General features: G+C 43.3%; 2 protein-coding genes and 1 pseudogene across 4 annotated transcripts; 1 reads left to right on the forward strand and 2 right to left on the reverse strand.

Annotated features, from left to right (window-relative positions):
- Window positions 1–4,569: 4,569 nt before the first annotated feature.
- Window positions 4,570–17,364, reverse strand: LOC138767382 (acetylserotonin O-methyltransferase-like; annotated as a pseudogene).
- An 11,667-nt stretch (window positions 17,365–29,031) lies between these two features.
- On the reverse strand, window positions 29,032–41,915 carry LOC138767658 (acetylserotonin O-methyltransferase-like). Of its 3 annotated transcripts, XM_069945307.1 has the most exons (9): window positions 41,664–41,842; window positions 39,415–39,627; window positions 36,990–37,164; window positions 36,370–36,499; window positions 34,785–34,853; window positions 32,377–32,495; window positions 31,540–31,680; window positions 30,841–30,963; window positions 29,032–29,389 (listed from the first exon to the last, which is right to left on the reverse strand). In XM_069945307.1, exons 2-9 carry the CDS (start codon window positions 39,484–39,486, stop codon window positions 29,178–29,180), a joined length of 1,041 nt encoding a protein of 346 aa, XP_069801408.1. In that variant the 5' UTR covers window positions 39,487–39,627; window positions 41,664–41,842; the 3' UTR covers window positions 29,032–29,177. The 3 variants fall into 3 exon arrangements, with proteins under 3 accessions (XP_069801408.1, XP_069801411.1, XP_069801410.1); XM_069945310.1 differs by lacking the exons at window positions 39,415–39,627; window positions 41,664–41,842 and adding an exon at window positions 41,854–41,915; XM_069945309.1 differs by lacking the exon at window positions 39,415–39,627.
- Window positions 41,916–41,920: 5 nt separating this feature from the next.
- AKAP17A (A-kinase anchoring protein 17A) lies at window positions 41,921–55,812 on the forward strand. Its single transcript, XM_069945306.1, has 5 exons — window positions 41,921–42,041; window positions 45,439–46,213; window positions 47,541–47,689; window positions 48,065–48,305; window positions 54,060–55,812. Exons 2-5 carry the CDS (start codon window positions 45,452–45,454, stop codon window positions 54,900–54,902), a joined length of 1,995 nt encoding a protein of 664 aa, XP_069801407.1. The 5' UTR covers window positions 41,921–42,041; window positions 45,439–45,451; the 3' UTR covers window positions 54,903–55,812.
- The last annotated feature ends 16,277 nt before the right edge of the window (window positions 55,813–72,089 follow it).

Here is a 72,089-nt window from a genome sequence, read left to right on the forward strand (position 1 = left end):
TGTGTTATTTAGTGAATAATTGTTTAGCACCGCACTACCCCTTTAAGGTGGCAATAACACTATTGGTCACTACCTTGTTACATTTAATCTGATCTGATTGTTCTATTAGCATGCAATACATTGGGGCCAATTGCCCGGCTTTAAACGGTGGAGGTGTGATTTACACATTATGATTTGTGTTTGTATTTTATACTATTTATTAAAAGTTAAGTTTTAATGGTTAGGATCCTTCTGTGATTACAGGTCTAAAGAAGGATTAACCCCAGCACTGCCAGAGTGTAAAAGGCAATGCAGGTGAAGCTGGGAAGCTAAGACAGCATTCAGACAGATACTGCAAATAAAAAAGCAACCATAGGCTCAGCGCTTTCTCGATCGCCCAGCATGGACAGAGGAGCGCAAAGTCACATTCCTGGCACATTTCTAGGGCTAAGACATTGCCCCTGATGGGGCTGATGGGGCTTCCATTTTACAATGTCTAATGCTGTCCTGTGAGAGAGACTCATTTTATGCCACTGTTCCACTGGCGTCCAATGATGCCCATGAAGACCATTTAATTTTATGCCCCTGAAACTGATCAACCAATGTTCTTCAGACGTCATTTGACGCCGCTAATTTAGCAATGTCCACTGCTGTCCTAAGACAAAAATGAGTTTACGCCGCCGATCCACTGATGTCCACTGCTGCCTATGGCGGTGTGTCTACACTGTATAAGCTGTTGTGAGACAGGCAGTGTATATACACACTGTATAAGCTGTTGTGAGACAGGCAGTGTGTATACAAGAACAGGCAATGTTCCACACTGCATAAAGTACGGCCTCTAACTGTGATTGGCTGGCTAAACCATGTGACCTCCTGAATAAAAGAATAGTGATTTGAGATTCGTGTCACTTGCTGGTTGGAACTAGAGAGGGACAAGTCTGTAAAGCAGGGAGAGGAAGGTTTTAAGTGAAGTTAGGTAGGAAGGGACCCTTGTTAGGGCTGAAACTATATACAAAAATACATTTACAAGCTGTTGTGAGACAGGCAGTGGCGGTCTTTGGCACCAAGCACCCCAAGCGATCGCTTGGGGCCCCCAACATCCAGGGGGGCCCCCACGCCCCGCTCTTTTGCTCAAGACCGCTGGACAGGGCTGCTGCCGTGCTCGCTGCTGCCATCTGAACTGTAACTATGAGCACTCGTAATGAGCGCTCATAGTTACATGCAGCAGCACTGACAGGGCGGGAGACATTGGCTCCCTTCCTGTCAGTCACTCTTGTGGCCGCAGGAAGGGTTTTCCCTGCGGTCACAAGTGGCAGCTTTGTCCTTGTGGTGCCGGCGCTCCACTGACATCACTGGAGCATCGGCGCCAGGACAAGGGGAGTGCGGCCTCTTGTGATCGCAGGGAAAACCCTTCCTGTGGCCACAAGAGTGAAGAGAAGAGGAGACGCCCGGACCCAGGTGAGTATAAGTGTTTGTTTTATTGTGTTATATACTATATGGGAGGGGGAGCACACAGGGGTCTGTTTAACTGGGGAGCCCACATCGGTGGTCTATATAACTGGGGGAAGCACACAGGGGGGCTATATAACAGGGGGAGCACACAGGGGGGCTATAGACTACTGGGGCTTCACATAGGGGTCTATATACTACTGGGGGCAGCACACAGGGGTCTATATACTACTTGGGGCAGCAGAATGGGGTCTATATACAACTTGGAGAGCACAGAGGAGGTCTATATCCAAGTGGGAGAGCACACAGGGGGGCTATATACTACTGGGGGAGCACACAGGGGTCTATATACTACTGGTGGGGCACACAGGGGGTCTATATACTACTGGGGGAACATACGGGGGATCTATATACTACTTGTGAGGCACACAGGTGGTCTACATATAACTGGGAGAGCATACAGGGGTCTGTATACAACTGGGGCAGCACACAAGGGGTCTATATAATACTGGTGGGGCACACAGGGGGTCTATATACTACTGGGGAAACCACACAGGGGGTGTATATACTACTGGAGGAGCACACAGGGGTCTATATCCAAGTGGGGGAGCACAGAGGAGGCCTATATCCAAGTGGGGGAGCACACATGGGGGGCTAAATACGCCTGAGGGAGCACAAAGGGGGCCTATATACTAGTGGGGGAGCACACAGGGGTATATACAGCTGGGGGCAGCACACAGGGGGTCTATATACAACTGGGGCAGCACACAGGAGGTCTATATACTTCTGGGGGGAGCACACGGGGGGGCTATATATAACTGGGGGAACACACAGGGGTCTATATACTACTGGGGGAAGCAAACAAGGGGTATATACTATTGGGGGCAGCACACAAGGAGTATATATTACTGGTGGTAGCGCACAAGGGGTATATACTACTAGGGGCAACACACAGCGGTCTATTGTTTTGGAACGCGTGTCGAGGGGGGGGGGGGGGAGGCCCCAGACATAACTTTGCTTGGGGCCCCAGAAATGCCAAGACCGCCCCTGGAGACAGGCAGTGTATATACACACACTGTATAAGCTGTTGTGAGACAGGCAGTGTATATACACGAACAGGCAATGTTCCACACTGCATAAAGTACGGCCGTTGTTGCCGATGGCAACAAAGTCCGTACTTTTATGTAGTGTGAACATAGCCTACGGCTGTATACAGTGTGTGATAATATAGCTGTTATCTCGACTCAAGAGATTTGCGCAGTCTGTGTCCAGGGAAGGCGTTGACCAGCCCTTTATTTCTATTGTTGTAAAAACAATTTTATAGTATACGGCTGTATATGAAAAGTTGTCCGAGTATTTTTTCCAATATACAAAGTGGTTATATTGTGTTTGGAGTCTATTTATTAGAGCAGTAAAAGTGAAGTCCGGCAGTCCCCCCCCCCCAAAAAAAAGTTATACGAATCACTAACATACACTAATTACGGGAAATGCTTATAAAGTGCTTTTTTCCCTGCACTTACTACTGCATCAAGGCTTCACTTCCTGGATAAAATGGTGATGTCACGACCCGACTCCCAGAGCTGTGCGGGCTGTGGCTGCTGGAGAGAATGATGGCAGGGGGACACTGAGGGACACAGGGAACTGGAGGGACACGGAGCATCCCCCTGCCATCATTCTCTCCAGCAGCCACAGCTGTGGTCGTGACATCACCATTTTATCCAGGAAGTGAAGCCTTGATGCAGTAGTAAGTGCTGGGAAAAAAACTCTTTATAAGCATTTCCTGTAATAAGTGTATATTGGAGATTTGTATAACTTTTGGAGAACAATACAACAACAACATTTTTCGCCAGACTACTCCTTTAATGTTTGGTGGCTTTCATTTTTACATGGTGTACTTTCCAACAAATTACATGTTATCCTATGGTTAAAGGGATTTTGCCCCCCCCCCCCCCCGTGCCGAGGTGACAGGCTCCCGACCCCCATTAGAGCCCCCTATACTCACCTAATCCCGCCGGGTCCCGCTTCTGGAGGTGGTCGGGTGACGGAGATCTCAGCCGCTGCAGCCCGGCGCGCGCTGAGAGATGACTCCAACACCCATACAGAATGACAGGAGAGTCCAGCGCTCCGTTATTCTCTATGGGTGTTGGACTCATCTCCAAAGATCTGCAGCGGCTGAGATCTCCATCACCCGACCACCTCCAGAAGCGGGACACGGCGGGATTAGGTGAGTATAGGGGGCTCTAACGGGGGTCGCGAGCCTGTCACCCCGGCACGGGGGTGACAGGTTCCCATTAAGTAGGAGTATATCGATAAAACAAGCTAATATTTGTGTCATCATACTACTATCATAGAGCGTACCTTTAATTTAAACAAACTTCTGACATGTCAGAGGTTTGTATGGGTTAAGCGCCCAGGTGCTGAATTATAATGGAGCCCTTCACCATCCTGCCACCCTCCCTAAGGAAAATTGACATGGCTGCATTCTCTCCTTCACCAGCACATGCGCTGTTTGCTTTTCATAGTCCCCAGCGACTCCAGCATTCATCAGTTTTGGTGCATGCACTGAAGAACACTAAAGTCACGAGAGACCATAAAGAGAAAGCAGCACATGCACCACAGAAGAAGAGGAAGGCATGTGCGCATGTTTTCAACTTACCCAAAAATGTCAATCTTCCTCGGAAGAGGCAGCGGTGGCAGAATGGTAGCAGGCAAAGGTAGTGTCACAGACTCGCCTCTGTGACACTGAACCCCGCAATTAAACTTTTTTTTTGTTTTGCCAACATGCAGCATGGATATATGCATAAAGAATAAAAAAAAGTGAAGCGGGGGGGGGGGGGGGGGCACTTTCAATTGTGACCCTGGGACTGGAGCTGCAGGCACCATATACCATTTTTGTAGACTGCTGTTTTCTACTCTGTAAATCATATAAAACAGTTACTCAAAATTAGAATGAGACAATGGTCATCTTCTGGATGTTTTCTTTGAAGTATATAAAGTGCTATCAAATTTATTACCATAATACATTATAATGTATGAAGTATGTTTCAGTCTAAACAGTGCAAAAAAACCCAAAAAATGTTAGTACTTCTAATCAAGCATTAGCAAAAATTGGCTCGTCTGTAACAAATTCTGTAAGGACTATTACTTCCTTCCCAGTATTGCATCATACTCCTTTCCAGTTATTTTGACTTCAATATCCCTGAAGCCAGCGTCTGTAAGGAGCTTGGTGTATTCCGATGGCGTCCATTCTTTGCCTTCTGTATAGGCCAACATGATAAGTGATAGAAGCTGGGAATGCACCGGGCCACTTCTGTCTTCATTTAAGAAGGCATCAACTATCAGCACTCCACCTCCTTGTCAAGAGAAAAATAGTTAGAGTTATGTCAATCATAACCAATAAATGCCATTTCTGTTTCTGGCAATGACCCAATATTAAAAGAGAACTTAGGGACAGTATACAAAAAAAAAAAACACAGTTTTTGTTTTGTTGCCATGCCCCTCCATTTCTAAGATATTGGAGTTTTACTATTTGATTTGTAATGTCAATCTGCACAAGGTCTCAAGAAGAATCTTTTACATAAATGCGTGGAGAGAGGTAACAATGAAGCTATAACAAAAATTTTACCTGTGAACTAACTGTCATTCATTATACTGGTTTAGGCATGTTCCTGTGTGGCATTTACTGGTGTGTGCTATATTTTGTGTTTTTGGCCAATCACGCTTGGTCAAAACAGACACAGTGTGTGTAACAAAACTTGTTTTACACAGTCATTTTCTGATGACACGTCCCCTTTTATTAAATGGAATCTGTCAGCACCCAGGCCCTACCCGAGTTGCTGACAGTGTGCTGTTGCTGGCAGTCCCCTAGTGAGCATGGTGCCTTTTGGTAATTTGTCGATGCAGTGGATTATGCACAAACTCAGGTCTCCTACTGTAATAAAGTGTCAAAGTGTCGTTTGTGCCATACTATGACACACCTAACCATGCCTTCCTCCTTTTCATGAATAATCTCTGCTGCCCGGCCTCCTGCTCGTTCAGCTGTCAGCCAGTGTCTCAGATTGCAGATTAGTGCTCTGTAGGCAGTTTGTGTCTAAAAGAAATAACCCAGGTATAATTGAATATTTGAAGCCAAATGTGTTGCAGCTGTGGTCTAGGAGTAACTCACCTGTCTAGAGACCTGCCAGCAGTTCATCCATTGGTCCAAATCCCCTGATGGAAATGAAATATAGCACCTTCATTGTTTCATTTTAAGGCTATGTTCACACACAGTATTTTCACTCAGTATTTTGCAACCAAAACCAGGAGTGGATTAAAAAAAAAAAAAAAAAAAAAAAAAACACAGAAAGGCTACGTTCCCACATTGTTGAAATTGAGTGGATGGCCACCATTTAATGGCAACAGCTGCTGTTTAAAAAAAAAAAAAAAAAGGCAATTATTTGCCATGTAAATGGCAGCCATCCACTCAATTTCAACAGGGATTTGAACCAAATAATGACCTGCTAGTAGGTCTCTAGACAGGAGATTTACCCCTAGACCACAGCTTCAACACATTTGGGCTCAGAGATTCAACTATATCGGAGTGTTTCTTTCAGATATAAACTGCCTACAGAGGACTGATCTGCAATCAGAGACACTGGCTGACAACTGAGCAAGCAGGAAGCCCGGCAGCATTTATTATTTATACAGAGAAGGGACGAGAGGTGAGGTAACCAGAGTGCGGCACAAACAACACTTTGACACTTCATTACAGTAGGATTGTGCATAATCCACTACACGGACAAATTACCAAAAAAGGTACCATGTTCACAAATGGACTGCCAACTATAGTACACTGTCATCACCTTAGGTAGGGCCCGGGTGCCGACAGATTTCCTTTAAGAACAAAAAAATTTAATCTAATCAGGATTTAGATGTCTCTAGGCAACTCCTTCACAAGTGTTGATTATAAGCTCACCTGGTCTACAAGACTGGTAAATCTTCAGGAATAGGATCTTTAAAAAAGTCTCCTTTGACAGTAGTAAAGACATTGTCAGTTTCACAATACAGGCAAAAGAACCTTAAACTAAATCAATAAATGTAAAAGGTAAAAAAAAAAAAAAAAATTTAGACAAGTAAACAGTTCATAGTTTAGGTAAAAGACTACTCTACTAACTCTGGGGAAAATAAACGTGATGTTTGATTCACAATGGCTCTTCCATAGATAACCTATATAGACTAATGTCAAACATAATTGCTGTGAAGAAATTATAGTAGTAGAGATTATTATATTTAGGCTATGTTCACCCTACGTAAGAGACCGGCCGTTCCGTGACCCCGGCCGGGTCACAGAATGGCCGGTCTCTGGCCGGATCATCTCGGCCGATACTTAAGTACTGGCCGGATGATCCTTTCGGCCGCAGAGCTCTGATCCGGGCACATCAGAGCTTCCCATAGCCCAAAGTGAACTGTGTGAACTGACAGGTCTTTCTGCGGCCGGAATTTACTGAATTCCGGCCGCAGAAAACTGACATGTCAGTTGTTTGCGTTGGCGTATGGGATCCCGGCCGGAGCGTGTACGATGTGTGTACGCTCCGGCCAGGATCCCATAGAACAACAGGCATTGTTCCACCGCGGTAAAAGTACGGCCGTTGTTGCCATCGGCAAAAACGACCGTACTTTTACGTAGTGTGAACATAGCCTTAAGCTACATCTGTATGCTGGATGAGCTTTCAAAGTGCTGTCATTATAGAGGAGAGAATTTACAGTAATAACTAAGCAAATTGCTTCATTAGCTCAGCAGTCAGGTTATAATCCAGCTGCCTTTTAACAGGGTGCTGCTCCACTCCAGGTGCCAGGAAAAGCTGGATCCAATCCTGGTAAACTGGGAGAAATTGAGGACTGGATCCAGCTTTACCAGGCACCCGGAATGGAGCAGACTTCAAAAGGCAACCGGATGATAAACCAACTGCCAAGCTAACAAAGCACTTCGCTTTATTATTACTGTAAATTCTGTCATTTCCAGCTGTCATATTCTGCACCGCAGCACTGAAACAGTGCGGTGCAGTCCATATTCAAGGAGTTTACTATATCCCAGCCAAATTTTTATTTTATATATATATATACACATGAGAGAACTATATTAACAAGAATTCCATGATTATACACACACACACACACAAAGTAGGGGGAGCAGAAGAAATGTTATTAATTAGGAAGTTAATAAGAACATTCATTTGCAAATGGAAAAAAAAAATAAAAAAAATCAATAATTTCTAAATATTTTGATTCTAATAAATAACTTCCCATTTTATTCTCACCACTTACAGCACATTTTCGTTTCAGTTTTGCTATTGTAAAAGAAAATTAGCATGATTAGAACAAAAAATTGCTGTTTTAATTAAATATAAAACTGTTACAGGGAGCTGCATTTTAGTGGCATTAGCGATGTGTCAGGCTGAACCTCTACAGTAATTCATTTTAGCTGTTATACTGCCACCTACTGGCCAACTGTTGAATTACAGTTAGATCACTTTAAGACAATACCCTGAAGCGTTAAAAGAAAAGTTTAACGCATCAGGGATCAAATTGAAAGTGGCTACATCTGTGTGTGCGTATATTTTTTTTATCATTATATATTTTATATATATATATATATATATATGATAGAATCCAGTGATTTAAGCAAATCACGGGAAATGATGGAATGAACGGGCCGTTGCATCATTTCCCTAGGGATTTGATCAAATGACTGACCCCTTTTAGGGAAATGACGGAATGAGTGATCGAGGAGTCACCCGGCTCTATGTTTGGTGGCGGAGGCGGACGTGGGAGCAGAGCAGCACACCTTTCCGCAGCAGGCACATGGCGGCGGGGGCGGACAGGTGAGCAGAGTTGCACGCCTCCCCGGCAGGCATGTGGTGGCGGGGGCGGATGGGACAGCAGAGCGGCACACCTCCCGGTGGGCATACGGCGTTGTGTGGGGACGGGGAGCAGAGCAGACGGGCCGGGGGAGAGAGAGATTACAGCCATGGAGAGATTACCTCCACAGTCCTGTCCCCTGATGCAAGCCCCAGCCTGAAGTAGATCTGCCATGATTTGGAGGGTGAGGGAGACTTCCTGGGTCAAAGTACAGAGCTGTAGACCACGCTATGTAAACCAATAACCTATTAAATACTGCACCTTCAAGGAAATGTATCTGTTGGTCCTTGTCCGTTATAAAATGTTTCTTAGCCATTTACACAACCTTTGGCAGGTCGATAATGGTGACTGTAGACTCCTTATATGTAGATACAAACTGTTTTGCTAGACTCCCTGAACATCCTATAAGAGAAAAAATATTTGCTTTGCTATGTAAACAGCTGGCAGAAAAACAAAAAAAAAACTAGTAACATTTTAAAAAGTAAATCTTTTCCCTCCATCCTTCTAGTAGCACAATAGTGTTTTTTTTCAGCCTGTTATTGATAGAGAGACAGATGGAGCTTTAATATGTTAAGAAATACTATTTAAAAAAAAAAATTCTTCCCACTCCTTTTTATTTAAAAGGGTATCCCATTTCAGTGAACAGTTAAACCTGTAGGGATCAAAGTTTATGGGTACTGTCAAATGACTTTTGACATGGTAGAAGTGATTGACTATAGTGGATCTTACTACTGAGACCCACTCTGATCAAAAGATATAGCCGTAAAGAGATTGCGGCTGCACAATCCACTCACTGGCTGCCCACTCATTTCGTCCATATTTTCTCATAGACTTACATTGGAAAATATTTACTGACTGTGCGCCCAACTGGGGAATGAATCATGCTTCCCTCATCAGTCCGTGGGTATATCTTCTGATCAGAGTGGGTCTCAGCAGAAAGGTCTGCTGTGATTGTTAACCTTTGACATGTTGTTTCTTAGTTACCAACACTCTCTCTACTCTAAAGGCAGTGGCCTGGCTGATTTGTGTAGCTATAGTATAAATATTTCTTTACAGCTCTCATGTCCTGCAGGCCCTATTACAATGGACAATTATCGTGCGAAAAATCGTTAAATCGTTCGAAGTTTAATGATAATCGTTCTGTGTAATTGCAGGCAACGATTTAAAATAATCCTTCTTATGTCGCTGATCGTTGATTTAGGTCTGAACCTAAAATTATCGTTAATCGTTCGCTGTAATTCCACATTTGTTCGCTCAAGTTCCGCACTTTTTCACTAATCGTTCAGTGTAATAGCACATTGCCCATTATTCCTTCTGATCTCAGGAAAACAAACAATCGCAATAACGATCATAATAATGATCGTAATAACGACTATCGTTCTGTGTGATATGGTGAACAATTTCAGGTTAACAATAAACAATCTCGTTTGCAATCGTTTATTGTTAGTCGTTAATCGTTAAAAATCGCTCTGTGTAATAGGACCCTTAGGCCACCGCTGTATCTTCAGGCTGGATGCCAGATCACACAGCAGCACAGAAGGCATGTAATGCACGGCTTGTGTGATCTGGAAACTGAAAGCACAGACATATGCATATTAGTGCTGTCAGTTTCAGTGGCTGCACCAACCATACAGGGACCATTTGTGCAGATCGGCCCGGCTTCTTGATAAAATTGTGCAGTGTAAAGGCAAGGCAAATAAGGGCAGATATTGCTGACGGGTGATCCCTTGCACACCCTCACGGTGAGACATGTAAAAGGGCCACAAAAAACGCCAGCTTTACATTCTAAATTATGAGCTACAGTGACAGGAAGTAGGTAAGAGAGAAAAAATGGGTACCGAGTGTCTGCTCCAATAGCCAAATATATAGTAACAACATTACATATAAAACATAGCTAAATCTGGTTTGTAGTGCACAGGAGGAGTGCACTCTAGTGGCTGGAGTGGAATACACAGCTCACAGTACTTGGTGTGACACCCAAGAGAGTTACTTTACCTTGGTGGTATAAAACTTAGAGAACCACCTGTGGTGGGACACTACACAAATATGAAAGAAAATAATTGGAAAGTTCTATAGACCCCTATTATGAGACAAATTTATAGAAATTACCTCCAAGATCATAGACTGTGTGGAACACAGAGAGGTCAAAAGCTTGACTAATTTCCTTTCCATAGATATTCCAAATTGAATCCATATGAAGCATAAAACTCAACATCTCCTCTTCTGATCTAATGGCATACAATCAAACACATCGGTTCCATAAAAATTCTAAGAACAGGAATGCCTATAATGCCTAAGCATTCAGGAAAAAGGTGCAAAGTAAAGGGAAGTTCGATATCTCACTTGCACTAAACCTAAAATGTCGCTGTCATTACAACTTTTAAAATCTAAATCAACAGTAGATGTGATATGAGGCAACTTTGCAATTTACATTCATTTTTTTTTTTTTATTTAGTTGTCATTGAAAACACAGCACTTCCTGTTTTCTGACTTTTGTTCTCAAAAAACAGGAGTGTCAGAAAACAGGAAGTCCTGTGTATCCCAGGTGACCTGAGCACTCACAGGGAGAAGGCAGTCATGTGATTGATGGACACATTGAGCCGTGACTCTCTGTACTGGCCGGAATTCCTGGGTTTAGTCTCTTTTTTACAACCAGCACAAGTCAGAAAATCTGCCTTCAGGAGACTGGACCTGGATTTCTGGTAAGTACAGCTTTGTTTTACAGCAGGATAACAAAAATAATAATGAATGTATATTACAAACTTGCTTTATATCACATATACTGTTGATTTAGGTTTTGGGTTTTATCAGAAAATGACCTATTGTTTAAATCATTAACTACTATATAGGGCTTTATTTGGATATACATTACTGTGTGTTGCAGTAACGGAGGAATTACCTGCTATATGGGGCACTATTATGGGATAAATTACTGCACAGACAGAACTAGTGGACTAACTACTGTATAGGCGTATTATTTAGGGACCTAATACTACATGGGCTACAAAAGGGGGCATTATCCACATGTGGGGCACTATAAATGGGTAGAGGAGCCTACAGATGTTTGTCTGGCAAATTCTGCGGAGAGGAGACCATCATCATGACAGTCTGGGACAAATGGAGGAAGACGCATGTACAATAACTGTAAAATGTTCTGCACATATTGTTTTGTATACAGTATATTAGTCACCTGTATATTGTTATTGATAATATAACCCCTGATATTATAGGTTTTATTTAGTTAGAATATAATGGTAACATGTAGTTATTATGTGGTAGTAACAGGCTAAGAGTTGGTCTCTTCCACTGGGTCTGAATTAAGGGGTCATCAAGTCATAAAGGGGTCAGTTATGGTTTTGTATTAGTTTAGGGGGTAGTTATAGGTTCTGTATTTGTTTAAAGGGGTATTCTGCTGAAACATAACTTTTCATACATTGCTGCCTATGGTGAGAAAACAGCCTATTCTCACCTTTCTATCTCCCAAACTGCAAAAAAAAATTACAATTTTCAGTCTGATTTTGCACCTAGATATATTTAGCAATACTTTGGTATCCTGATGGATTTCCACCTTCCGTTGGTTTGTTAAATGTGGGAATGTGGGGGTTAACCTTATTCTGAACAGTCATTGCAAAGTACAGTTTACCTGTAATGTGCTTTATATAAATCGTCTGCAGACATCCCAAAAGCCTTTGCATACTGACTTTTTGCTTCTCTGAAATAAAAAAAAATATTTAGTTAAATTTATATTTGTCAAACATAGCTGGTATGTGTCATACAAAAGAGAAATCAAAGACCAACTTAAATATACAACAGTCCTAGTAGAATTACAAAATGTGTTTGTCTTTTTCTCCATGTCCCCCTCCTTCTAAGATGGCTGATGTAAACAAATCCCTGGCAGGCTTTATCTGCAACTTTGTGGCTTCTTTGTAATGCTGGAGGGTTACTCACAGTGAGTTCATTTGACACTAGACCTCAGAATAGCCCTCCAAGCATTACAAGGAAGCTACAATGTTGCAGATAAAGCCTGCCAGGGATTTGTTTACATCATCCGTCTCAGAAGGGAGGGAGAAGGAGGAGGAGACAGAGAAAAGCTCAGAATTGGGGGAAGAGACTAAATAGACGAGAGCAACAAGTACGGAATCAATTGTTCGTCTCACCATGGGCAGCAACATATCAAAAGTTATATGTTTGCAAAACCACCAACAACCACAAAAACCACCACCACCAAAAAAAAATAAAAAAAAAGTTATGTTTGCATGGAATACCCCTTTAAGCTGGGTTCACACTACGTATATTTCAGTCAGTATTGTGGTCCTCATATTGCAACCAAAACCAGGAGTGGATTAATAACACAGAAAAGCTCTGTTCACACAATGTTGAAATTGAGTGGATGGCCGCCATTTAATGGCAAATATTTGCTGTTATTTTAAAACAACGGCTGTTATATTGAAAAAATGGAAGTTATTTACCGTTATATGGCGGCCATCCACTCAATTTCAACATTAAGTGATCAGATCATTTCTGTGTTTTTAATCCACTCCTGGTTTTGGTTGCTATGAGGACCTGACATGAGGACCAAATACTGCCTGAATTATACTTAGTGTGAACCCAGCCTTAAGCTGTGAAAAGATACACAAAATCCTGCAGGTATGTAGCCAACTCCTAAGGTGAGTGGTCTACAGAATTGCCGTAAGTGGTATAGACTTGTATTGTAAGATACTTTTATTGTAAGGCTACAGCACTTCTGTGCTTCTGGAGCAGACTAATAGTTTTGAAAAAAAAAAGTTTCTTGGTACTACAAGGTTGCAACCCTACAAAATTATACTTCAATTTCCAAAACCTAAAGAATTTTCACCAGCAAAATATTTTTCTGATAAACCCAACTGGTACATAAAAAGCAAATCGCTTTGTGCATAAAAACTTTGTCATTAACACAGTTCACAGTTTTATGGCACACATTTTACGGAATCCATCGGCCTTATTTAACTACAGTATTACAGGGTCACTCGTGCTCAGTTCAACATGTCACATGATCACTCCCATTAGTACTGGCAGTTGGTTTTCACTTCACATGCAAGCAAGCGGGATTGTGGGAAAGTGTCTGCACTGTTGTATGGCAACAGCAGGATCATAGTTCAGGGAGTGACTACATCCATGGGGAAGAAAAACTTAACTAGAAACAGCATGTTTGTATTCCTTTACATATATGTATGCATGTATGTGGTACACATCTGATTTTACCTTTTTATTACGTGACACCGCCCCTTTACAATGCTTTTCTGTGGTCTAGCATTTGAAAGTCTAAATTCATTTAAAGTGTTCCTGTCACAAAAATACACTTCCTTACTGGGTTCACACTATGTATATTTCAGGCAGTATTTAGTCCTCATGTCAGGTCCTCATAGCAACCAAAACCAGGAGTGGATTGAAAACACAGAAAGGATCTGTTCACATAATGTTGTAATTGAGTGGATGGCCGCCATATAACACTAAATAACTTCCATTATTTCAATACAACAGCCATTGTTTTAAAATAACAGCATTAAATGACGGACATCCACTCAATTACAACATTATGTGAACAGAGCCTTTCTGTGTTTTCAATCCACTCCTTGTTTTGGTTGCTATACAGCCTCAAACATACAGCCTCAAATATACGTAGTGTGAACATAGCCTCAACATGTCAGACCCTGACCGATCAGTAAATATGCAAATGGCTGAAAAGTAACAGCCAATGGAAACTAACAGGTCCTTCATTCAATGCCTGACAACATCCATGCAGTAACATGTCCCCTATTGGCCAATGGAAGATGGCATGTCCTTAGGATTTTGCCTATAAATACTGATTTCCATAAAGTTGCTCTAAAAGGGGCAGCACCAAAGTCACTCTCAACAGGGCGGCATCACATTTACTTTTGAAGGGCTGGTCCTGAATTTTCTTTAAAAGGGCCAGTACCAAATTAGCTCTTAACAGGTCGGTATCAATTTTTCTCTTAAAGGGCTATCAAAGTAAGATCTTAAGGAGCTGGTACCAACTTTGCTCTTAGTGGGCCACCACCAAAGTTCCTCTTAAAAGGCCAGTAAGAAAGCGACCCTTAAAGGTCGAACACCAAAGATGCTGTTAAAGTGCTGGTACCAAAGAAACCACTACTTATACACCCTTAATGGACCCCTGAAGAGAGAAAAAAAAAAAAGTGTTTTTAAAGTTTCTTTTTTCAAGCACTCTGGGGGAGATTTATCAAACATAGTGTAAAGTGAAACAGGCTCAGTTGCCCCTAGCAACCAATCAGATTCCATCTTTCATTCCTCACAGACTCTTTGGAAAATAAAAAGGTGGAATCTGATTGGTTGCTAGGGGCAACTGAGCCAGTCTCACTTTACACCATGTTTGATAAAATGTATTTTCTTCTGGAAAGGCACATCTAATTTAAAAATGAGATTTCTCACAAAAGAACGTATCCAATTTGTTAGTATAAGTCTGTATCAGATTTATGTAAACCAGCAACATTATGACTTACAGTATATGCAGTGATATCTCTGTTATAATTAGGCACATTACCTTACAGCTTGGGGTAGAAAATTCCAGAATACACATGAATTAGTAGAGACGTGTATCATCATGTGATAGAGTGTCCGAGGACTGGACTTTACCAAGTATACAGAGGAAACATCAGTGTTGGAATAATAGCCTGAAAAGAGAGAACATTAATAGGATAGTGATCCCTCGCATCTAAACACTGTATCTAGCACATTATAAGAGAAATTTCATATGCAGAACTGTATGTTCAGTAGAGTCCTATGGGCCCCATTGGGATTGTAGAACCCATTCACCTTGCAACATTAGAGATTACACATACAGTATAAACATACATAGAAAATTGTCTTATATCCATATTTAATTCTAGTTCTGCATCCATCAAATACTACCATTAGACCAATTTGAATTGTGACACAATGACCATGTGTGTGTTTGTGTGTGTGTGTGTGGGGGGGGGGGGGGGGGGGTGTCCAGGATGACCATTGTATGATGAAAACATTATATCTCAAGCCCAAAAATCTATGGAAAACTGGTGGTATTTGGTTCTGAAGCCCCCAAAATATCTTCCCAAAAATGAGAAAAGAAAAAAAAGAAAAAAAAAAAAAAGTAAAAAAATATTATATAACATCAACAAAATATATAAATAAAGCAGATACTGTATTTTACAGTGTATAACACGAATGGGCGTATAAGACAAGCCCAAAATTTTTCAGTTAAAATATAGAGTTTGGGATATACCTTTGCCCTCTTCCAACGGACACCAAATAAAAATGAATAAAAAACATCTGATAGGCAGAGAAAGAGGTACAGTTATACCAATAAGACACAAGGACAGGCCAGAAGGGTGAAAGGTGTGTTTTTCTGGGCACAGCACCACTCTACGGTATCTTTCTTGCTCGCTCTGCCCTTCATACAGTAGCTGCATACGGCAGGGATGCAGCCTTTTTTGATCTCCCCCCACAGATTCTCCAGTCCGGTTCCAAAGCTTTTCAGCACTCGCCCTATAAGACGATACCCAGCGGATACCCTGACTTTTGAGAAGATTTTCCTAGTTTAGGGTACGTGCACACTGTGGAATGGCAATGGATAACCAGTTGCACATTCCGCAGCTCGCACCCGCCCATGTCATAGACTCCATCATACGCACGGGCGTCTTCCGCCCTCTGTTCAAAGAATGATCACACAAAGCAAGTCCTTCCAACAGTCAGAAGGAGCTACTGGAGACTGTAAATTACTTTCTATGTACAAGGCTGGAATATTTCAGGGTCCCTTACAGATCACACAGAGTCCCAGAAAAATGAAATGATGCCTCCCTCACCCGGTACCCAAAGAAGCAGCTCATCCTGGCCCAGGTAAGACTGCATTCACACGTTTTGGGAAGTTGTCCGTGCGCACGGACAATTTTACAGCCCATTGCTTTCTATGGGGCTATTCAGATGTTCCGAGATTTCACGGATCCGTGATCTGTTCCTTTAAAAAATAGGACATGTCATTACTCGGAACGGATGCACAGAAAGGATTCCCCATAGAAATCAATGAGATCCGTGTTTTTCACGGATGTGACATCTGTGTTCATCCATGAAAAACACGGATGTGATGTAATCAATGTCATTTAAAATGCTGTAACACAGATCCATGAAAAAAACGGACACGGATACAAAATGTATGCAAAATGGACTGTTTTGCATGGATCAAGGAGGTAGCTGCCGGACCACAATCACGGACCGGGAAAATCACTGAACGTGTGAATGCAGCCTAAAAAGCAGTACAGGACATGTAGTATCACACTATACTGTAGAGAGGAGGCACAAGACAGCCAATCACTGCATGCACTTCACTAATACTGGGGTTTAACAATAAAATGGCCAATGATCCAATCATCTAGTTGTTTACATGTGCCGCAGATCCTGACTGTCTATAGCATTGTATGCAAGTCTTGGCTGAAGTTACAATGGTCCAGAAAGGGAAAAAAACAAACAAAAAAAAAAACCATTCACCTTTTTATTGCAATCATTAAGCTGCGTTGTTATGTTTAGTAGCGCCCTTGTTCGGCCTACCATTTTTATTTGACAGGGCTTGAATAAAGCGGCATGGCTTTTCAATGACTTAGGCTGTATCCATGTTTTTCTTTTTCCCTAGGGCTGCATCCAACTTCAGCCACAGGTATTCAAATGCCAAATGATTTGACTCTAGCATGCCTGAGTTGTGCTCATCTCTAATGCCAACATACTTGTCTGACTATGTTCTGACTACCTGTTCATACTGTACAAGCCAGCTGCTTACAATGGAACAGTTTACATGTATGACTACTTGTAAATTTTTATGTTACCTTCATTGGTTTTCCAATTCACTTTCAAAAGCTCCAGTCCAACACAGAGGTCAAGCAGCCGCTCCATTCCAACTACACTGGTACCCAAGTGGGAAGCTATTGCAGCTGCCGGCATTGGTTCCTGTACTTCATGTAGTAGATCGAAAACTCCCAGCTCACATGCTGTAAACATGGCCTGCAAGGAAAAAAAGCAACAATATACTTTAATTCTATGACTGATAGGTAGTAAAGATTATAAAAGGGTTTACTGGGTAAAATACACTGATGCCCTATCCACAGGATAGGGCTTCAATAAGGGACTGGTGGAGTGCCAACATCCTGTAACACCTCCGATAAAATGTCCTGGTGAAATGTGTTGCTTGGATGTAATCAATATAAAGTATATAAAGTAATAGCATACATATATATAGGATTGGCCATAAGTGGATGTCCAACCTGTGAGACTTCCAACCAATAGTATAGGACTGCACTTGTTCTCAGTTTTTGCCTAAACAATAGCCCTCCCAGCCACCTATGCTGTACAGCAGTGCTTCTCAATTCCAGTCCTCAGGCCTCACCAACAGGTCATGTTTTGAGGATTTCCCATATAAAGGACACCTGTGATAATTTCTGATGCACTGAGTATAATTATATCACCTGTGACATACTAAGGAAATCCTCAAAACATGACCTGTTGGTGAGGCCTGAGAACTGGAATTGAGAAGCACTGCCGTACAGGGAACTACAGTCAACTCCTCATGTTTAAAAGTGCAATTTACCACACAGCCTAGTGGTCGGGGGTCTGTGCAGAGGAAAAACAGTGAAGGGGATTTTTTTTTTCCCAGAGGTCTAATCCCCACTATAAAAAGTCAAGGCATAGTGAAATGCTATTACTTTATGTGATAAGAATACCACTTTAAAGGGGCTGTCCCATGAAGACAACTTCTGCCCTGTTAGGGCACTAAGGCATTCTGTCCCTTGATTGTGACTCCCATCTCTGAGCTAAAACAGACTGTGGTTCCCATTTTAGTTAACATGAACAAGCTTTAAAGCGACTCTGTACCCACAATCTGTCCCCCCAAACCGCTTGTACCTTCGGATAGCTGCTTTTAATCCAAGATCTGTCCTGGGGTCCGTTCGGCAGGTGATGCAGTTATTGTCATAAAAACAACTTTTAATCCGGCAGCGCTGTGTCTTACAGCCGGGGCTTACATTTGTATATGCATTAGGCTGGCACACCCTCTCTGTCCTTCCTCCCCACCCTCCTCAGCATTAGGAATGATCCAGGAACATTTACTGCTGTTTGAGCTTTGCACAGGTGTATTAACGATCTAGCCCATGTTCATTATACACACAGGTGGGGAATAGGAAGCAATCTGCCTGGAGCATTCCTAATGATGAGGAGGGTGGGGAGGAAGGACAAAGAGAATGTGCCAGCCTAATGCATATACAAATGTAAGCCCCGGCCGTTAGACACAGCGCTGCAAGATTAAAAGTTGTTTTAATGACAATAACTGCAATCCCTGCCGAACGGACCCCAGGACAGATCTTGGATTAAAAGCAGCTATCTGAAGGTACAAGTGGTTTGGGGGGGTCAGATTGTGGTTACAGAGTCGCTTTAAGTTAGGGTATGTGCACACTGAGGAAAACACGTGGAGAACCTTACTCTCTGTCTGTGGTATAGACTCCATTCTATGGTCAGGCAGAATGCCTGACCATAGAATGGAGTCTATACCACAGACAGAGAGTGAAGCAGGAGTGCGGGGATGAGCAGCAGAATCTGCTGCAAGTCCTCCATGTGTTTTTGTCAGTGTGCACATGCCCTTATATTGACAACCATTTATCTTAATGGTCACTGTGTAATACAATAATACAAACACTGAAACATCCCCCCCCTTCATTAAAAAAAAAGTTAGTAAAACATAACAAAAGTGATTGAATATTCCTGTAATTGCACTGACCTGCAAAATAAAGATAACATATCAGTTGTAATGTAAGGTGAAGAACATAAACAAAAATTTGCTCAGTCCGTGTTCAGGTCAAGATGCCGATCCGAATGCACCCGTGGGCTATGAAACTTTAATGCACCCTTTCTTGCTGCGATGCATACATTGTGATCAATGTGGCCCCTCACATGCATGCATCCTCACTTGACCCCTTGTGTGCCATACTGTAAGCAGCATCTGCCTACTGTACGGTGTAGAACACCTGTCACAATGATGGATGTTCTGCTCCTGCCTTTTTTGTGTGGGTTTTTCCCTGTTTTTCAGATATCTGTATCCAGAGGATTACGTTGGAATCATTGGACTACGTCGATGACAAGCGTTTTGTTTTATTTATTTTTTTATAAAATGGTTAACGAGGAGTTTGGAGGGAGTTCTTTTTTTTAACCCTTTGAAGACCAGGCCAATTTTCATTTTTGTGCTTTCGTTTTTTCCCTCCTTGTGCTTAAAAGGCTATAGCGCTTGCATTTTTTCACCTAGAGACCCTAATGAACCCTTATTTTTTGCACCACTAATTGTACTTTGCAATGACAGACTTAATTTTTGTACAAAGCATGCTGGGAAACCAGATAAAAAAAATTATATGTGTGGTGAAATTGAAAATAAAATTCTTTTTTTTTATTTTTTTTTTGTGTGTGTTTACGCCGCTTGCCCTATAGAAAAACTGACATGTTATATATGTTTCTCAAGTCTGTACAATTACATTGATATGTAACTTGGGTAAGTTATTTTATTTGATGGCTTTTAAAAATTGAAAAAGTACTCTTTTATTTTCTGGTCTATGGGACTATGTGAGGTGTCATTTTATGCACCATGCAGAGTGGTGGGGTGTTGAGTCCCCGCAGTTGGCAGCGGTGGATGTAGATGAAACCTTGACAGGCACTGGCCGACAGTAGATATAGGATTAAGTCCAAAGCAGGTACTACTAAAAACACATTTATTTGTCTCAAGGGACAACGCGTTTCTGGGTACAGGGGACCCCTTTCTCATGTCAGGGAGACATGCCATCCCATGAGATGTGCCATGCGCCATGATCTGTAACCTGATTTGCGTATATGCAACTTTTTGATCACTTTTTTACAATTTTTCTGGATTTGATGCAACCAAAAATGCGCAATTTTGCACTTTGGAATTTTTTGCACTTATGCCCTTTACCGTGCGAGATCAGGGATGTAATAATTTAATAGATTGGGCAATTGTGCACGTGGCAATACCAAATATGTGTTTGTTTATTTTTATTTATAAAGTGGGAAAAGGGGGGTGATTCAAACTTTTTTTTTTTAGGGGAGGGGATTTTCTATTAATAAAAAAATTATTTTATTAACTCCAAATAACTAAAAATGCTGCGTGTGTAAGGCAAATCATAAACTGCCACTCACTACCAGTTAACATCTAGCTGCAGGTGTTTTTGCGTTTTTACCTAAAAAAGAGGCAGTGGGAGGGTATGTCCACACTGAGGAATAGGCAAAGGATTGAAGAGGGAAGTTTTCTGCTTGAAATTCCTTGCCTATTCAGCTCTTGCAGCCGTTGACTACTATAGGATTTCTCTAGTGGAATCCACCAAAAAACTGACGTATCCACGGTGAAAAATTCCACAAAAAAAAAAAATCACAACAGAGCAGAAATTCCATTGACTACCATAAAAGATTGCTCTGTTCAGATTTTATGCGTGGAATTTCAAGCGGAAGCTGCAGGACCATAAACACAGATTCTGCTTCAATTTCCTGGCCAATTCCTCAGTGTGTACATGCCCTGCAAGGGGATATCCAGCATTGGAAAAAAATGGCCACTTTCTTTCAGAAACAGCACCACTCTTGTCTCCAGTTCAGCTCCTGTCTCGGCCAGAGATGTCAGCAGAGAACACTGTGTCAGGGCCGGATTAAGGTTGGTGGAGGCCCCGGGCGACAATTTTGTTGGAGGCTGCCCCCCCCCCCCCCCCACCCAAAAAAAAATAACAATATCACGATCTATATAGATGTCAGCTTACTGTAGGCGACTTAACACAGATCCCTCCTGGCTCCTGGCTCAGCATCCTCCTCTGTTGTGCACGTGATGGTCACTAGAGGCTGCAGTGCAGAGGAAGATGCACAGCCCTAGAGACAGGTGCAGGAAGGGGTGAGTATCAGGGTGTGTTCTCACATTGTGTTTGTGTTAATAACGCAATGTGAGAACCCAGCACTTTCTGTGTGCTCTTAGCCACTGTGTTAGTGCCATTATACACAGCCTGATATCCTGGGTAAGCAGCGCCATTCTGCTAGATTGGCGCTCACTTACAGAGCATATGATAAGGCTGGATCAGCCATCAGTCGCACATCACTTTTTGACGTAGCAATGCATGGCCGGTGGCCAATGATTTTTGCTAGCGAGAAGCAGTGAAGGTATTATGGCTTAGAGCAATATAGCCTAACTTTTTTTTTTTTTATAAACTCTAGGCACCCCTACCAAATGTTCTAGAAAATACAAAAGAAATGTCATCCAGTGACTTACAGGTGATGTCTTCTTTGATCTGAGGCGTCACTTTCAGTTTCCGTTTGACCTGCCAGACAAACCTCTTAGGCTCCGCACTTTTACAACAACTTCCTTCCCTTTTTCCAACCCATAAGGTCCCAAACAGTATTAATTCCACTTTTTGGTGTGATTTCCAGTAAAGTCAGTAGGTATGTGGGTTGCCCCCTGTATGTCCCTTGCTGTTCCCCAAATAGTTTTAAAGTCCCTATGTCCCCATATAGTAATAATGTCCCCTGCTATGTCCACATATATAAATAATGGTTCTGCTGTACACCCCATATAGTAATAATGCCTCCTGCTGTGTCCCCATATAGTACTATTGCTCCCTGCTGTGCCTCCATATAGTAATAATGTCCCCTGCTGTGCCCTCCATATAGTAATGTCCCCTGCTGTGCCCCCATATAGTAATAATGCCCCTGGTGGCTGTAGTCAACCCCTAGTGGTGTCCTGGTAGCTGTAATTGCCCTCCCCCATCCCCAGTGGTGTCCTGGTAGCTGTAGTTCTCCGCGTATTCTCCGTATTTAGAATTTATGCTGCCCTAGGCACTTTGCATGCTGAGGTGAACCCCCCCCCCCCCCGGCACCCCATCGTGGTGTATGCATGGTGTGTACCCCGTCACGGCTGGCACACCAGCACCGAATACTCAGCACCCAGTACTACTGAGCGGCATCCCCCGGCTCTCAGTAGTGCTGGGTACTGGGGTGCCGCTCTGCTTGATGCCTGCTCTTCTCATCAAACAGACGTGAAGGAGGTCGGGGACGTCTTAGTTTGGGGGCCGCTTCTGTCCAGTATCGGACTGGGGTACCTGGGGCCCACCAGAGGAAATGATCCTTGGTGCCCACCAATATAGAACCAGTGAGACACGACAGGCCGCTGCTTTCCTGGATTCATCTGTATCTGTGACAAATCCTTCCTTATGGTGCGTTCACACCTACAGGATCTGCAGCTGATTTTCTGCAGCAGATTTCAGTTAAATAACTGAACACAGCATCAAATCTGCTGCAGATCTGCTGCAGATCCTGTAGGTGTGAACGCACCCTTAAAAACATTTTCAGTCAAAGTGAAACTCTCAGAACACCCTCCATTTATTCAGCTCTCAGGGTATGCTGGGAGTTGTAGTTTCTGAGAGGACAACCCTTTAATAAATCACTGTATGCAGAGTCTCCTGGTGGCTGCAATCTGTGGGTGACAACCATCAGCCCTGAAGGTCCAGCAATACATCTGTCCACACTGTCCTACAACTCCCAGCATATCCTGGGGGCTGCAGACTGTCAGTACATGCTGGGAGTTTTAGTGCCTGCAGCTGTTGTAGTTGGGTCCTATACACTGGATGCTTAGTGGGAGATCAGAATACATATATCTGTGGGGGCTCAGTGTAGGGAAGTGACCCCAGAACATCACTAAAAGGGGATAGGGGGAGATGTTATTAGTGATGTTCTTGGGTCACTTCCCTGCACTGAGCCCCCACAGATCTATGTATTCTTATATGCCACAAAGCATCCAGTGTATAATGCACCTAGGACCCAACTACAACAGCTGCAGGCACTACAACTCCCAGCATGTACTGACAGTCTGCAGCCCTCAGGATATGCTGGGAGTTGTAGTGCCTGCAGCTCTTGTAGTTGGGTCCTAGGTGCATTATACACTGGAGGCTTTGTAAGGGATCAGAATACAGAGATCTGTGGGGGATCAGTGCAGGAACGTGACCCCAGAACAGCACTAATAGGGGATAGAACAAAAACATCTCCCCCTATCCCCTATTAGTGATGTTCTGGGGTCACTTCCCTGCACTGAGCCCCCACAAATCTATGTATTCTTATATACCACAAAGCATCCAGTGTATAATGCACCTAGGACCTAACTACAACAGCTGCAGGCACTACAACTCCCAGCATGTACTGACAGTCTGCAGCCCTCAGGATATGTTGGGAGTTGTAGTGCCTGCAGCTGTTGTAGTTGGATTCTAGTTTAAAAGTTTGCGCTAGTGTACTGTAGTGACCGCGGGGCTGTGTCAGTACACTACCGCAAACCATACACTGACCTATTTAGACCCCAATGGTACACAGGCTCTGCACACTATAGAAGTGATTACAGTGCAGTTACTAATGACTCACGGGTGACGTCTTCTCCGATTGCTGTCGCTCACTCTTTGCTTTCCTCTCCATCTGGCGCAGCCATCATGAAGACTTCTCCGAACACAACTCAACGGCAGAGGGGCGGGCTGGCTGGCAGGGAGAGAAGCTGGGGGGCAGGGAGAGAAGCTGATGGGAGCAGGGGGATCGGCAGAGGGGCGGGCTGGCTGGCAGGGAGAGAAGCTGGGGGGCAGAGGGATCGGCAGAGGGGCGGGCTGGCAGGGAGAGAAGCTGGGGCAGGGAGAGAAACTGGGGGGCAGGGGGATCACCGAGGGGCGGGCTGGCAGGAAGAGAAGCTGATGGGGGCAGGGGGAACGGCAGAGGGGCGGGCTGGCAGGGAGAGAAGCTGGGGGTAGGGGGATCAGCAGAGGGGCGGGCTGGCTGGCAGGGAGAGAAGCTTGGGGGCTAGGAGAGAAGGTGGGGGGGGCTGGCAGGGAGAGAAGCTGGGGGACACGGGAGAGAAGCTGATGGGGGCAGGGGATCGGCAGAGGGGCGGGCTGGCTGGCAGGGAGAGAAGCTGGGGGGCAGGGGGATCGGCAGAGGGGTGGGCTGGCAGGGAGAGAAGCTGGGAGGCAGGGGGATCGGCCGAGGGGCGGGCTGGCAGGGAGAAAAGCTGGGGGGGCAGGGGGATCGGCAGAGGGGCGGACTGGCTGGCAGGGAGAGAAGCTGGGGGGCAGGGAGAGAAGCTGGGGGGTGGGCTGGCAGGGAGAGAAGCTGGGGAGCAGGGAGAGAAGGTGGGGGACAGGGGGATTGGCCGAGGGGTGGGCTGGCAGGGAGAGAAGCTGGGGGGCAGGGAGAGAAGCTGGGGGGGCAGGGGGATCAGCAGAGGGGCGGGCTGGCTGGCAGGGAGAGAAGCTGGGGAGCAGGGAGAGAAGGTGGGGGGGCAGGGGGATCAGCAGAGGGGCAGGCTGGCTGGCAGGGAGAGAAGCTGGGGAGCAGGGAGAGAAGGTGGGGGGGCAGGGGGATCAGCAGAGGGGCAGGCTGGCTGGCAGGGAGAGAAGCTGGGGAGCAGGGAGAGAAGGTGGGGGGCAGGGGGATCAGCAGAGGGGCAGGCTCGCTGGCAGGGAGAGAAGCTGGGGAGCAGGGAGAGAAGGTGGGGGGCAGGGGGATCAGCAGAGGGGCAGGCTGGCTGGCAGGGAGAGAAGCTGGGGAGCAGGGAGAGAAGGTGGGGGGGCAGGGGGGATCAGCAGAGGGGCAGGCTGGCTGGCAGGGAGAGAAGCTGGGGAGCAGGGAGAGAAGGTGGGGGGGCAGGGGGATCAGCAGAGGGGCAGGCTGGCTGGCAGGGAGAGAAGCTGGGGAGCAGGGAGAGAAGGTGGGGGGCAGGGGGATTGGCCGAGGGGTGGGCTGGCAGGGAGAGAAGCTGGGGGGCAGGGGGATCGGCTGAGGGGCTGGAGGGGCGGGCTGGCAGGGAGAGAAGCTGAGGGAGCAGGAAGAGAAGCTGGGGGACAGGGGGATCAGCCGAGGGGTTGGAGGGGCAGGCTGGTCAGGCTCCGGATCCCCCCACCCCCGTTTACTTGCCGGCCAGGTGAGCTTCCAGCAGACAGCCTGTTACACACAGGCACGGAAGCTCATCGCAGCAGCCCGCGGTGGCCGAACTTCCTGCTCGGCGCGATGACGTCACTGTGCGCCGCTGCCGAACAGGAAGTCCGGGCACTGCGGGCTGCTGCGGTGAGCTTCCGTGCCTGTGTGCAACAGGCTGTCTGCTGGAAGCTCACCTGGCCCCGAAGGTGACACCGCTAACCCCCCCCCCCCTCCCCCCCCCGGGCGCAGACATTACCGGTGGGGGGCGGCAGAGGGGGGTTGAAGAAAAAAAAAGGAACAACCTGAACCCGGAACCCTGCTTCCGGGTTCGGGTTGGTGGGGGCCCCTTTGTGGTGGGGGCCCCGGGGCCCACTCTTTAATCCGGCCCTGCACTGTGTCATGCAGGACATACAGCAGATAATAAGTATGGGAAGACTTGAGATTTTTTAATAGAAGTAAATTACAAATCTATATAACTTTCTGACACTAGTTGATTTGAAAGAAAAAGATTTTAGCCGGAAAACCCCTTTAAGGTCCATTCACTTCAATGGGACCAGGTTGAAAAACCCATCCAAACTGGAGACAAGAGTGATGCGGTTTCTGGAAGAAAATAGCCATGTTTTTCTAACACTGAAAAACCCCATCGGCAAAGCATAAAGGACTAGTTTCAGCAGTTTTTGGAAAACTGCCAATGCAAATTCCTTTTTAATCCACATCAGGCTTCGGCACATAAACTGCTGTGGTAGTTTAAAAAAAAAACTGTTGTGTGTGAAACCAGTCTCACGATTACTTTCTTGTGCATACTGTGATGCAAGCAGTATTCGGCTAAGACTGAAAAAGAAAAGAAAAAAAAAAAAAAAACTTTTTAGAAGTGTAAAGGTGCGTTTACACGTAACAATTATCGTGCGAATTTGCGTGATAACGATCGAATTCGAACGATAATCATACATGTAAACGCAGCGAATGATCAAACGACGAACGAGAAATCGTTCATTTTGATGTTTCAACATGTTATCAAATTGTCGTTTCGTCGTTCGCAAAAAATTCGCAGATCGTTCCGTATGAACAGTCGTTCACCGATTTAACCAATGTGTGAGATAGGCTTAAGCGTATTTTCCGTACGATATATTGTACCGTATAAACGCTGATCGTTATGAAATAAAATCGTTACTCCGACATAGTTAATCATACGATCGGGCCAATTATCGTTTCGTGTAAACGCACCATAAGGAGGAAATTTGTCAAGAGCCTTGCACCTATTTTTAGGTGAAAAATTGGATTTGTTTTTGCACAGTTTTTGTCTAAATTCTTTTTATGAACCAGTATTCAACAGGCAAATATTTTTTAGATGTGACTTTTTTTTAAATCTGCCTGCTTTGAGCATTCACCCAAAAATTTGGATAATCTGGGACTCGCACCCAATTTATCATTTGCAACTTTTTAAAAAGTTGCACAAACTGGTGCAGACCTACATTTGACCAGTACCAGGCAAGTTTGTTTGTGCATCTTTTTGCGAATATTCTGCGAACATTCTATTCATAAATATATGAAAAGTTTATTAAATTAGTCCTATTCGTCTGGGTAAAAACCAAATACTCTGTAGAATAGTAGATGCCGCCCTAAGTGTCCACAGAAAAAATGCTTAGAATTGTTAACGTTACATGAAGAGGATACATTTACATAAAAATACAATAAACTGTTACCTTTGAGATCACAAATCCATTTCTATAATCAATAAGTTTTTGTGGATATTCAAGTTCTTCTGCAGAACACATGTTGGTGTGATTTTCTATAATACTATTGGCCTTAAAAGCTGGTTTTCTGCTGGAGCTGTTACTCCAGAGAACATATAAGGGCTGAGACAATTGTTTTCTCTTCTCACCTACTTAGGAGGAACTTAGGGTGGGGCCACACGTTCAGAATTTTAATTGCATTTAGGCTGCTGGGTCCACACTTTGTTTTTGACCATGTCCCGCTGGACAGTCAGGTCAGGGTATGTGTCCGCTTGACTCTCATAGACTCTGTTCTATGCTCGGGCAGATTCCACCATCCACCTAAAGAATTAACATGTCAATTCTTTGGACGGATGAAAGAATCCGCTCGAGCGTAGAATGGAGCCTATGGGACGGGCAGAAATTCAAGTTAGAGCGCGTGGGGCGAGTGGCGGAATCCGCAGCACTTTATCCGTGAGAATTTCGTAGTGTGGACATACCCTCAGGGTATGTACGCACTACGGAATCCAGACGGAACACTGGCCGCGCACCTCTCCGCTGCTCCCATAGATTTCATTCTATGGTTTGATAGATTCCGTCGTCTGCCCGAAGAATGAACCTGCTCATTCTTTGGGCGGACGGGCAAATCTTTGACATGGTAGAATCAAGTCTATCGGAGCAGTGGAGACGCATGCGGTTGCCAGCATCAACGAGCTGGCGCTAACTACGGAATCCGCGGCAGGTGTTCCATCAGAATTTCGTAGTGTGCATGTACCCTAAAGGCTGGAAACACACACAGCAGTCTTTTTGGAAAACTGCCACTGCAGTTTTTGTGCCAAAACCTGAAATGGATTCTAAGGGGATGGAAAATATAAAAGTGTGCTTCTCTTTCCTGTTGGATCCACTTCTGGTTTTGCCACAAAAACGTCAATGGTAGTTTTCCAAAAAACTGCTGTGTATGAAACCAGCCTCACTATGGATGCAACCATGCCAGTTGAAGTGCATGCACAAAGGGTCCATTTACACAGAAAGATTATCTGACAGATTGTCTGCCAAAGATTTGAAGCCAAAGCCAGGAATGGATTTCAAAAGAGGAGAAATATCATGCTTTCCTTTATGACCTGATCTGTTTCTGGCTTTGGCTTCAAATCTTTGGCAGATAATCTGTCAGATAATCTTTCTGTGTAAATGGACCCAAACTTACCCCGATCCGGTAAAACAGCCTACTGGCAGGAATGTTTTAACTTACAAAAAAAGAGAAAATATAACAGCTTGCCACTAACAACAAGACATAAACCTAATACAAATATAAAAATTGCTAAACTTCTATAAAAAGAATAAAAATGATGAGGCTCTTAGCAAACAATTTGCGCATAATGGGGGAGATTTATCAAACAAGGTGCAAAGTGAAACTGGCTCAGTTGCCCCCAGCAACCAATCAGATTCCACTTTCTTTAGTCATAGACACTTTGGAAAATGAAAGGTGGAATCTGATTGGTTGCTACTGGCAACTGAGCTAGTTTCACCCCAACTGAGCCAGTTTCACCCCAGTTTCACCTTGTGTGTCTGTATTATAACCATGGCAGCATGCTCCTGCATAGTGTGAATGGTGTTGTAGGGGAGATGGCCAATGTTTTTCTGTCTTCTAAGTGGATTTACAGTAAAACGAAGCAAATGTCTTTCTTCCTAACTGCATTCTGCTCATCAGGCTGTGGGCTTTAAAGTCATTAGTGTAAAATAATAAAGTTTATACATATCTGACCATGCTTCCTGGTATCTTCCTGGCTTCTGCCCTGGCCCGCAGCTGCCACGAGAACTGCAGAGCCAGCCTCAGAAGTGACAAGCCACTTAGCCAATCCTCAAGGTGCAAAAAGTTGAAAAACACTGATCTAATCGTAAAAAACAAGTATGTAAAATCGAAACTTTAAAACTCCAGTGACATCTACTGTTTTTTTTTTTTTTTCAAACATCTTTATTACCGTAGACAGTTTACAATATTTGAAATATGTTTTAGTCTAAAAAATACAAGGAAAAATAAAACATACTACTAATATTCATGGGGCATGAACACAATAAACCTCTCATCTGTTAAAAATTGCAGTCAGTTCCAAAAGAAAATTACACATGGCCCTACTTCCTTCCCAGTATTGCATCGTATATCTTTCCAGTTGCTTTGACTTCAATGTCCCTATAGCCAGAGTCTGTAAGGAGTCTGGTGTATTCAGATGCCGTCCGTTCCTTGCCTTCTGTTTGGACCAACATATTCAGAGAGAACAGCTGGGAAGTCACAGGGCCACTTCTGTCTTCACTTAAAAGCACTTCAATGAGCAGCACTCCACCTCCTTAGGATTACCAAGAGAAATACATTTTGTCAGTTATAATATTTGATTTCTGGTTCTTTTTTCTCTGGTTCTGATAGTAGGCATTGGGGGTGGTCCTCAGGGCCAAGGCAGTCATGCATGGAGCCCCAAAAAAATGTCTGAAATCTCATCCCTGGAGACATATAAATCAGTTTTGGAGCCCACAGCATCAGAGAGGGGCCTTCTAATGTTCCCTGAGCACTGATATCATTAGGGGACGGCCCTTCTCTGACGCTGCAGTCTCCTAAAATAAGAATCACACCTCCAAGGGCGTGATTTAACCTGATTTATTTTGCGCCATCCATGACCACTCAGGACCACCTAATGCATACATAAATGTAATTTTCACTCTGGAGTTTTGCAAACTTTATTTTCTGAGCAGTAGGAGTAGCAGGAACGCTGAAAAACATAACTATATATATATATATATATAGTGAACTCCCACATCTATCAATGTGAGTTTACGTTCTTATTTTAAACCCCCACCACCACCACCTAAACACACACACAGCATAAGGTTGATCAGGGTAAATGGCTTGCCCCACTCTCTCTGCTTACCAGGCGCTCCATTTGCCTAATACCTAATTCCCTATTTACGGTCCCTGCTGCCACCCAGTGTGAATAGCTGATTTACACTGGGGTTTGTGTGTGCAATGTATAAGCGTCCCCGTACACACAGCAGTGGAACCTGCACTACAGCGAGAACCAAAGCAGGCACCATAACAAAGAAACAGAGCGCTCAGTGAACTTGGCGAGCAGAGCAGCCATTTACCCATACCAGGTTGTCACTGGATTGTCTCTTTAAACATTAGGTACCCTTTAAACAATAGGTAATTTTCTACAAACATATTTTCTTTAAAGGGAAATTTTGCAAAAGAAAATGCTGATATCTCCCTGTAGCCCCCTACTTCCTCTCTCCAGCACCACTTTTCCTGTCTACATACGTCCCACCATTTCCTAGTGGTTTAATCCAAAATAAATATGTAAATGACCTCCTTAGGTGCACTAGAGGAGTTCACTACCTATGCATATTCAGGTATGCATAAGCAGGCTGGTCTTAAACAGCAGCTGCACGAAGACGGGTCACAGTTTCTGCACATGCATAAAAAAGACTGGCCTTCATATGCATACCTGAATATGCCGTTATAGGTAGGTATAGGTAGGAGTGACCGTAGGAGGTGGCGGATGGGCTGAATCTTGCACTGGGGGGGCTGAGGAACACCCCCAGTGCACCTAAGGAGGTCATTTACTTGGATTAAACTACTCAAAAACAGCAGGACATGTGAAGATAAAAACAGTGGAGATGAGGAAAAGAGGAGATGGGGGCTGCAGGAACCTGCTGACAGTTAGAAAAGTACACATATTCTTTGAGATTTAGATATTTTTTGTGTAACTGTGTCACAAATGTGTGTATCTACAGATTTTAAACTCACCAGTTCTACAAGACTGGTAAATCTTCCTTAGTAGTTCAATGCATTTTTCTTCTGTCCAGTCATGAATAATCCTGGCCATAATATACAGGTCGGCCTCAGGAATAGGATCATTGAAGAAGTCCCCTTTAATACAGAGGCAAAGACAAAATACAAAATAGCCATAAATTAGCAATAAATGTCAAACTGAAACTGGCTATAAGGAATGCATTTATTACATGTACACAAATTACGGATGAATAAATCATAGACTATTCCACTTAACAAGGGAAAGCCTGTTTCAGAGGTCTAAGCCCCACCCCCTCTAAGTCGACCTATTCCAATGGCCGTCGAGGGAGCAGGCCTACACGCTGATGATGCCATGGGGGGTGGGGGGGTGTTGGGGCTACAGCGTGATGTGGGCAGGGCTAACTGGCGCTGTGACTGTGAAGCGTCACCTAGATGGCTCAATCCATCAACGATGAAAAGCATTTTTCACTGGACCAAGCACCAAGAAATCTATTATAAAGTTAGGTATGAAAACTGCAGAATTTCGGCTTTACAGCTGTGTAGAGAAGTACTCATACAGAAAGGGGGTGACAGTGTCACTTTAAATCTTCGTGCTTCTGTACTGACACATTGCGAATGACCCCTAAATCTATGCTGCTCTTCTTTGCTGACACCATTTCCTTTCTAAAGTAAGAAAATTTGTATATACTGCACCTTCTAGGAAATGTATCCGTTGGTCCTTATCTGTTATAAAATGTTTCTTTGCTGTTTGCACAACCTTTGGCAGGTCCATAATGGTGACTGTAGACTCCTTATATGAAGATACAAACTGTTTCGCAAGACCTCCTGAACATCCTATAAGAGAAAAAGATTTGTTTTTCTCTGAAAACTAATGGCAAATATATATATATTTGTGTGTATATATATATATATATATATATATATATATATATATATATATATATATACATAAAAGTAAAGGGTTGAGGACAGCATCGTCTTCCAAACACGTGCTAAATCTTTATTGTGCCAGTTCGCATAGTACAGTGCAATGTTTCAGCTCATTATCCTGAGCCTTTTTCAAGCTTGTGCAAGCTTGTGCATCCAGTGGTGTGGTTGCCGCGGACCCAGCCCAATCTTGTTATATATATATATATATATATATATATATATATATATATATATATATATATATATATATTTTTTTTTTTTTTTTTTTTTTTCCCTAAAAATATTACATGAAAAAATATGAAATTTCTATCTTTTTTGTCTATAAGACCTCAATTGCTGCGCAGCCTCATTTAGAAGAGTAAGAAGATTTATGTCTATTGATTAATATCAAAGCTATCCTTTTCCAAAAGAAGTCGGCAGCAACTGGGGTATGTATCGCAAAGGTTTACAGTCTCTACAGGAAGAAATGAGTAGTGTCTACTGTATGTAGCACACCTTACTTTTGAATAATGGTTAATGGAATAATAAGTTCTGAAATCAAAATGTGAAATTTATTAAAATATTTTTAAAGAAATGTCAATACTAACACAAAGAAATTACCTCCAAGATCACACACTGTGTGGAACATAGAGAGGTCAAAAGCTTGGATGACATCTTTTCCAGAAATATTCCATATTGAGTCCATATGATGCATAAAAGTCAACATCTCATCTTCTGATCTGATGACATACAAATACAATCATAAATTAGACTAAAAATAGGAAGTATTTGTTAGGTGTCACACACAGTGTACCTCCCAGCGTTTTTATTGTATTCAGCCGCCTAGTAAGCAGAGTAACGGAGTAGACATTATTTTTAAAAAGGCCTCTTAATGACAACTATCCTATATGTATGACAAATTTTCAAAGAAAAAGGAAGAAGAAACCACTTAGCGTTACTGTACATCTCTATGCAGCACTGCCGGCACAATGGGAGATTGGTAGCCAACCTCTCATTTTACAGGGTGATCCACTGTTACTACATGTAGCAAAGGGCCACCGCTTCATGCTGGCACGGCCAGATCCGCGGCCATGAATTAACCCATTAGATCCGCTACGGTAATTAGCGGCTGTCGCATATCAGCAGGTTCACTGGCCCGAATCTGCTGATAGTGCCGCTTTATTATCGGCACCTGGTGTCCGGTCTCCTTTCCGATGCTGATCTTGCTGGGATCTGTATGTGGACCTTGTGGCGTGATGACTAAGAGGGTTCCTCCTGCAGCCTTTATCAGTCAATCGTCAGAGATGTCTATGATACCCTTGCTGCATATATAGAAAATAATAAATCAATACTTTACTTTTCCACACTCCTGGCTTCCTTCTATCTTTTTCTTGCTTTCTCTGCAGCCACCACTGGAACTTCTGAGACGTCTCTAGAGTGACAAGCCACTCAGCCAATCACTGGCTGAAATGGGACAGAGCCGTGGTTAGTGATTGGCTAAGCTGAATCACTGAAGAGATATTTTCAGAAATGCCAGCAGTGGCTGCAGGAAGCCAGGAGGAGCCAGGAGATCACCGGGGAGCGGTGTTGCAGTCAATGTTCTAAGACTCCTAGATAGAGTGAAACACTTGACTTGACTTGAAGGGGGACCTCTGTGCCGAAGAGGTGTAAGAGTTATTTTGCATATCCTGGCTTCCTTAAAGGAAAAATGGAGTTATGAAAGGAGTTATGAATTTTAGAATGCGATGTGCGAAAATGAAATTGCAAAAATGAAAAATCGCTGTGTCCCCTAAGGGTTAAAGGTAGGGATGGTCCGAACCGAGTTCAGTTCGGGTTCGTACGAACCCTAACCCTCGGTAATGATTCCCGCTGTCTGCCCGCTCAGTGGAGAGGGCGGATTCAGCGGGAGGACCGACTGGAAAACTGGGATACAGCCATAGCCATAGGCTGTATCCCAGTTTTCCAGGCGGTCCTCCCGCTGTGTCCACCTACTCCACGGAGCGGGCAGACAGCGGGAATCTGATGCCGAGCGTTCGGGTTGATACGAACCCGAACCTCGGCAGGTTTGGCCCATCCCTAGTTAAAAGGTAAGAACTAGAGTAAAGAATAAAAGCTGCATAGAGGAGGTATAAAGAGACTGGAAGTGTAGCTGACACAGTGGTGTATAAGATTAGACAGAAGAAGGGAAAACAAATTATAAATGCTGCTTAAGGGTAGCTTCACACGTACCGGATCCGCAGCGGATTTCACAATACGAGTTTGCAGCAAAATCCTGCGGATCCTGGTAGTGTGAAGTGAATGGGTCACATACCCGCAGCGGCATTTTCATTCCACTGCCAGTATGTGACCCGGAGCATACATTACCTGCTTGGCGCCGTGGCTGTGAGTGAGCCTCACACAGCCGCGGCACCGAGCAGGTAAAGTATGCTCCAGGTCGGGGCTGCGGGCAGCGGGGGGTTAAAGGGGCCGGCTTACATATCCGCAGTGGAATGAATATTCCACTGCAAATATGTAACCTCCATAGACCTTCACACTATATGGATCCGCAGTGGATTTCTCTGAAAACCCGCAGTGTGAAATCCACTGTGGATCCAGTAAGTGTGAAGGCACCCTAAGTCGCAAAAGAGGAAGACCCCTGCTGCCATGATAACCAAATGATGTGCTGAGGTTGTGTCGCAGCAAATATGAGAGTGATGGGAGGCTGGTTATCTAAACGCTAAAATACTGTGGTTAGTATTGGAGGTGAGCTCAACTTGAGCATGCTCAAGTCCAAATGTTCAGCATTTGAATACTGGTGGCTGTACAAGTTGGATGCAGCCCTAAGGAATCCAGGAAAACATGGATACAGCCTATGGCCTATGGCAGTATCCATGTTTTTCAGGACTTCCTAGGGCTACATCCAACTTCTTCAGCCACCGGTAGCTAAATGCCAAACATTCAATGACTCAAGAGGCAAATAAAGTGTTTTTTATTTAGCTGCAAAACCTTATTCTGAACAGTGAGTGTTGCATGCTATGTATACAACTTACCTGTAAACTGCCTCAAATACTTCCTTTGAAGATATTCCAAAAGCCCTTTCATACTGACTTTTTCCTTCTCTGAAATTAAACAAGAAACATTATTAGATTTATATTTGCCAAACATTTCATTACCCCCATTTATATGTTCAATCATCTATCATCTCTATTCATGTACAAACACCATGACTATTCTCACTTATCACTTGTTTCATTGTGTTTTTTCTAAAAATTTTCTCCAGTATAAAAGAAAATGTTACATTTGTATTGAAACTGGTTAAAACCTAAACTGTTTACTTATTCTTACTTTTTCAAATGCCCATTGATCAAATTCAACAGATCAGATTTGTTATTAGATTGTAGACTCCTTACAATATTAAATTGTTTCTAAATTGTCTCTAGGGTCTATGATTTAAAGGGGTTGTCCGTCCAAGACTACTTTTTGCGGAATAACACTTAAAAGATAGGGAGGGTACCACCTGGGCAACCCCTTTAAACGATAATGTTATAAGAAGGCTTTATATTTTATATTTGGGGGCCCATATTTATTGGGGGAGGGGCCTAAGATCTTTTTTTAGGATGTCCAGTAGCAGGTCTATACATATTTAAGGATTCTGTATTTCATTTTGGGGTGTGATAATAATGATTCAGATTCTGTAATTAGAGCATATCTGTCAGGCTGGGACCCAGGAATACAGGATAAGTGTAGCCCTATCGCTGGCACCTGCCCCCCTTTCCATTTGGAGTAATCGGCTCCTTAGCAGGCCGGCCCCAACCAGAGGACTGATCACTGCACTATATGGGGGAGATTTATCAAACATGGTGTAAAGTGAAACTGGCCCAGTTGCCCCTAGCAACCAATCAGATTCCACTTTTCATTCCTCAGACTCTTTAGAAAATGAAAGGTGGAATCTGATTGGTTGCTAGGGGCAACTGAGCCAGTTTCACTTTACACCATGTTTGATAAATACCACCGTATAAGTGGAACAATTAGACAATGACAAGTCAAAACAAACACAATGTCTCAGGGTCAAAAAGCCAGGTCATGATCGGTCCTCGCTGTACAAAATCAGAAGTCAGGGGGATAGTCGGAAAATAAAACCAAAATCAGGAAAACCAGGGAATAACAATCAGGATGCAATGCTAGCTTACTCACACTCAAAGAGGCTGTATCGCAGGCAAGGAGGACACTGAGGGCAGTATATTTATGAAGACTGCAGTCCCAACCCCAGAGCATGACTGGGGCTGAGGTCCCAGATCCCAACAACACACAGAGCTGACTGGTGGTGCCGACCGCCAGTCAGTCAATACAATGGAGAGCAGCTTAGCCGATCTGCCGGGGGTAGGCTGGTTACCAGGGACACCATCGGGAGCAACAGGAGGCCAGCCACACGCTCCAGCAGTGCCAGGAGCCGAGTGTGACGGCTGGCTCCTGACAATATCCTTTTTTTAACCCACTTCTGTCATTGGTTGAAAAAATACTGACTAAAGTACTATCTGTGAACATAGCCTAAATCTGCATCTGATCTACATAAACCAGCAAGAAGGAATATTGTGCGACTATATAATCTCTTCTACATACATCACCACACATTACCTTACAGCTTGTGGCAAGAAGTGCCAGCACATATATATGGTATTAGAGTAGTACATCATCATGTGGGAGAGTGTCCTAGGGCTGGAATTTACCAAGTATACAGTGGAAACATCAGTATTGGAATAATAACCTAAAAATAAAATAAAATGTCAAGGGACAGCTATCCCCAAATGTATCTAAACATTGCACAACCACGTAAATCAGTTTTGTCAATTATTACCAGATATTATTTGAAATAAAGATGTACTTCATGCACTGATAATCCCTAGAAGAGTCGGCCAGGACAGATCGGCACTCTGGGGGAGGGGCAGTGTTCCAAATAGTATAACTGGACAGAGGACTATATATATATATATATATAAAAAGTGCAAGGGAATGGCACCAGGGATGAAGATAAGAGACATACCTTCATCCTCAGAGTCCCGTAGGCAACAGGGAGCTATTAGCAGGTTAGATTCATCTAACCTGCTGATAGTTACCCTTTAAAATATAAAACTATAAAATACAGTAAAATATGGTCACATTAATTGAATATTTTACATGTTATGTCAAGGTTAAACTACTTGCACCCTATATTGTAAACTATTAGGATTTTTAAAAAAAATTTTTGGAATTGTTACCTTCATTGTTTTTCAAGTCAACTTTTAAAAGCTCCAGTCCAACACAGGCATCAAGTAGCCGCTCCGTTCCATCTACACTGGTACTCAAGCGGGAAGCTATTGCAGCTGCTGACATTGGTTCCTGTACTTCATGTAGTAGATCGAAAACTCCCAGCTCACATGCTGTAAACATGGCCTGAAAGGGAAGAAGTGAAAAACTACCATAGACTCTTTACTACCTGTCATGAAGACAACCCCCTGTCCATCTGTCATGATAGGGTAAAGAGCCATCCCAGAGGACTTCTGCTTGTAACTCCCATTTATAAGTCAAAACAGAGAGTGGCTCCCATTTTAGTAGACCTGAGCTGTCCTTGTATCATCTGAACGTCCACTGTGTAATGCTACAAAGGAAATTCACGGCCACAACTTCCCAACAAAATCAGCTGTTTGCTGGTGCAAGGGAGTCCAGGAGTTGTTGAAGTAGATAGTAGAACCATAGATATGAATAGGCGGCTGTATATTATCCATGTTATATTCCATGTCTGAATTCGCACACCCAGTCCTGGTTTTAGGAGAAACCATTGACCTAAATAGGGCCCAGCCTAAAAGTGTCCTTAAAGGGGTGTTTTCATTTCAACTTTCAACTGGTTAAAATTGTAGGGCTCATCAAGATAAATATTTTTGCAAATATATTCCCTTATCAAACTTTCCACCTTCTCCTGATATGATGCTCTTTCACTCCAATTGTTGACAGCTCGTTGTCTAGGTTACAGACCACAGCTCTGCTGTAAACACTGGCTTGCGTATATATAGCCATAATGCAGATGTATAGGTATATAGTGTGTGTGTGTGTGTGTGTGTGTGTGTATATATGTATATAGTGGTGCCTTGGATTACATGCAAAATTCATTCCGGGACTGTGCTTGTAATCCAAATCACTCTTAAATCAAAGTAAATATTCCCATAGGAAAACATTGATATGCAGACAATTGGTTCCACACCCCAAAACCAATGATTTTTTAAAACGGCTGAATGTATCACATTGCAAGTTACGGTACAGTATAGCAATCAGCATGTGGAGTATAATGTATAGTAAGGGCATAAACCTGAAAAACAGCAGCAGTTTGTAGATACAGGATGGAGCTGCAGATCCCCTATAATACAGTAGCGTAGTACAACAGGCTAGAATAGAGAAGCAGGGCTGCTGTCAGAGGTCTGTGTGGTCATATGACCCAAATGGGGAAGGGGCGTGTGTTCAACCTGGACCAATCAGGAAGGGAGAATCACAGAGCTGTGCAGGAGGACATTGACTTCTCTATACAGCAGTGTGAGTCTAAGTGTAGGCGTGCCAGCGCTGTGATCAGGCCTCTCTGGGTGTGATTCACAGCGCTGTGTCAGCCATATGTTGCAGGAGGCAATCTTGTAACTTGTCAGCGTTCTGTTTCATCATTACATGGGACAGGCATAGTACAGCAGCGCAAGTCCGATATGATGACCATATATACAGAGTTGTAGGGGTCAGAATAGACTAATTTTAAGGAAGTCTGGCAGATTATAAAATTCTACAGCAGGCATAGGCAGGGGGAATTGATTACATATACTAACTTACCTCTACCCAGGCCCCCGGTGAGTGACAGGGCCAGCTGTGGGACCCCGCCGGGCTTGAGGATCTCTGACACATCATGACCAGGCTGATAGGCTGGCCGCTCAGCCAGTCAGTGACTGGGGCAGGACGCCACTCCAGTCACTGATTGGCTGAGCGGCCAGTCCATCAGCCATGACAGGCCTTTTCCCTCGAGTCAAGACATCATCGCAACTTGGGAAAAATGTCTTCCGGCAGGGGTCCCGCGGCCAGTCCTGCCGCTCACGTGGGCACAGGGAGAGGTGAGCTCCTACCTGTAATCAATTCCCCCCCCTGCCAGCTGACAGATTTTATAATCCGCCGGACATATCCTTTAAGCAAGTACTTTTTTTTAGAAAAAATAAAACAAGTTAAATTTTTTTTTCTGCGTCCATATTATGGTGAAATAAAAAACTGTCACTGCAAATAATTATTGCCCCCCCCCCTTTTTAAAAAAAAGAAGCAAAAAAAAGATGTAAAGATGGCTTTAAGAGACAAAGAGGAGAAAATGAGAATACTAAAATGGACACTGGCTACATCATTCAGGGTTAAGCGACCCAATGGTATGCCCTGCAGCCGGATAACATCTTTGTAAGTTATGTTTCAGAAACCATGCAAACCATGAAACTTATGCAAATCATTGACAAGCTAGACTGGTGTTTTATACTTTTCTAAATTACAATAAAACAAAAACTACTCCTCCATTTTGTCTTGATAGTGCTTATAACACAACGCAATAAAAAAAAACTTCAAGGGGTTAAAATTTTCACGGAGAAATTGATTGACGTCAAATGAAGTTGAAGAAAAATGCAAATAAATTCTTACCTTTGAGACTAAAAATCCATACGTATAGTCAAGAAGTTTTTGTGGATATTCAAGTTCCTCTGAGGTGCTCATGTTGGAGTGATACGATATTGAACAGGCAGCCTTTATAAGCTGCTTTCCAGCTAGAGAAGTGTTATTCCTGAGGATTTAGCGAGGCTCAGACAATTGCTTTCTCATCTGACCTACTTATCAGACACTTAGCTTCATAAGAACCTTTAGCATATGGAATATATAAATTACTTGATTACTTTTAGCTGAATGAATGCACTAGAACCGCACACCAGAATAGAACCGCACACCAACTTTATAAGTATCTAGACCGTTTTTGCAGGTATTGTTATTTCAGAACGATTGCCTTCAAATCAGTATCTTTTTGCTGATACGCATTTTTTACGGACATTGCTGAGGTAATGTCCGTACAAAAAAATGTGGATCCCCAATCCTTCTATTGGTGTTCCCGCGCCACAATTACGGTCCGCACTATGACATGTCCTTTTTTTCGGATCTGCAAAAATTGCAGATGTGTAAATAGGCACATAGAAAATAATGGGATGTATGGGAATTTGTCTGCGACTGCAAATCCGCAATTATGGACATATTTTGTGTGAATGAGGCTTTAATATAGGATTTGAAAACCTGTGACTAAAAAAGTTGGATGCAGCCTTAGGCTATGTTCCCACACAATATTTTTGGTCAGTATTTTTCAACCAAAACCGGGGGTGGATTAAACACACAGAAAGGCTATGGTCACACACTGTTGAAATTTAGTGGCTGGTTGTCATTTAATGGCAAATAATTACCTTTTTGAAATAAGGGCCGATATATGCCATTAAATGACAGCCATCCACTAAATTTCAACAGCATGTGACCATAGCCTTTCTGTGTTTTCAATTCACTCCTGGTTTGGTTTGAAAAATACTGAGCAAAACTACTGTGTGAGACCATAGCCTTAAAGTGACTCTGTACCCACAATCTGTCCCCCCCAAACCACTTGTACCATCAGATAGCTGCTTTTAATCCAAGATCTGTCCTGGGGTCCGTTCAGCAGGTGATGCAGTTATTGTCCTAAAAAACAGCTTTTAAACTTGCAGCCCTGTGCCAAACTGCCGTGGCCTAGAGTATCTGTGCCCTAACTTTGCACCACACCCTCCATCCCTCCTCCCCACCCTCTTCATCATTAGAAATGCCACTGGCAGGATTGTTCCTATTTCTCTGCAGTGAACACTGCACAGGTGCCTTAAAGGGGTTATCCAGCGCTACAAAAACATGGCCACTTTTCCCCCTACTGTTGTCTCCAGTTCAGGTGCAGTTTGCAATTAAGCTCCATTTACTTCAATGGAACTGAGTTTCAAAACCCCACCCAAACTGGAGACAACAGCAGGGGGAAAGTGGCCATGTTTTTGTAGCGCTGGATAACCCCTTTAACGATCCAGCCCATGTGCCGTGCTCACAACGGCGGGGAGGAGGGACAGAGAGGTTGTGCCAGCCTAACGCACATACACAATCTAGGCCACGCCAGTTTGGCACAGTGCTGCAAGTTTAAAAGTTGTTTTTAGGACAATAACTGCATCACCTGCCGAAAGGATCGCTGGACAGATCTTGGATTAAAAGCAGCTATCTGCAGGTACAAGTGGTTTGGGGGGGGTCAGATTGTGGGTACAGAGTCGCTTTAAGGAATCGTGGAAAACATGGAACTGATAGAAAGTAAATATGGTGCAAAAAATTACATCTCACACAGCCCAATAGACCAACAAATAAAAGCGTTATCTGCAGTTGTAAGGAAATTTTTTTTAAAAGGTTTACATTTTTTAAAAGCTGTCAAATAAAATAAAAATGATGCAAGTAGCATATCATTGTAATCGTACCGATTTGAGGAACATAGATAACATGTCAGTTTTACCATAGGACAAACGGTTTAAACAAAAATAGCATTTTATTTTCAATTTAACTGTGAAAATAATTTTTTCCAGCATATTTTATGTTAAAATGAAGTGTGTCGTGGTAAAGTACAATTAGTGGCGCAAAAAATAAGGGCTCATGTGGGTCTCTAGGTGATAAAATATAAGTGCTGTGGTCTTTTAGGCAGAAGTTGGAAAAAACAAAAGCACAAAAATGAAAATTAGTCTGGTCCTTAAAGGGATAGTCCTGTTCTTCCTATTGTCTATATATAATAAGGGGATTCAGCCTGGCATAGCTCACATGCTCCGGATTTCCCTCTACAAGTGCCTGCCTCCTATAGATAGCACTACCTGTAGGGCACCTCCTGGCAGGCATGTACATGTGGAGGCACACTTTCACTGACACTGTGGAGGCAATTGCTGGTTGACGCTGTTTATAGGACAAACTGCTACATATTGTCAATAATGACCGGCTTGTCATAGGGGGGAAATGACTGTGAAAAGTTTTATATAAAAGAACCCAGCCTAGCTTTGCCCTCACACAATATGGCGACCCAGGCACTTCCGGAACCCGACGGCGACTTCCCACAGTACGCTATCTCTATGGAGACCAGGGTAAAAATCAAATCTCTGAACCGGAAGTTATTTCTCGTACTCTAGCTCCGCCCACATCCCAGTTTGCATAGCGGTTTGGTGATCTTCCTGGCTGGATGTGTGGCGGCTGCAGAGGTAGGAGGGCTGCGGTATATAGCGGTATATAGGCAGACAGCTGCAGTGTATACAAAGGGGGAGGGCTGAGGCCGGCTCTGTGTCACACCCCAGTGTGTGCTCGCAGGTTTATGGCTGAGCAGCCGCATAGCTCATTGTCCTCTCTATAACAGGATGTGCCCATCTGCCCAGCCCTATGTGCCAGTCTATAAGGGGGGACTGACCTGGTGACTTGTGTCTGGGAGTTGTAGTGTGTGGCACCTGTATGCAGATGTCTATGGGGAACTACCTTATGGGAGCCACCAACATGGAGGGGGGGTGCTGAATGACTTGTCCCTGGTATATGGCCAGATGTATCAGGAATCGGGATGCAATGTGTGGCAACCAGACACAGGCTGCGTTTACACAAAGAGATTGATCTGACAGATTATTGAAGCCAAAGCCAGGAACAGACTATAAACAAAGACTGAGATTTCTCCTCTTTTCAAATTCATTCCTGTCTTTGGCTTCAATAAATGGTAAATACACCATTAGTCATTGGGGTAGAGGAACAATGGGGCATGATTGACAAGGGAGGGAGTGTATACAGCATTGTTCTGTGTGTGATTGTTGGGTGATAGACATCAGCACAGTCTTTTCTGTGGTGCAGGTTAGCACAGACTGGCAGTCTCTGCGCACCTGTACCACAGAAATGACTGGTAACACCACTCTGCAGCTTTGAATTCCAGGACTATTTTTTTTTTTTTTTTGGTGGTGGTGTTCTTTGATAGAAAATATTACTTATTTGATCTTAAAGAGGACCTGTCACTTCCTGTGCCGGGGTGATCGGCTCCCGACCCTCCGCTAGAGCTACGGATACTTACTTGATCGCGTCGGGTCCCGCTTCTTCAGCCGGTCCCGGGACGGAGATCTCCCCATGGGAAGCCCGGTCCGCGCCGCTGAGATGAGTCCGACGCTCAGAGAATGAATGGAGCGTCGGACTCACCATTCATTCTCTATGAGCATCGGACTCACTTCTGCAGTGGCTGAAGAAGCGGGACCCGACGTGATCAGGTAAGTATGAGGGGCTCTAGCGGGGGTCAGGAGCCTGTCACTCTGGCACGGGGGTGATAGGTTCCCTTTAAATTCAGAAAAATATGTTATTTAAAGTGACTGTACCACCAGGCACAGGCTGAAGCACTGGAGGCGGGCCGACCCACTCTTAGTGGGAAGAAACTCCAGCCCCTCCATGACATGACTCCATTAGAATCAATGGAACCCTATCATAGAGGGGCTAGGGTTTCCTCCCACTAAGGGTGGGTTGGCCCCCCTCCAGTGCTTCTGCCTGGACCTGGTGGTACAGTTACCAGTACCATTTATAATATTTATTTGTGTAGCGTCAACAGATTCCTGCAGCACTTAATTATTTAAAACTACTCAGGTTAGGCAAAAAATAATGAACCCCTTAGGCCCCCTTCACACGTCCGTGTCAGTTTTTACTGTCAGGAAATCCTGATCAGGAGACATTAAATGTCATCAGGAAAGTATCAGGATTTCCTGACAGTAATCCGTTTTTACCTTCAGGAAACCATCAGGAAAAACCTTCAGGATTTCCTGATGGAAGAAGTAAAAATAGGACATGATGGGAGATGTAGTTCTGCAAACTGGATGGCCACAGCTTGCGGAAGTACAACTCCCATCATGCCCGTCTGACAGGTCATGATGGGAGTTGTACTTTTGCAGCCTGTGGCCATCCAGGTTGCAGAAGTACAACTCCCATCATGACCTGTCAGCAGGGCATGATGGGAGTTATACTTCTGCAAGCTGTGACCATCCAGTTTGCAGAACTACATCTCCCATCATGACCTGTCAGATGGGCATGATGGGAGTTGTACTTCTGCAGCCTGTGGCCATCTAGGTTGCAGAAGTATAACCCCCAACATGCCCTGCTGACAGGACATGGTGGGAGTTTTATGTCTTTGGGGGGGGGAGGAGGAGAGCGAGAGCAGTGATCTCACCTGTCCTGGTGTTCTGCTGGGTGAGCGATTGGGCGAGCGAGCAGGCAAGCGGCCGAGATTCGGGGGCCGCCGCTGCTGGCGGTTGGGGGCGGTCCGGGGGGGGGGGTCGTCAACCTGAAGTCCGGGGGGGGGGGGAAGGGGTGGTGTCCGTCGGCTGCCGCCGGGCGGGGGCCGCCAACCTGAGGGCAGGTGCGGCGGCAGCAGCAGGGCCCGGTGCACACCAGGACACGCGACACCAGGGAGCAGGAGGACGGAAGAGTCGGGTGCAGGGTGAGTTGTGGGGGAGAGGGGTACAGGCGGTGGGGGGTGAGAAGGCAGTCCGGAATCCCGGCCACTTTCCTGATGTACATCAGGAAAGTGCCCGTGATTCCGGCGCTCCCATAGACTTCTATGGGGGCGTCCGGGCCGGACATGTCCTATTTTTTCAGGATCATTTTTCCAGAACGGACACCCTTCCGGAGAAATCCGGAAGGGCGTCCGTGCCTAATTAAAGTGTATGGGTCTGGAAACCCGTCCGGATTTCTTGATAGGAAATCCGGGTGGTTTTTCCGGACGTGTAAAGGGGGCCTTACCAATGCATCCCCCCCCCCCACACACACACACACACACACAGTTCTTTCCTGACCGTATTGGTCGCTGCTGTCAGCACTTCCTGTTCTCCATCCGGACACATAGGAAGTGCCCATAGAGCCAGTCAGTGGCAGAAGTCGGGCACTGCTGTGGCCTGTTATCGTTTCAATGTTCAAGTTTTTTATGTATTTTTTCTTTAAAAATTATCCATAGCATAGCTCATCAATGCTAAAACTGAGGGGCGGGCCGACTTGCCTCCAGTGCTTCAACCCTGGCCTGATGGTACATTAACTTTAAAGGGTGCCTGTCACTATAACTTTCTAAATCTAAAACATGTCAAATAAAGCATGTTTGCAACAAAGCTACACTTACTTGTATTCAGGTCCAGTCTCCTGAAGTCAGCTTTTTAGTCTTTTGTTGATTGGAAAAAAGAGACTAAACACAACCAGCAAAAGACTAAAAAGCTTCCTTCAGGAGACTGGACCTGCATACAGGTAAGTATAACTTTGTTTTAAAGCATGATAACTAAAAAAATAATGTAAATGGCAAACCAGCTTTATATCACATCCCCTGCTGATTTAGAAAGTTGTAACAAGTAGACTTTCTGACTTAGAAGGCAGTTTTCTGAATTAGAAAAACATGACAGCTTTTTCCAAGAACAGTGCCACACACATGTCCACAGGAGGTGTATGGTATTGCAGCTTAAACCCTTTTATTTCAGCTGAGTTTCTCCAGACATAGCCATGGAGGCAGCACTGAAGAAAGCAGACATGCATTTTTTTTATTCTGGATAACCCTTTTAAATTCCATTTTCTAATTTCTAATTTTCAAATGCTTCTGTTTTTCTCCAGGACTGTGTATAGTATGGCTGCCTCAACTATAGTGCATGATACTTCCGAAGCTGTGGAGCTATGTCATCTGCACGGCCTTTATCTGAAGCCCATCTCAAAAATGATCATCAGCGTGGCGCTGCCTCAACTAAAGCAGCCTGGGAAATCTATCTCCAACTGGGAAGTGATGGAACGGCTGAAGGGCATGGTGAGCAACCATCAGTTCTCCACACTGCGCATTTCCAAGAGCACCATGGACTTCATCCGCTTTGAGGGAGAGGTGGAGAACAAGAGCTTGGTGAAAGCTTTCATAGCAGCTTTGGATGGTAAAAGTATAAAGCTGAGCGGCTTCTCTGATATTCTGAAGGTCAGAGCGGCTGAATATAAAATCGATTTCCCCACAAGACACGACTGGGACTCTTTCTTTCGAGATGCAGAAGACATGAATGAAAACTTACCCGGAGAAAGACCAGACACAATTCATCTAGAAGGCCTTCCTTGCAAGTGGTTTGCTTCCAAAGATTCTGGCACAGAGAAGCCGAATGAAGAAGTCCTGGTAAAGGTTTTTAGTGTGTTTGGTGAGATCAGGAATGTGGATATACCTATGCTCGACCCATACAGAGAAGAAATGACTGGTAGGAACTTCCATACGTTTAGTTTTGGTGGCCACTTGAACTTTGAAGCTTATGTCCAATACAAGGAGTATGTCGGCTTTGTGAAGGCAATGAATGCTTTGCGCGGTATGAAGCTTATGCATAAAGGTGAAGATGGAAAAGCTGTGGCTTGTAATATAAAGGTAGGTAGCTTGTGTAAGCCATGTGTACCATTAGCATTAGTGTGATGTGTTGTTTTGTTTTTTTTCTAACTGTTCATATTACATTTCCCACGAGATTGGCACAGCTTCTGTAAACAGAGGTCCCCAGTGGGCTATTAGCTAAGCTGCATCTGTGAGTTGTGTCAAAGCGTTGTAGAAGATGGAAGTAGTATTTATCATCTTACACCTTCTTGGCTTGTGCTGCTCTTCTCCTTGGGCCATTCTAGGAAATGTAGGAATAAAACTAGGCTGTTTGTCAATAGGACGTGTACCTAAACGGGCTGGTGTTATCCTTCTCCTTCTATCCTTTTTAATTTTACAGTCACGATTTTCCCTGCTGTTGGCCGTACCCAGTGTTCTGCTGCTATTTATGCCACACATTGTGGGAAAATGACTGAAGCATGACAGGGACACTAGACTGACAGGTATCAGCGACCCGGGATAGAGGAATAACTCACACTATTATAATCCACAAGGAGTAACCAACACGGGCACTACCTTAGAAGCACATAGGTGGCATAGGGTTATATATAGATAGCGAGTTTTGGATGCACGGTATATAAAGTCACTGGTTGGTGCTCACTTTGCCAGAGGATATATGTGTCCAGAATAATCAAAAAATGAAGAAAATAGGAGAGGGAACTCACCGATAGTTGTGATCTTCTTTATTTCGGTGCTTAGTTAAAAAAAACACACAGGACATTCCGGGCTGATGCACAGGACGCCAGCACTTAGATAAATAGAGGTAACAGCTGGTATGCGCGCTTCTTCGGACCTAGGTCTGAATAAGTGTGCATGCGCGAAAACCAGCTGTTACCTTTATTCATCTAAGTGCTGGCGTCCTACGTATCAGCCCCAAAAGTCCTGTGTGTTTTTTAACTAAGCACCAAAATAAAGAAGATCACAACTATCGGTGAGTGCCCTCTCCTATTTTCTTCATTTTTTGATCACACTATAATATAATTCACACTATTAGTAGCTTTAGTTGACATCAATGTCTAGGTGCCTGTGAGTGTGACATTCTGGGTGATGTTCTCACAATAGGAAAAGCATCTACTTTTAGGAAACATGAGAATTGGGGTATAACATGATCAATTCATGTATGAAAATGACCTTGGTAGTGGTTGGTCAGTTTGCTCAGGTATTGAAGAAGCAATAAATTGGGGCTTTATATAGAAGTCATAGTATACGTTCTGTATCCATCGTCCCCGGGCTATGTATTTTTATGACTCATCACGGACATGTAAATGTAGAAGTAACTTGATTTCCATTGTAATAAAATTATCATAATTATCATTCAATTCTCAAGGTCTCATTTGACACAACCAAGCATCTAAGTGAGGCATCAATTAAAAAGCGACAGCTCGAGCGTCAGAAATTACAAGAACTAGAACTGAAGAGAGAGGAACAGAAGAGAAAAGAGAAGGAAGCTGAAGAAAGACAGAAAGAGGAGGAACGGTAAGACCATCCCAGACCATTACTTAACAAGATCGATAGAATATCCAAGTGTCACATTTGCACTTAAAGTGTACCTGTCCGGATTAGCAGCAAAATCCTCTGCTAATCCGGATCCAATGGGGGATGCATACATTATAGCCTGATTGCGTTTCTCTATCCATCGAGACCTGAACTTCTGGATTAGCAGAGGACTTTGCGGCTAATCCGGAAGCGCCCGTTGGGACAGGTATACTTTAACCGGAACAACAGATTGTATTGCATTGCATTGTATTTAATAGCAGTAGTCTCATCTAGGATTGGTAGTGATTGGAAATATGCAGTAGCCAGTGATCAAGCTGCTTATGTATTTCTAACATGTAACTGTTTGTCTTAAAGCAAGCAAAAAGAACTGGAAGAGTTGGAAAAAGAGAAGAAACGTAAAGATAAGATAAAAAGGAAGGAGGAGAAGCAGAGAGAGCGGGAAGCTCGTAAGAACAAGAAAAAATTACAAAAACTGCAGGTGGAAGAGCAAAAGAGATTGCAGGAGAAAATCCGATTTGAGGAGAGAAAGCTTTTACTGGCTCAGAGGAATTTACAATCCATCAGGTTAATTGTGGAGCTTCTAAGCAGAGTGAAGGTGAGAGCTTATTGTCATGTCATGGCTTTTCCAGTGCCATACCCTTTATATGTACTTTTCCAGTAGATGGTAACACACTCTATACAACTATACACTACTGTGTGTGTGTGTGTGTGTGTGTGTGGCACTACCACTACTAACCAGCACGGCACAGCATTAATACATTTATGTGCACGGTTTGTCACTTTATGGGGGGAATTAATCATGAGTGCAAGTTTTTTTTCTTAATTTTTTTTTTTTTTTTTTTTTTTTTTTTTTTTATACTGGTTTTCGGGATGCATAGCTTTTATGTCATGCAAAATTTATTTTTAAAGAAAGTGCACACAAACCAACCCTGCACAAACCCTTTATTTATAGATATTAACACCCATTAAAATGCCAGGTTTTTATCATGTAAAATAAATGACACCAGATTATTTTTTGATTTATGTCTACCCTCTATTAAACCCATTATCTGTACAATTCCATTGAAAAATAAAATATATAGAGGGGGTACATAAAAATAAAAAATTGGAAAAAAATATTGGAACAAAATATATAGAGGGGGTACATAAAAATAAAAGATTGGGAAAAAAAGGGGAATTGACAGCATGGTTATGCATATATCAGTGCTCTGCCACTTTCCTACTAAGTGAGCGTTGTGTAGGTACATTTAGCTTTGCTCTGTGATCCAGCATCTTTGTAGAAAGGAGCACTCTGGAGACAAAGCGGTGGCCGGAGAGGGCTCAAACAGTGTCACAGACCCACCTATGAGATGCTCACTTAGTAGGTAACTGGAGATATATGCATATCTTTGCTGTCAGTTTCCCTTTAATTAGCCAATCACCTTTAGGCTATGTTCACACTACGTAAAAGTACGACCATTGTTGCCATCGGCTTGTCCTAACAGCTATCTCACAGTGTCAACAGTTCGGAATGTGAATTGCTGCTGACGGATTCCTTTTAAACTTTTAAATGATTGTATTCAACACAATAGTTGATGTTGGTCAATGACTGATGGTAGTTATGGAGCAAGCTCATGAGCCCTCGTCATAGGCTAACCGCACCACTGTGACGTACATATACAGCACCCATCGTTAACCCCTTAACGACCACGGTCGTATATTTACGCCCTAAGGTCGTTAAGGGAGTTCAGAGGGGAGCCGTGCGACGACCCCGCTCTGAACCGCCGCAATCTGGGGTGCTGCTTGTAGCCCGGGACAGCGGCTATTAGCGGGCACGGTCCGATCGCCGTGTCTGCTAATTAGCTTTCTAAATGCAGCTGTCAAAGTTGACAGCTGCATTTAAAAAGCATCTTTTCCACATCCCTGGTGTCTAGTGGGGGGGATTGACAAAAAATGACACCTCACACAGCCCCATAGACCAAAGGATAAAAGCGCTATAAGCCTGGGAATAGAGCGATTTTAAGGAACATATATTTCTTAAAAATGGTTGGCATTTTTTTAAAAGCCATCAAATAAAATAAAAGTTATACAAGTTACATATCGTTGTAATCGTAACGAGTTGGGGAACATATATAACAAGTCAGTTTTACCCCAGGGCGTAAAAACAACCCCTACCCTCATAAAAAAAATGTTTGTTTTTTTTTCAATTTCACCACATTTAATTTTTTTCCTGGTTTCGCTGTGTACTTTATACAAAAATTCTGCCTGTAATTGCAAAGTACAATTAGTGTCGCAAAAAATAAGGGCTCGTGTGGGTTTCAAGGTGAAAAAATGCAAGTGCTATGGCCTTTTAACCCCTTAAGGAATGGGCCAATTTTCGTTTTTGCGTTTTCGGTTTTTCCTCCTTGTGTTTAAAAGGCCATAGCACTTGCATTTTTCCACCTAGAAACCCACATGACCCCTTATTTTTTGCTTCACTAATTGTACTTTGCAATGACAGGCTGAATTTTTGCATAAAGTACGCTGCGAAACCAGAAGAAAATTCAATGTGTGGTGAAATTGAACAAAAAAAACGCATTTCTTTTATTTGGGAGGGACTGTGTTTTTACGTCATTCGCCCTGGGGTAAAACTGACTTGTTAAGCATGTTCCTCAAGTCGTTAGGATTAAAATGATATATAACATGTATAACTTTTCTTGTATCTGATGGCCGGTAAAAAATTCAAACCAATTGTTAACAAATATACGTTCCTTAAAATCGCTCTATTCCCAGGCTTATAGCGCTTTTGCACTTTGGGATTTTTTTGCGCTGACGCCGTTTACTGTGCGAGATCAGGAATGTGATTAATTAATAGTTCGGACGATTATGTGTGCGGCGATACCAAACATGTTTATTTATTTATTTATTTACTTTTATTTAATCTGGGAAAAGGGGGGGTGATTCAAACTTTTATTAAGGTAGGGGGCTTTTTACTATTAACAACACTTTTTTTTTTTTTTTTTTTTACACATATACTAGAAGCCCCCCTGATCTCTCATTGAGATCTATGCTGTATAGATATACAGCAAAGATCAATGAGATCGGCACTCGTTTGCTTCCGGCTGCTGCAGCCGGAAACAAACGAGTGCCGAGCCGGGGACGGTGCCATCTTGAAGCGGTCTCCGGCCGGCAGCACACACGGAGATCGCTCCTCCGGGACAATCCTGCCTCCGATTAGCTAATAGCGGCGGTCCCGGGCTACACGCGGCACCCGGGACCGCGGCGCTTCAAAGCGGGGTCGCTGCGCGGCCCCGCTTTGAAGTGCTCTTGAGGACATATGACGTACGGGTGCATCATATGTCCTTAAGAGGTTAAGAACAAGGAGGAAAAAGTGAAAATGCAAAAATGGAAATTGGTCCTGTCTTTAAGGGGTTAATCCCTTGACGATCTATGACGTAAGATAATGTCATGTTGCCACTAGGTGATCAGAGAGGGGTCACATCCATTGCTGCACCCGACTAATTAATCATTTAATTCCCACTGTCAAAACCAGTATGTCATGTGACTATGACACAAGTTTCTTGTGCAGCCTCAGGTAAGTTTATTCTGTTGTCAGCCATGACCGTAGTCTGCATTGGGTTTGCAGACAATGCAGATAGTTTCTTTGTGTAGAATGTACAGTCTTTATTCACATTGAGTGTTTAACCTCTTAAGGACATAGGACGTACCGGTACGTCCTATGTCCTCACTTGCACTTCAAAGCGGGGCCGCGCGGCGGCCCCGCTTTGAAGTGCCGCGATCCCGGGTGCCGCGTGTAGCCCGGGACCGCCGCTATTAGCGGGCACGGTCTGATCGCCGTGCCCGCTAATTAGCTAATCGGAGGCAGCTGTCAAAGTTGACAGCTGCCTCCGATTACCGGAGGCAACGTTTCCCTGGTGTCTAGTGGGGGAGATCGCTCCTCCGGGACCTTGTCCCGGAGGAGCGATCTCCGTTACTGATGCCGGCCGGGGACGCGTCCAAGATGGCGCCGTCCTCGGCTCGGCACTCGTTTACTTCCGGCTGCAGCAGCCGAAAGCAAACGAGTGCCGATCTCATGGATCTCTGCAGCATATCTATGCTGCAGAGATCTCAATGAGAGATCCAAGTGTATATACTAGAAGTCCCCCAGGGGGGCTTCTAGTATATGTGTAAAAAAAAAAAAAAAAAGTGTTGTTAATAGTAAAAAGCCCCCTCCCCTAATAAAAGTCTGAATCACCCCCCTTTTCCCAGGTTTTAAATAAAAGTAAACAAATAAATAAATAAATAAACATGTTTGCTATCGCCGCGTGCGTAATCGCCCGAACTATTAATTAATCACATTCCTGATCTCGTACGGTAAACGGCGTCAGCGCAAAAAAATCCCAAAGTGCAAAATTGCGCATTTTTGGTCGCATCAAATCCAGAAAAAATGTAATAAAAAGCGATCAAAAAGACGTATATGGGCAATCAAGGTACCGATAGAAAGATCACATCATGGCGCAAAAAATGACACCTCGCACAGCCCCATAGACCAAAGGATAAAAGCGCTATAAGCCTGGGAATGGAGCGATTTTAAGGAACGTATATTGGTTAACAACGGTTTGAATTTTTTACAGGCCATCAGATACAATATAAGTTATACATGTTACATATCGTTTTAATCGTAACGACTTGAGGAACATGCATAACAAGTCAGTTTTACCCCAGGGTGAATGGCGTAAAAACACATTTCCCCCAAATAAAAGAAATGCGTTTTTTTTTTCAATTTCACCACACTTCGAATTTTTTTCTGGTTTCGCAGTGTACTTTATGCAAAAATTCAGCCTGTAATTGCAAAGTACAATTAGTGACGCAAAAAATAAGGGGTCATGTGGGTTTCTAGGTGGAAAAATGCAAGTGCTATGACCTTTTAAACACAAGGAGGAAAAACCGAAAACGTAAAAACGAAAATGGGCCATGTCCTTAAAGGGTTAACCCCTTAGCGACCCATGACGTATCTGATACGTCATGGTGCCGCTCGGGGTGTTCAGAGCGGGGTCCCGCCAGGACCCCGCTCTGAACGGCGCTGATCCCGGCTGACACGTGCAGCCGGGCAGTGCCTCTATTAGCCGGCGCGGGTCCCGTCCCTGGTGTCTAGTGGGACGGATCTCCCCCCCCCGCGATGCAATCGCGGGGGGAGATCCGTTCTTCTGCCCGTGCCGGGCCTCAGCGTCGGAATGACGCTGATCCCGGCTCGGCAATAGATTGCTATGGCCTGCAGCAGCTATGACTGATCTAATCGATCTTTGCTGTGTATATACACAGCATTGATCTCTATGAGAGATCAGTGCTTTGTATATACAAGTCCCCCAGGGGGGCTTCTAGTTACAGTAAAAAAAAAAGTAAAAAAGTGTTTTTATTAATAAAAAACCCCCTCCCCTAATAAAAGTCCAAATCACCCCCCTTTTCCCATTTTATAAATATAAATTAATAAATAAACATATTTGGTATCGCCGCGCGCGTAATCGCCCGAACTATTAATTAATCACATTCCTGATCTCGCACGGTAAACGGTGTCAGCGCAAAAAATTCCAAAGTGCAAAATTGCACATTTTTGGTCGCATCAAATCCAGAAAAAATGTAATAAAAAACGATCAAAAAGTCGTATATGCGCAATCAAGGTACCGATAGAAAGAACACATCATGGCGCAAAAACTGACACCTCACACAGCCCCATAGACCAAAGGATAAAAGCGCTATAAGCCTGGGAATGGAGCGATTTTAAGGAACGTATATTTGTTAACAATGGTTTGAATTTTTTACAGGCCATCCGATACAATATAAGTTATACATGTTATATATCATAGTAATCGTAACGACTTGAGGAACATGCATAACAAGTCAGTTTTACCATAGGACGGACGGCGTAAATGCAAAACTCCCCGAAATCAAAACAAATTCGTTTTTTTTTTCAATTTGACAGCGCAAATGATTTTTTTCCGGTTTCGCAGCATATGTTATGGAAAAATAATGCCTGTCATTGCAAAGTACAATTGGTTTCGCAAAAAATAAGCGCTCATATAAGTCTCTAGGTGAAAAAATGCAAGCGCTATGGACTTTTAAACTTAAAATGGAATAAGCAAAAGCGCAAAAACGAAAATAGGCTTTGACCTTAAGGGGTTAATATTATATTGAGATCTGAAATTTTTGAATTTATAAAGGTTTGTAAAGTTTCCTTTGTTTTTAAGTCGATGAGTTAGTCTTCTTACACTTGTACCATAGCCTTGAAAGAGAAGTGTTACAGTTCAGCGTCAAATCTCTTTCAGTTACAGTGCGTGCTATTAAAAGCTATTGAGTTTCATTAAATAGACTTTGCTTTGGCCTTGTTTTGTAGACTGCAAAGATTCGCGAGCAGGAGGAGAAGGAAGCAGAGAGAATTCGTCTCTTGCAGCTGGAAGAACGAAGAAGACAACAAGAAGCAGAACTAAGACGAGTTGAGGAGGAGAAACAACGAACACTGAGTTTACACCGGAAGGAGAGAGAGTTGAGAGAAAAGTTGTTGAACAGTCTTCTGAACAGGAACTTGTGCTCTGCCTCCCATATTAAAGAAGATCCTAAACCTCAGCAGATTTACCCTCTAAAACCCAGTGAAAACCTCCCTCGTGACTTATTCATGAACTATGTCACATCTACCTCAACACAAACCCCACCAGACTACGAGCCACTCAGGCCTTACATCCACTATGCAAATTCAACTCTTCATGCAGCAAATGGAGTCTATGTAGAAGACTCCCCACTCCAGGAATACAAGCAGGTTAATATCACTAATGCAGGGCGACCGCTCTATTCACTTACCAGCATTCTAGGCAATAAAATGCATCATGAAAATTCAGCCAGTAAGGATTCAGGTTTACAGTTGAAGGAAAGTGAAACACGTCAAAGTAAAGTCGAGATAGGTGACACTCCTAGACAGTCAAAATCAAGTAAGTACAGTCAGGACACAGAGCACAAACAAAAGACTAAATACAAACGGGACTTGAGTAGGGAGGAGGGTGATCGGAAAAAGGTAAAGAAGTCCCATAAGAAGCACTCGTCTAGAGATCGCAGCCCGCGGAGAAGAAGCGTCAGTACAGAACGTAGCAACAACAAAGGGAAAGAAAAAATTAGGTACAGTCATAGAGACAAGAAGTACCACCGCAGATCATACAGCAAAGAAAGGAGATCCTGGAGTAGTTGAACCTGTTGTGTCTCCAGCACTCCCTCAGCATGTGGTCCAAAAGCTTCTTCACTTAAAGGGGTTATCCAGGATAAGAAAAACAGCTACTTTCTTGCAAAAACAGTGCCACCCCTGTCCCCAGGTATTGTGTGGTATTGACATTGAGCCTGCATTTAAATCAATGGAACTGTTGCAAAACTACATCCAAATTGATGACATAAGTAGTGCTTTTTACTTTTCTGAAAGAAAGTAGCCATGTTGTTCTGAGTCTGGATAACCCTTTAAATATAGTTGAAAAAAACTGAATGTAGCAGGGAGAGATTGTGTGCTCTAGCTGCCAGGCCTCTGCTGTGCCAGTTTAAAGGGCGTTGCCTCCATGGACACTTATTCTCTATCCAGAGGATAGTGGATAAGTGTTTGCAGAGGGCATGACCATTGGGATCCCCCACAGTTTTAAGAATGGGACTCTTGAAACTTCTGTGTGAATGCAACATTATTCGTATATGATCGTTCCAAAGATAGCTGTCCATGGTGGCAAAACCAGTTTAATGATAAAAGGCTGCAGCAGTCAACAAGGTCAACCCAGTTACAGAGCTCAAAGCTAAATCGACAATGTTGTCTCAGCTTCCCGTATTGGTCAGCGATTTCTACAGCTGTATATAACTGGGGAACCTCTTTACACTTAAGGTTGCTGTAACTGGTCTCGTGAGAGAACTCTACAATGATTCCCCCCCCCTCCCCCCCTTTAACTTCTACATATTTTTTTTTAGAAAAGTTCAATTTCAGTTTCTTCAGGGACATTTCAGTTTTTTCTAATTGTTGCAGAATCCGGTTTTTTATCTCCTAGTGGCTTTGGTTTTTGGGACCACATAGGAATGCAGAACTAGGTTTCAGATCTGTTAATAAAGTATTTATTTTTCTTTTATGTAAAGCCGCTTGGTCTCTTGTCTGTTTCATTTGCATGTAGCACATCTCTAGATCTAGGATAGTTTTAAATAGAAAACTCAATAATGTTTATTAAACTAATTTTAAAAACTATAAGCCGTATATGTACAGAAATGTATCGGTGCTACACAGTGGTTTAAAAAAAATAGTTATGCTCTCTAGTGGGCTTTACCTTAGCAATACGTGTAATCAGTAGCTTGCCCTTCTCTGTCTATTGAAGGGGCAGACAGAGAAGGGCAGTGGGCAGCATGGTGGGTGGGGTAGGAGTTATGGAGGGTCTGCAATGCTGGAAATTTGAGAGAGTTTACAACTCTCTGGGGCAGACTTACTATTGGGCAAAAGACTGGTGTACATGGTGGCCACTGCATTTGTTATATGTTTTATATTTTCTCCCCTCTGTACCTAACACACAGGCTTCGGCAAAAGCAGGATTGCTTTAAAGTGGTATTCTGCCCAAATTAAAGTTTTAATATGTTCTTGAGGAGGACATAACAAACATGCTATTCTTGCCTTTTTGCGCTCTCCAGGTGTTCTTCTGCGTCGTCTTTGGGTCCCCAGCTAAACACCCTCAGCTCCACTTCAGAGATGGACTTGTCTGGCAGTAACAATCACAACGCTGTTCTTCTCAGTGATTGGCCGAGCAGGCTGTCACTGCCAGATAAGTCTGTTTCTGAAGTGGAGGTGGGATCGTTTATTTGGGGACCCAAAGCTTAATACCCCTTTACAGTGAACCACTGTTTATACTGTTTGAGTTTGACAGTCTGTTAATCTACCCCATTTCCTGCATTGTGTAGGGAATGCTCTGAATTGGCTAGCAGAGTGCCCCAATTCATGTTTCCTAGCCTGCTTTCAGCCTTAGTGTCTCCTGCTCCTTTTTTCTGTAGGACCCTGCTCTTACAGAGGTTTGTCATACACGTCTTAGAGAGATGGGGTCAGCTGGCTGCCACCACAAGATCATGACATCCACATGACAGTACCACATGGTGGATATTACCCTTGACACTTCTAGACCCCTTTCTCAGTGTTTTCCTGTTCCTGGCAGGGTCACAATACATGGAGAATTACCTGTGATCCTTACCGAGGTCATGGGTTAATCTGGGTCATTAACGGATTGAAAATAAAATAAAGGTTTTATTTTATCTTGGAGAATGGAAGAAATGTGTAAGCTTGTGTGAAGACGACCCTCCAGACTCGTTTGCAGCCCACAAGCCCATAAAGTTTTCAAATTTTTACAAAATAAGGCCGGTTCACACAAGCGTGTAACTTCTGCACTGACTTGCCTTATTTACATAGTCAGAAAAATAAAGATTAATGGGGCAACAGACCTTCTAAATTAGGGTATAGCCAAAATTATGGTGAACAACCCCTTTAATAGCTGTTATGAAATGGACAATTTAGTGTAATCTTTCATTTTACTTTAATATGTTGCTTATTTTTAATGGCAAATAAACATTTACTGTGTCAACGCCAGCAGCAGTATCCACTGGAACCTACCACTCACTGTCACCCAGATTGCAGGTGGCTCATCGTACAGTCACAAAGTACCCATTACCTGTGATGGTGGAAAATTCCAGGAGTAGAGTTAAAGGGGTTTTCTGGGATTTAAATACTTAGCTGCTTTCTTCCAGAGGCTTTGTCGGTGCTCAGCTTCTGCATAGTTCTGCAGCTCTGTTTAATTGAAGTGAATGGGGCATTGGAGTTGGGATTGCCTGTCACTGCCTAGATGGGTCTATCTTGGAAGTAGCAGCCAGACCTGGGGACCCAAAGAAACAACAGGAGGACCCCCGGTGAAGAATAAGCTGTTTATTATTTTCTTTGCAGCCCTAACAATATATAAAAATATGAAAGAGTCCCCCTGACTCTTGGCAGTCAGTCACATTTCCATTTACTTACCTATTGTAGAAATGAATACTTTTTCTCTTATTTCTAGCCATTCTGTTAGCGTCTACTATTTATTGCAGTACATGCATTCTGCCAATAGAGTGTGCTGTTGCCTTTAAATTAAACTGAACACTTCCCAGAGGCTGTAGGCACATTTACCTAGTTCCTGGTTTATTAGTATTGTTGTCTTCCATAAAAACTGGATTTTATAGTCAGATTTTTTTGTCCCCATTGACACCTATATAAATTGATAAGTACTGTATTAGCTGTGCATAAGGTATTCAGCCTGCTGTGCTTCTGAGACATGCTTACCTTTGTAAAGGTAAAAACCAAGATCACTTGTGTCTAAGTTTCCTTTTATAACTGAAACCACAAGGTAGTACTGGATACATTACGTGGGATACTACCGGCATCTGGCAGTCCCCATTGACTTATGATCTGGTCCATCATTTTGATGCAGCTTTATTCTTTCCATCAAATCTGAAAGGCTTAAAATAGAGCCCCTCATGTAAGTGTCAAATCCTTATTAGTAGTCTGTGATGACTTATGGTTATCTGGTACTGATGACTTTGTCAGAACTGATATAGTAGATGGTTCTAGAATGCCTTAGCATGATACTTTCTAATAGAACAGTGTGTCATTAGCTATTGACATTTTACACAAACTACCCACACCACGACGTACAGTTGTCATGTGGGAAAGGGGGTATAGAGAGGATAACTCCCAGCTGCTATCAGTAGTCGGGGGCGGCCACTAATAGCCGGCACGGAGCGATCGTCTGAGCCGCTTATTTAACAATTTATAAGCTGCTGTCTAAACTGACAGCAGCATTTAAATGGCATCAGCATACCTACATTGGTAGTCCAGTGTCCAAATTGGGTCCTCGCAGCAAAATTGCGGGGAGATGATCCAATATGAGTACAGCCCGAGGGACCAGCGAATGTCATTACAAAATACAATTGGTGTCTCCCAAAAAAACAGACCTCAGGAACTAAAGTGTAAAAATGTAAATTGGCTGCATCATGAAGGGGTTACGCTTATGGTTGTCACTTTGAAAAAAATGCAGCTATAAGCAGTATAACATATATTGTGTGTGTGTGTGTGTATATATATATATATATATATATATATATATATATATATATATATATATACACACACTCACCGGCCACTTTATTAGGTACACCTGTCCAACTGCACGTTACCACTTAATTTCTAATCAGCCAATCACATGGCGGCAACTCAGTGCATGTAGACATGGTCAAGACAATCTCCTGCAGTTCAAACCGAGCATCAGTATGGGGAAGAAAGGTGATTTGAGTGCCTTTTAACGTGGCATGGTTGTTGGTGCCAGAAGGGCTGGTCTGAGTATTTCAGAAACTGCTGATCTACTGGGATTTTCACGCACAACCATCTCTAGGGTTTACAGAGAATGGTCCGAAAAAGAAAAAACATCCAGTGAGCGGCAGTTCTGTGGGCGGAAATGCCTTGTTGATGCCAGAGGTCAGAGGAGAATGGGCAGACTGGTTCCAGCTGATAGAAAGGCAACAGTGACTCAAATAGCCAACCGTTACAACCAAGGTAGGCAGAAGAGCATCTCTGAACGCACAGTACGTCGAACTTTGAGGCAGATGGGCTACAGCAGCAGAAGACCACACCGGGTGCCACTCCTTTCAGCTAAGAACAGGAAACTGAGGCTACAATTTGCACAAGCTCATCAAAATTGGACAGTAGAAGATTGGAAAAACGTTGCCTGGTCTGATGAGTCTCGATTTCTGCTGCGACATTCGGATGGTAGGGTCAGAATTTGGCGTCAACAACATGAAAGCATGGATCCATCCTGCTTTGTATCAACGGTTCAGGCTGGTGGTGGTGGTGTCATGGTGTGGGGAATATTTTCTTGGCACTCTTTGGGCCCCTTGGTACCAATTGAGCATTGTTGCAACGCCACAGCCTACCTGAGTATTGTTGCTGACCATGTCTATCCCTTTATGACCACAATGTACCCAACATCTGATGGCTACTTTCAGCAGGATAATGCGCCATGTCATAAAGCTAGAATCATCTCAGACTGGTTTCTTGAACATGACAATGAGTTCACTGTACTCAAATGGCCTCCACAGTCACCAGATCTCAATCCAATAGAGCATCTTTGGGATGTGGTGGAACGGGAGATTCGCATCATGGATGTGCAGCCGACACATCTGCGGCAACTGTGTGATGCCATCATGTCAACATGGACCAAAATCTCTGAGGAATGCTTCCAGCACCTTGTTGTATCTATGCCACCAAGAATTGAGGCAGTTCTGAAGGCAAAAGGGGGTCCAACCCGTTACTAGCATGGTGTACCTAATAAAGTGGCCGGTGAGTGTATGTATATATATACATATATATATATATATATATATATATATATATATATATATAGTGTTATATGCTGATACTTCTTCTTGAAAAAGTTTGAGGTATCAGCAGCTTTATTAACATAATCTCATGCTGTGCATTTCCAGTTCTTGTGAACTACTGTATTTGTTCTCTTTCACAAAAAAGTACAGAGGAAAGATCACTGAATTCTTGGCATGTGCCCTAATGTAAAAGAAATGTTACACATAGACTTTCACTCGTGTCATATTTGCTATAGGAATGTGTGTAAATACGTGTATTATCTATTAACTTTGCACTGTAAAGGGGAATGAAGTGATCACAAGCACTGACGTACTTGATGTGACCTATTACAAAGAGACATGTCAAAGGTTTTGTTTGGTCCGGGTCTGAGTGTTTGGACCCGCACCGATTGTGATAACAAGCCCGGGCTAAGAGCCCAGGCTAAGCCCAATCCTCTCCCGGCTCTGTGTCATTGTGATCATTCGGGCTTCGTCTGATTGCCTATGTAAGTTTATGGAGCCCAGCTGATCACGTGACACAGAGCGGGGAGAGGACAAGGTCCTGTCCCTGCTCAATCTCCCAATCTGTATGGGTCTGAACACTAAGATCAGGACTGATCAAAACTTTTGACATGTCTCTGTGACATTGCAATAAACAAAGTCCAACAGTACCTTGTAGGGGCAATATTCCAAATGGCCACTTAGTTTCAAGGTTGCAAGGACCACTATCCTTGTGGTGGGCACTGAAGACTTAGAGAAGAATTCCTACAGCATCCATATTGAAGTAACCTGAAATTTATTCACATATCAGGGTGTAGGGGTGCAATGTTTCGACCCAAGCATAAGCTTGACAAAGTCTCTATGCCTGGGTCGAAACGTTGCACCCCGTACGCTGATCTGTGAATAAATTTCATGTTACTTCATTATGGATGTTGTAGGAATTCTTCTCTATGTCTTTATGACATGTCAAAAGTTTTTTACAAACAACATTGACACTTTAAGAGTCAAAACAGCAATGGATAGAGCCTTTCTATGTGAATATATTGTTATATGACATTGAACTAGTAGTGTGGAGACAGATGTTCTTGAAGTTCTCTTTTCACTACTGTTTCCCAGTGGTATGAGACCTGGATGGAGTGTGGTGTGCACATCTCACCGCTTACTTCACCACAAAGCATCATTTATACAAATGAGTCTTCAGCTGCAGAGCAGATCATGGATTGTCGGCATCTCTGAAAGAACAGCAATAACAGTTATGATAAGAAACTAACATGGATTTCAGTAGACAAGACAAAGGTTGTGTTGTCTGCATTGTTAGTTTAGATGAAGTAAATGATGCATGGCTTTAATCATTTTTTGAAAAGTTTTCAACTTAGCCAAACATTAGGAAACATAGAGGGAGATTTATCAAACATGGTGTAAAGAGAAACTGGCTCAGTTGCCCCTAGCAACCAATCAGATTCCACCTTTCATTCCTCACAGACTCTTTGGAAAATGAAAGGTGGAATCTGATTGGTTGCTAGGGGCAACTGAGCCAGTTTCACTTTACACCATGCTTGATAAATCTCGCAATAGTTCTAATGGTTCTACTTACTGCTAAAACTGGCATCAATGACTGCTGTAGCAAAAGTGCCAACTTCACTACAAGTTTCGACATGGAGAGAAATGAGCTGCTGCACATCACACCTACGGCTGACACTAATGCCACTCGGCTACATTTAAAAACCAACGCCAGGATGTTGGTATATAATTTGATCAAACCATATTGCCCCATGTACCACATGCCGGTCTCCTGGTTTACATGGGTCCCTACTAGAGATGAGCGAACCTTGAGCATGCTCGAGTCCATCCAAACCCGAACTTTCGGCATTTGATTAGCTGGGGCTGCTGAACTTGGATAAAGCTCTAAGGTTGTCTGGAAAACATGGATACAGCCAATGACTATATCCATGTTTTCCACATAGCCTTAGGGCTTTATCCAACTTCAGCAGCCCCAGCTAATCACATGCCGAACGATCTGGTTCGGATGGACTCGAGCATTCTCGAGGTTCGCTCATCTCTAGTCCCTACACTATCTCCACACTTTGTCGTTCAGCGACCACCAACCCCGCAAAGCGTGCACAAGCAGGGAAGGGAGGCCATAAAATGGCCCTGCAACCCCAATGTCACAGGACCAAACCCAAAGGGCCCCCCCAAAACCCAGCAGGCACCACTGGCGGAGAAAGCTGCTGCCAAACAACATATGTGTGAATGTGGTCTTGTACTCACCATAGCTCCTGCAGGTAAAATGGGAAAGATAGGAGGTACTTGACATATGTGCACAGATGTCTCCTGCTAATTTGGGTCATGTGGGTCTTATAAAGAGGAGTGCCAAATTCTCAGAAAAGAGAGAAAAGTAAAATACGACATGGAGAGAAAGGAGCTGCTGCACATCACACCTATGGCTGACACTAATGCTCTCTGGTGCCACCTCTGTCCGAGACAGGAACTGTCCAGAGCAGGAGAGCGTTTTCTGTGGGGATTTGCTGCCTCTCTGGAAAGTTTTGTCATGGACAGAGGTGGTAGCAGAGAGTGCTGTGTCAGACTGAAAAGAAAATAACTAGAGATGAGCGAACCTTGAGCATGCTCGAGTCCATCCGAGCCCGATTGTTCGGCATTTGATTAGTGGTGGCTGCTGAAGTTGGATAAAGCTCCAAGGTTGTCTGGAAAACATGGATATAGCCAATGACTATATCCATGTTTTCCACATAGCCTTAGGGCTTTATCCAACTTCAGCAGCCACCACTAATCAAATGCCGAACGATCGGGTTCGGATGGACTCGAGCATGCTTGAGTTTCACTCATCTCTAAAAATAACTTTTCCTGCAGGACATACAGCAGCTGATAGGTAAGGGAAGATTTTTTAATAGATATAAGTTATAAATCTATATAACTTTCTGAAATCAGTTGATTTGAAAGAACCTTTAAGTTCTAAATACTCAAAAACAGTGTCACGGAGGAAAATAAGAAGCCCTGCTGCTACATAACTGCCCTGCTAGGTACATAACTGCAGGTTCGTATGTACGAATCTGCTGTTTAAGTTCCCAAAAAATTGTATTTCTGAAAAATGTTGCAATTTTATCAAAAAGGTTGCATCCATGATGTTATTGGCCAATATACTCTATAGTTAAATGGGTTCATACATTTCAGGCAGTTTTACAATACTCTTTCATCCTGTCCCAGGCCCATCATATCATCCCAGGCTTCTGTACAGAGAAAAGTGCAAAGGGCTATAAAAAAAAACTGCTGAAGTAAGTTGTGGAGAAAAAAAAATATAACATAAAATGCTGAGCAGAGTAGCCGGGTTATTACTGTAAATGTTATATTCTTAAACTTCCCATTTCACATCATATCTTCAGGGCTATGCTTATATTCACAGTGTTTTGTGTGGGGCATTGATTCTAATAGGAAATGTTGAATAGATAGCCTTTAAGCAATTTAAAACCTTTTGATAACTGATGAATTTGCTTGCGGGGCTGCAGTGGGGACCAGAAGTAACAGCATATCGGGTAATCAGAGTCGCTCGTAAGCAGGGGGAACAGGGGAGCTGGTTACCCCCACCAGACATCTTCTGGGAGGGGAAAATTTTAGATAGTTAGGTGTATATATATATATATATATATATATATATATATATATATATATATATAATATCAATCGCTTTTTTTTTTTTCTTTTAAAGATACATGTAGAAAACCTCCGTCACTTATTTATGCACTGTACTCACTACATATATATGGATACTTGAGGGATAAAACACCATGTTACAGTTAAATATGCGTTTATTCTTTGTACTTTGTACTGATCCTGAGTTAAAGGGGTAACTCAGCAAAAAAAAATAAAAAATCTTTCAGATCAACTGGTACCAGGAAGTGATGGAGAATTGTAATTTACTTCTATGGAGAAAAAAAAAATCTCAAATCTTCTAGTACTTATCAGCTGTGGTATGTCCTGCAGGAAGTGGTGTATTCTTTCCAGTCTGACACATTGCTCTCTGCTGCCACCTCTGTAGATATAGGGAACTGTCCAGAGCAGAAGCAAATCCCCATAGAAAACCTCTATTCCCACAATTGACTTATCTAATTGGTGACCCAGGGGTTGTTAGAGGTAAACCAGCTGTTCCGAGAGGGCATTCTCCACACATATCTAGACTTAGAAAACTTTTATAACTTACCTAAAGAAGATCTCTATAAATTTCTAAAAGTGAGACAATATCTCATGTCAAAGAAACACACCTCACTAAAATACAGTACTAAGCTTATGCAGTTATTTAAACTACAACCGAAAGGTATAAAACATATTTACAATCTGTTGGGCAACTTGGTAACATTTGAACCTACAGGTCCATTCGCAAAATGGATATCAGACCTAAATATCTCACCTACTGAAAACGACTGGAAACAAGCATTTTACTGGTCTGACAAAGCTGTCCACTGTGTTTCACATGTTGAAAACAACATTAAATCTAGACTACAATGGTATTATACTCCTCTGAGATTACATAGTATGTTCCCATCGTTGTCGCAATTGTGTTGGAGGAATTGCGGCAGTGAGGGATCTTTGACTCATATTCTGTGGAGATGCCCTCTCATGACGAATTATTGGTCGGAGGTTTCCGATTTGATTCTCGAGATCTTTAAATATCCAATTCCCATCACACCTCAATTAGTACTGCTTGGTCTAGGAATACAGCACATTGTGCCTCCACACAGGATATTATTCTGCCTGATTACGACAATAGCAAAATTACTACTCACCAGACGTTGGAAAACGTCCAACATCCCTACTAAATCAGAACTGGTACAAGAATTAAATATAACTTATAAATACGAGGAGGCTATAGCCTATGGCAACAAAACAATTAAAAAATTTAGAGAGATGTGGTCGTTATGGACATCTAGTCCACTTTTTCTGTTTATTTTCTTATCTGTTTTCTGAATAAGCTATAATTACATATACGATGATATCACATACAGACTCAATACATCCTCATGCATATTTTGATAGACATGCTATCTTATACATGTTACGTTAGTGTTAACTTTACCTTAGCTCTATTTCTTATTCCATTTGTGAAAACTGTTTTATCTGTTGTACTTTCGATGTACTCTTGTTATACTTTTGTTTGACAAACTTTACTTTTGTTTGCAAAAAAGTTATTGACAAAAAATCAATAAAATATATTGAAACAGAAAACCTCTCTTGCTCTGGACAATTCCTGTCACGGACAGAGGTGGCAGCAGTGTCAGAGTGGAGAGCACTGTGTCAGACTGGAAAGAATACACCACTTCCTGCAGGTCATGCAGTAGCTGATAAGTACTAGAAGACTTGAGATTTTTTAATAGAAGTAAATTACAAATCTCTGGCAGTTTCTGACACCAGTGGATTTTAAAGATTTTTTTTTTTTTTTTGGCTGAACAACCCTTAATGGCTACCATGCGTTTTCATTAACTTTCAGACAAACAGTTATCTTTCTTGACCTCCTTATATACAAGAACATTTGGCATGGTTGAGCATTCATGTTCTCTCTATGGGAAGGGGAGGGTTGAGCCACAGCCTGGCCTCAGCCCATGCCTCCAAGAACAAATGGGTCAAGTGGAAAAATTTCCACCAACATCATATCAGTGGAGGGTCAGGAGGCCGCCATACATCTTATGCAGTCAGCCACACCCATGGGCGGCGGGTTTGTCTGACTTCAGTATGGTGTATGGGCACCTTTGCAACCTGCATTGTAGTTCAGAGCCGCATTCACATGATGTAATACAAATACTAAATGAACAAGCAAAGTTGCCCTTACTATAGTTATTACTGCATTCACACATTCAGTGTTTTTCCTGGTCTGTGATTGTGGTGTGCTAGCTACCTCTCTGATCAGTGCATTGATTTCTATGGGAATGCGTTCCGTGTTTCCGTTCCCAGTTATGACATGTCATATTTTTAAACGGAACAGCTTGGAGATCCATGAAAAGAGTGAACATTTGAATAGCCCAATACAAAGCAATGGGCCATAAATTTGTCCATGCCCACGCTCCCATTAGGCTCCATCTGGTCATAAAGGGATTGAATATTTCGGAGAATATGGCAGTTATTTTAAGTGCCATTTTGGGTTGAATTTGGAGAAGCCACTCACTATATTAGTCGTGTTGAACTATTTAAAGTGTACCTGTCATTATAACTTTCAAAATCTAAATCAACAGTCGATGTGATATAAAGCAAGTTTGCAATTTACATTCATTATTTTTTTGTTATCATGCTGCAAAACAAAGCTATACTTACTTGTATCCAGGTCCAGTCTCCTGAAGGCAGGTTTTTAGTCTTGTGCTGGCTGGGGAAAAAAACAGACTAAACACAGGAAGTCTGACCAGTACAGAGAGTCACATGCTCAATGTGTCCATCAATCAAATTCTCTTTGAGCGCTCAGGTGACCTGAAAAACACAGGACTTCCTGTTTTTAGGCTCCTAAGAGTCAGAAAACAGGAAGTACCTTGTTTTCCATGATAACTAAAAATAAATGAATGTATATTGCAAACTTGATTGATATCACTTCTACTGTTGATTTAGATATTGAAAGTTATAATGACAGTGACACTTTAAAATGTTATTTGTTTTTTTCTTGCAAACAGTTGAAAGTTTGTAAATTTTGTAATTTGGGTTGAACAACTGTAATAACATATCATACTGGTTTTTGTGTAAGGGTTCCTTTAAATGTATGTTAAGTTTCACAATAATTATCTTACCAATTGAATGAGTGTGTCTGCACATTGGCGTTATCTGATTGTCAGAGTCTGCAATAGAACAAATCTGTAAAAAAAATATATATATATCTATATGTGCATTTTCCATCATTTCATCACACATTACCGCTATAAGTCAATTCCTCTGTAACTGACATGAGCCCTCGCCCTTCCTGTCTGAGAGGTGTGGAACTGTCACAACTTCCTGAGCTGGCAGAGTGGCAACTTTATTTTCTTTCTCTAGTAGCTGAATTGCTTGTGTCTATATAATAATTCTTGAAAATCGCTATAAAAAGTTTTATATTAACAAGAATATAGTAAATTGCCTCGGCTTGTTTTCATGTCCAGCTGTTCGATTTTTTTTTTTTTTTAATTCCTTCATAAGACTTTTTGGTGATGCCTTTTTTTTCCCTCTCCTTGCATTCTAAGAACCATAACATGGAAGCTGGTGAATCATCCAGTGGGCCCGAGCTAGAGCAGGCTGTATTAGTGTAGTGTGGGGCCTGTCCTCTCCCTCACTATCAGTCTTCATCTTCTTCACCCAAGCATAGCACATACATTTGTTCCACAATACATTATATGGTAAAATGAACTATGCCATTTAAAGGTCCAATTGGCCCCGCAAATAAACAAGCCCCCATATGGCTGTGCATAGATTAAAACCATAAATACCACAATGTCCAGGGGCGTAACTAGAAATGGCTGGGCCCCATAGCAAATTTTTGATACCCCCCCCCCAACTGACCACAAACCCCTAAAGTTAAGTCATAACTAGAGATGAGCGAACCTGCCAAGGTTCGGGTTCGTATGAACCTGAACTCTCGGCGTCTGATTCCCGCTGTCTGCAGCCTCCGTGAAGAGGGAGGATACAGCCGGAGGACTGCCTGGAAAACTGGGATACAGCCATAGCCATAGGCTGTATCTCAGTTTTCCAGGCGGTCCTCCGGCTGTATCCTCCCTCTCCACGTAGTGGGCAGACAGCGGGAATCAGACGCCGAGAGTTCAGGTTCATACAAACCCGAACCTCGGCAGGTTCGCTCATCTCTAGTCATAACCTTAAACATTTTACTGTAAGTGCTCATAAGAAGCACACTTGCAGCACCCACGTAATCGCATGGTCATTGTCACTGTGCCCATTTCATCAACAATGTAAGAGAAGATATTTGTGTGCATGTGACCTAAAAGTGATTTGGTAATATTTTCATCCACAGGAAGTGTGAGTTGGGCTCCCAGAATCAGTTTTTATTGGTGGCCCTAGGAACCCAAAGCTGACACTGGTTTTCGAAACCTTCATTTCACAAGATGAACTATTGTGAAACCAAAAAAATAATCTTTGTGGGGTGGAATGGAAAACACACAATTCAGCACTTTTTGGTAGGGTTTTATTTTTACGGTATTTATGCTACAGTAAAAATGGCACCTTAAAGGGGTAATCTAAAGAAAATAAGAGCAAATATTGCAGAAACATATGGTATAGCTTAAAGCGGCACTGTCAGCAGGTTCTGTCCAATAAACCTGCTGATATGCCTCAAAAGCTTTTATAACTGCAGGGCTGTGAATCATTCTCTTCTTCTCCGCACTCTGTAGATAGCCCCTAATTGCCCCTATGCTAATCAGGGGTTTAGGAGCATTTGGGGCATCACCCATAGGCCTGGAGTACCAACTCGGCCCATCCCCTCCCGTGCCACTCACAAAGCATATATGAATATGCATAGTGGGCAGCCCGGAGTAACCCCTTCAGCCCGCCCCCTCCTGTGTTCCCCCCCATACTATGCATATATTAATATGAATAGTGGACGGCCCAGAACAACCCCTTCGGCACGCCCTCTCCTATGCCGCCTACTGTGCATATTTATATATGCATAGTAAGCATCACCGGAGGGGATAAGGCTGCCCACTATGCATATTCATATATGCATAGTGAGTGGCATGGGAGGGGGTGGGCTGGGCGGGCCAAATGGGTTGCCCACTATGCATATTCATATATGTATTGTGAGCGGGGGGGGGGGGGGGGGTTGGGCACTATGCATATTCATACACTGTGGCTGTTTCAGGGAGCACTGTACTTGGCATTGTTCCATTTTAAGCAATGTAGAGAAATACTTTGGGCTACACTGATACATTGGTGGTAATTTACCATAGCTGGTGTAAAGGAAAAATGGAGCTGTTTTCCTGGATACTGCTTTCTTCTCTTAATCCAACTGGATTTTTATACTTGATCAACAGTGTCAAAAAAAATTGTTGTACAATACATCAAGTTATCTACATTTAGGTATCTGCCCCGTGAGGGGGGGGGGGGGGGGGGGGTTAAATAAAAAAATGAAATAAAATAATCATCCTGGCTCCTGGGCCGCTGCCAGTATTATGCAGCTTTGCTCCCTGCTGTGCATTGTTACCTGGTTCACAGACCCGCTCAGCCAATTAGTGGGTGAGACGGGACATGACTGTGGCCGCTTGTGATGTCACGTTCCTGCAACTAGGGTATGTTATTTTTTAATCCCCCCTCCTTTCTAAGCAGATGTCTAAAAAGCATCCTGTCCAGACAACCCCTTTAAAATGACTGTTTTCAGGTCTGTTTACTGACATAAGATGAGGAGTATTTTTATAACCATGGTACCTTTAGAAACTTCCTATAAAGCTTATTTCTCTAGTATTATCTTCATGTTTTGTAAGTTTGCTGCATGGGGACTGTGTAACTAAGCACACGTTGTGAAACACAGTTATGAAACCTTCCTTTATAACCAGCTACCTAATATCATTTCAGCTGCATAGAAGTGAGGGTATGTGCACAGTACGGAATCCGGGCGGATAACCCGCCGCAGATTCCGCCGCTTGCCCCCCCTTGCACCCGCACGCATCTCCGCCCTTGCCATAGACTCCATTCTACGCATAGGCGGATTCCGCCGTCCGCCTAGAATGAACCTGTTCATTCTTTGGGCGGAGGGCAGGATTCACCTAGCATATTAAAGGGGAACTCCGGATAAGAAAAACTTGTTTTCTATTAAAAGTACATTTAAAGTTATATAGATGTATACAATGTATTACCGTATATGTACAGGTAGAGAATACAGCATGCTGTGTGGTGTTACAGGTAGAGAATACAGCGTGCTGTGTGGTGTTACAGGTAGAGAATACAGCGTGCTGTGTGGTGTTACAGGTAGAGAATACAGCACGCTGTGTGGTGTTACAGGTAGAGAATACAGCGTGCTGTGTGGTGTTACAGGTAGAGAATACAGTGCTGTGTGGTGTTACAGGTAGAGAATACAGTGTGCTGTGTGGTGTTACAGGTAGAGAATACAGCACGCTGTGTGGTGTTACAGGTAGAGAATACAGCGTGCTGTGTGGTGTTACAGGTAGAGAATACAGTGCTGTGTGGTGTTACAGGTAGAGAATACAGTGTGCTGTGTGGTGTTACAGGTAGAGAATACAGCGTGCTGTGTGGTGTTACAGGTAGAGAATACAGCGTGCTGTGTGGTATTACAGGTAGATAATACAATGTGATGTGTGGTGTTAAAGGTAGAGAATACAGTGTGCTGTGTGGTGCTACAGGTAGAGAATACAGGGTGCTGTGTGGTGTTACAGGTAGAGAATACAGTGTACTGTGTGGTGTTACAGGTAGAGAATACAGCGTGCTGTGTGGTGTTACAGGTAGAGAATACAGCGTGCTGTGTGGTGTTACAGGTAGAGAATACAGTGCTGTGTGGTGTTACAGGTAGAGAATACAGCGTGCTGTGTGGTGTTACAGGTAGAGAATACAGTGTGCTGTGTGGTGTTACAGGTAGAGAATACAGTGTGCTGTGTGGTGTTACAGGTAGAGAATACAGTGTGCTGTGTGGTGTTACAGGTAAAGAATACAGTGTGCTGTGTGGTGTTACAGGTAGAGAATACAGTGTGCTGTGTGGTGCTACAGGTAGAGAATACAGGGTGCTGTGTGGTGTTACAGGTAGAGAATACAGCATGCTGTGTGGTGTTACAGGTAGAGAATACAGTGTGCTGTGTGGTGTTACAGGTAGAGAATACAGCATGCTGTGTGGTGTTACAGGTAGAGAATACAGCGTGCTGTGTGGTGTTACAGGTAGAGAATACAGCATGCTGTGTGGTGTTACAGGTAGAGAATACAGGGTGCTGTGTGGTGTTACAGGTAGAGAATACAGCGTGCTGTGTGGTGTTACAGGTAGAGAATACAGCGTGCTGTGTGGTGTTACAGGTAGAGAATACAGTGTGCTGTGTGGTGTTACAAGTAGAGAATACAGCGTGCTGTGTGGTGTTACAGGTAGAGAATACAGTGTGCTGTGTCGTGTTACAGGTAGAGAATACAGCGTGCTGTGGGGTGTTACAGGTAGAGAATACAGCATGCTGTGTGGTGTTACAGGTAGAGAATACAGCTCTGTGTGGTGTTACAGGTAGAGAATACAGCATGCTGTGTGGTGTTACAGGTAGAGAATACAGGGTGCTGTGTGGTGTTACAGGTAGAGAATACAGCGTGCTGTGTGGTGTTACAGGTAGAGAATACAGCGTGCTGTGTGGTTTTACAGGTAGAGAATACAGTGTGCTGTGTGGTGTTACAGGTAGAGAATACAGCGTGCTGTGTGGTGTTACAGGTAGAGAATACAGTGTGCTGTGTCGTGTTACAGGTAGAGAATACAGCGTGCTGTGGGGTGTTACAGGTAGAGAATACAGCATGCTGTGTGGTGTTACAGGTAGAGAATACAGCTCTGTGTGGTGTTACAGGTAGAGAATACAGCATGCTGTGTGGTGTTACAGGTAGAGAATACAGGGTGCTGTGTGGTGTTACAGGTAGAGAATACAGTGTGCTGTGTGGTGTTACAGGTAGAGAATACAGTGTGCTGTGTGGTGTTACAGGTAGAGAATACAGTGTGTTGTGTGGTGTTACAGGTAGAGAATACAGTGTACTGTGTGGTGTTACAGGTAGAGAATACAGTGTGCTGTGTGGTGTTACAGGTAGAGAATACAGCGTGCTGTGTGGTGTTACAGGTAGAGAATACAGTGTGCTGTGTCGTGTTACAGGTAGAGAATACAGCGTGCTGTGGGGTGTTACAGGTAGAGAATACAGCATGCTGTGTCGTGTTACAGGTAGAGAATGCAGCGTGTTGTGTGGGGTTACAGGTAGAGAGTTCAGTTTTTTTGGTGTTTTTCCACCCTATAGAAATCAAGGGGAAGGGGTTAATGTCAATGTTTCTGTGGAAAAATGCAGAACACAGGGC

Source organism: Dendropsophus ebraccatus, chromosome 11, assembly GCF_027789765.1.
Source record: "Dendropsophus ebraccatus isolate aDenEbr1 chromosome 11, aDenEbr1.pat, whole genome shotgun sequence".
Taxonomy (NCBI): domain Eukaryota; kingdom Metazoa; phylum Chordata; class Amphibia; order Anura; family Hylidae; genus Dendropsophus; species Dendropsophus ebraccatus.

Excerpts from the sequence above, each read along its gene's own strand:
- AKAP17A (XM_069945306.1), top strand. The coding sequence starts at position 45,452 with ATGGCTGCCTCAACTATAGTGCATGATACTTCCGAAGCTGTGGAGCTA. Across the intron at positions 46,214-47,540 it reads CTGTGGCTTGTAATATAAAG|GTCTCATTTGACACAACCAA; the intron begins GTAGGTAGCTTG and ends TCAATTCTCAAG. Across the intron at positions 48,306-54,059 it reads AGCTTCTAAGCAGAGTGAAG|ACTGCAAAGATTCGCGAGCA; the intron begins GTGAGAGCTTAT and ends CTTGTTTTGTAG.
- LOC138767658 (XM_069945307.1), bottom strand. The coding sequence starts at position 39,486 with ATGAGCACCTCAGAGGAACTTGAATATCCACAAAAACTTCTTGACTAT. Across the intron at positions 36,500-36,989 it reads TGACTTGAAAAACAATGAAG|GTTATTATTCCAATACTGAT; the intron begins GTAACAATTCCA and ends TTTTATTTTTAG. Across the intron at positions 34,854-36,369 it reads TTCTTGCCACAAGCTGTAAG|AGAAGGAAAAAGTCAGTATG; the intron begins GTAATGTGTGGT and ends GTTTAATTTCAG.